The sequence below is a fragment of the Saimiri boliviensis genome, chromosome 11 (genome assembly GCF_048565385.1).
Source record: "Saimiri boliviensis isolate mSaiBol1 chromosome 11, mSaiBol1.pri, whole genome shotgun sequence".
NCBI lineage: Eukaryota > Metazoa > Chordata > Mammalia > Primates > Cebidae > Saimiri > Saimiri boliviensis.
In genome coordinates, this window is record NC_133459.1 from 21,834,189 (window position 1) to 21,904,842 (window position 70,654).

General features: G+C 49.6%; 2 protein-coding genes across 2 annotated transcripts; both read right to left on the reverse strand.

Moving 5' to 3' along the window:
- Positions 1-259: 259 nt before the first annotated feature.
- On the reverse strand, positions 260-31,776 carry E2F2 (E2F transcription factor 2). The gene is made up of 7 exons (XM_003934876.3): positions 31,357-31,776; positions 24,712-24,817; positions 21,121-21,340; positions 20,136-20,294; positions 18,126-18,240; positions 14,488-14,680; positions 260-4,628 (listed from the first exon to the last, which is right to left on the reverse strand). Exons 1-7 carry the CDS (start codon positions 31,606-31,608, stop codon positions 4,360-4,362), a joined length of 1,314 nt encoding a protein of 437 aa, XP_003934925.2. The 5' UTR covers positions 31,609-31,776; the 3' UTR covers positions 260-4,359.
- Positions 31,777-58,465: 26,689 nt separating this feature from the next.
- ID3 (inhibitor of DNA binding 3) lies at positions 58,466-60,063 on the reverse strand. The gene is made up of 3 exons (XM_003934874.3): positions 59,673-60,063; positions 59,483-59,565; positions 58,466-58,966 (listed from the first exon to the last, which is right to left on the reverse strand). Exons 1-2 carry the CDS (start codon positions 59,970-59,972, stop codon positions 59,506-59,508), a joined length of 360 nt encoding a protein of 119 aa, XP_003934923.1. The 5' UTR covers positions 59,973-60,063; the 3' UTR covers positions 58,466-58,966; positions 59,483-59,505.
- Between the last annotated feature and the right edge of the window lie 10,591 nt (positions 60,064-70,654).

The following is a 70,654-nucleotide window of genomic DNA, read 5'->3' on the forward strand; positions in this document are numbered from 1 at the left end:
CCATTCTGGAAGCTGTGGAAATAGCCCAGATGGGAAGAGACAGAGCCAGGGCTGATCACATTCTAGATCTGGGTGCTGTGAATTTTTCAGCACCTTAACGGTGAGATTGCAGCCATGGTGGCAAGAGGCTGTTTCTTGGAGGGACATCCACCGGGCAATCATGTGTCCCTGGCAACGGTCAGGACAGCCCCTGACACCCCACCTGGGGGGACCGATCCACAGTCGGTAATGAGCTTTAGAAAGCACGATAAAGACAAGATGCCCAGAGTTGCAGTTTAATGTTTAATGCCCAGTTATCTCAATACAAGGAGGTTTATGTGGTGCTCATCAAGACAGGACCAGGGTGAAACCAGGCCTGAGGGAAATGACCTGCATGAGTCCCAGCACGGGACCACGTTCTCTCAGGTCCAGCTCACCCTTGAAAAGTGCCACAGGCAAGGTTCTTCAGGTCACCTAGGAGCCAGCAGGCTGGTCGGGCTTGTGGCCATCACAGTCACTAAGGGTCCTTGTGGGAGAATAGGGTTCTGGGACCTCAAGATACAATGACAAGAACCAGAAAGCTGCTTCCAAACAACCCCAAAAGGCTTTCACTTCACATACACTAGGCCACCCAACACCTGGATGCTGGTTCACCCAAACCCTTTCCCTAAAACTAAACACTGTGCAGAACGGAGGCTGAGAACACAAGGGGAGGGGGAAGTCAGAACCATCCCGAAGGGTTTTTTGAGCTTGACCACCTCCCTCTTCTCCCCTGCAGGCACACCAGCTGGTCCCATTATGGTGGAAAAGGGTCACCCTCTGGTCTGTTCTAACACCTTTAATGGGAAGGGAGTTAGGAACATGTCCCTGGCTTCAAGAAATCTCTGAATCTCTAACTCTACTGGATGATTTCCTGGAACCCTAAACTTTAGATGTCCCTGGGGACATGGGTGATTTTTGAGGGGCTGCAGTTTCCTGGAAGAAACTGTTTTCCTCAGAAAGAAACTGGCTTTTCTCCTACCCTAGTTTTAAAGTCTACCTGGTGCCTAAAGAAAATACTGCTCAGCTGGGCACGGTGGCTCAAGCCCGTAATCCCAGCACTTTGGGAGGCCGAGGTGGGTGGATCACGAGGTCAAGAGATCGAGACCATCCTGGTCAACATGGTGAAACCCCGTCTCTGCTAAAAATACAAAAAATTAACTGGGCGTGGTGGCATGTGCCTGTAATCCCAGCTACTCAGGAGGCTGAGGCAGGAGAATTGCCTGAACCCAGGAGGCAGAGGTTGCGGTAAGCTGAGATGGCGCCATTGCACTCCAGCCTGGGTAACGAGTGAAACTCCATCTCAAAAATAAAAAAAAAGAAAATACTGCTCAGGCTGGGCGCACTGACCCACGCCCATCATCCCAGCATATTGGGAGGCTGAGGTGGGCGGATCACTTGAGGTCAGGAGTTCAAGATCAGCCTGGCTAACATGGCAAAAACCTGTTTCGGCAAAAAATACAAATTTAGCTGGGCATGGTGGTGCATGCCTACAGTCCCAGCTACTGGGGAGGCTGAGGCAGAAGAATCGCTTGAACCTGGGAGGCGGAGGTTACAGTGAGCCAAGGTCAAGCCACTGCACTCCAGCCTGCGCAACAGAATGAGACTCCACCTCAAAAAAAAAAAAAAAAGAGAAAAAGAAAAAACGAAAAAAAAAAGACCACTCAAAATGATGAGTCCTGAAAGCACTCCGTGGAAGTTGGGAGACTTCAATAATCACTGGCAAGAACAGGGCATGAACTTGTGTCCTGCACTGAATCCAAGGCTTAGCCTGGGCAGTCTAGCCCCTTGGCTAGGTAAGGTGTGAAAAGGACAGCACGTGGCGGCGGGCAGTGGGGACAGAGACCGCTGCTCAGGACACAGGCCACAGCCTGAGGGCAGTTCCCCTGTCCAGCCCTATGGAGAGGTGTTTAGGGAATGAGCTTTAATTCCAGACTTCAGCATTAAACTCATTCCCATGGATCCTACAGGCCTCTTCTCCCTTTTCTCTGATGTAATTCTTGGGGCAAGTTCCAGACTGAGCCCAAGGCATGGGAGTCAAACACCTCTGACCTCAGAGATGGCACCTGGCTAAATGGCAGCCCAGTCGAGGGCAGAGCAAAGCAGCCCACTTACCCCAAATGAGATTCCATGCAGGGTCCCTGGGCCCTGGGCATGCTGGACTTTAAGGTGGGCTTCTGGGCTGGGCACGGTGGCTCATACCTGTAATCCTAGCACTTTGGGAGGCCAAGGTGGGAGAATCACAAAGTCAGGAGATCAAGACCATCCTGGTTAATACGGGAAAACCCTATCTCTACTAAAAATGAAAAGAAAAAAAAAAAAAAAAAAAAGGTAGCTGGGCATGGTGACACACGCCTGTAGTCCCAGCAACTTGGGAGGCTGAGACCAGAGAATTGCATAAACCCAGGAAGTGGAGGTTGCAGTGAGCCAAGATCACACCACTGCACTCCAGCCTGGGCAACAGAGCAAGATTCCGACTCAAAAAAAAAAAAAAAAGAAGAAGAAGGGCTTCTGATAAGACTTGTATTTAAGGGAGACCAAAAGTATTTCTGTAAAGTACAAAATTAGCCCTGCTTATAGAGTGGGGGCAGCTGTGACCTGCTGACTTCTCCTGGAAGCAGGCTAACTTGGGGTCCCAGGAATCTGAAGAAACGATGAAGCACAATTGTCTTCAACTGGGCATTAGATCACACTGGGCCATACCCTCAAATCATTCCCCCTCTCAAACTTCAGACATCAGTCAGCTCAGGAGCCATCCAACAAAACCAACTTCATATTTTAAACCAGCTTAATGCTACAAACTCTTTTTTTAAAAGTGCTGTCCAGCGGAGCCTCTGAGAAAACCTGGCTCCCTGAGGGGTGGGCAGTGGGCCTCTCAGACCAACCTGTGCCTCTCTCCAGGAGGCATGGCCTTGGTTCAGCCCAGAGCATCCACATCCCAAGGTGGGTGAGGGACAAGAGCAGCTCGGCTGCAGGGACAATGTGAGATGATTAAGCCTCTGGGGGAACAGGCTGAAGTCAAAAGACCCCCTCAGGACCCCAAAGAGGTGACATGAGTCCCTCTCCCCATTGGCTGCCAAGGCCTGGTCTGCCATGACAACCTCTCTGTCACCCCTTCAGCATACCAGGGAAAAAAGGGGTGAACAAGTCACCAAGCGCCAGTCACCTCTGTCCTTGGGGGTCTGAGTGAGCTCTAAGGGGTGGAGACGTCCTTAAAGAACCATCCCCTTCGATAAACCTGGTGGAAAAAATCCTCCCCGGGAAGCAGAGAATGATGCCAACGCTACATGGGGGGCGGACAGCATGCTTTTGGCAGTTTCTTCTTTTAATCTGACCCTTCTTTACGGTGGGGCTGCCTCTGCCTACCAAGTCCTTGGTGTGAAATGGCTCCTGGACCAGGGCAAGGCAGAATCTCTGAGGAAAGGTGCCTGCCACAGCCATGACAGCTGCCCCATGCTTCTGTCTGTTTTTCTCAGGAGCTTGTCTCTGCTGGACTATTTTTATACCCCAAGGGAAGGGAGAGGTAAGGACTTCCTCAGGAAAGGGGTCTCCTGAGCCGGCAGCTCCTGTTGCCACAGGAGCCTCAGTGCGACCTGCCCTGGGATGGCTCCCTGGAACCATCTCTGGGACAGAGGAGACCAGGAAGCCAAAGCCGGTGCCTCAGCTGGAGATGTGAGGCTGAGCAGGGGGCAGGGTGAAAGGGCAGGCAGGGGCTGTTTACTAGAATTAGGAGGCCTAAGTGCAATTATCGTCCTGGCAGACCGGACAGCCCCTCAGAGACCCAGCCCCGACCACTGTGGGGAAAGCAGGGACTTGGCCTGGGCCCCTCCCTTGGAAACCCAGACCTGCCCCAGAACACGGACAGCCATGGGCCTGATGGGCCTGTCTGCAGAGTTCACACTGAAACCCGGAATAACCTCCCTGCTAAAACTCAGGGGGACACACAAATACAACTCCGCCTGAAATAAATACAAAGGCATTAGGTGCTTCTTGGTTTGTCGAGGTAATTACCCCTCAAAAGGAGGTAGCAGGGCCTTTCCCCGGACTTGGCCATCTCACCTGCAGCCTTCTCGTGAGAAGTCAGAGGTCAGAAGACTGGATGGGCCTCCCCAGGCCCAGCTTCCACCGGGAAAGTGAGGACCCACCCTCTTATCCACACCGCGCCCGCACCACCCACATCTCCCTGCACAGCTTCTGCTGGCCAGGGCGGGGAAGGAGAGGAGACCCCATGGCCTGAGGGTAGCACCTAGTGTCCAATGTCCCTGTGCAGGCAGGGGACCTGTCAGCCTGTCTGCGAGGAGGTAGAGTCAGGGGCAGGCTGCTGGAGGCAGGCAGGGCCACTCAGTTAATCAACAGGTCCCCGAGGTCGTAGGAGTCGAAGAGGTCACTGATGCCCTCACCCGCCTCCAGGCCCCACAGGTAGTCATCCTGGTCCAAGGACGGTGAGAAGCTGATCAGAGGGGAGCTGCATGCCAGGGTTGGGGACAGGAATTGGTCCTCGGTCTGCTGCAGGAGTGGGTGCGGCAGCTCCAGCATGCTGTCAGTAGCCTCCAAGGGCACCAGGGATGGAGGCGGTGGGGCCTGCTGGGGGATCGGCGCTGGCGCTGGCACTGGAGACAAACAGACAAAGGTTATGCCTGGCTCTGGCGTCCAACCCTTAGCACACAAGAGCAGACTTCCGGTTCTCTGGATGACTGCACCCTTGTCCTCTCTCCTCAGCCTGGGGGGACTGTCCTGCTCTCAAAATCTACCTTCCAGCTTCTACACTCAGCCCTACCCCTTTTCGCTTTTTTTTTTTTTTTTTTGAGACAGGGACTCACTCTATCACCTAGGCTAGAGTACAGTGGTATGATCTTGGCTCACTGCAACCTCCGCATCCCAGAGTCAAGTGATTCTCCCACCTCAGCCTCCCAAGTAGCTGAGACTACAAGTGCGCATCACCATGCCCAGCTAATTTGCGTATTTTCAATAGAGATGGGTTTTCACCACGTTGGCCAGGTTGGTCTTGAACTCCTGACCTCAAGTGATCTGCCCACTTCGGCCTCCCAAAATGCTGGGATTACAGATGTGAACCACCGCACCTGCACTTCTCCGTTTCACTTTCAAGCCCCTTGGTCCTGAAATAATTTCTTTTTTCCTGTGTCATCTATTTCTCTCATTCTACCAGAACATTTCCATTCACACGTGGATATGCTCGAATAACTCATATCTTTAAAAAGCATTCTCCTCAAGGGACAGTCTTTTTAAGAAAGGATGAAGGGAAAACTGGATGTCCAATGGAAAAGAATGAAGTTGGATTCTTATCAATACCACATAAAAAAATTAATTTAAAATGGATCAAAGGGCCGGGCGCGGTGGCTCAAGCCTGTAATCCCAGCACTTTGGGAGGCCGAGGCGGGTGGATCACGAGGTCAAGAGATCGAGACCATCTTGGTCAACACGGTGAAACCCCGCCTCTACTAAAAATACAAAAAATTAGCTGGGCATGGTGGCACGTGCCTGTAATCCCAGCTATTCAGGAGGCTGAGGCAGGAGAATTGCCTGAACCCAGGAGGCGGAGGTTGCGGTGAGCCGAGATCGCGCCATTGCACTCCAGCCTGGGTAACAAGAGTGAAACTCCATCTCAAAAAAAAAAAAAAAAAAAAAAAAATGGATCAAAGATCTCAAACTAAAACCTAAAACTATAAATCTCTTAGAAGAAAACAGAGCAAAAACTTCGTGACATTAGATTTGGCAGTTATTTCTTGGATATGACAACAAAGGCATAAGCAACAAAAGAAAAAATAGACACTGGACTTCCATGAAAGTTAAAAAATATATATGCATTAAAAACCACTGTCAGAGGCCAGGCATGGTATGGTGGCTCATGCTTGTAATTCCAGCACTTTGGGAGGCTAAGGCGGGCAGATCACGAGGTCAGGAAATCAAGACCATCCTGGCGAACCCAGTGAAACCCCATCTGTACTAAAAATAGAAAAAAATTAGCCGGGCGTGGTGACACACACCTGTAGTCCCAGCAACTTGGGAGGCTGAAGCAGGAGAATCACTTGAACCCAGGAGGCAGAGGTTGCAGTGAGCTGAGATTGCGCCGCTGCACTCCAGCCTGGGTGACAGAGTGAGAGTCCATCTCAATAAATAAATAGATAAATAAAAATAGTGACGATGGTAAATTTTTGTGTTGTTGACTTTCCTCCCTACCACACACTAGTATGCCTGACCTCATCACCCTCTCCAATTCCTGGCCCGTTTTTCCACTCGTTGATGGAGAACGAGTGTGTTCCAATTACAGAAGCAGGCTTCAAAATGTGGATAACGAGAAACTTCTGTGAATTAAAAGAACTTGTTTTAACTCAATCCAAAGAAACTAAGAACTTTGAAAAAAGATTTGACGAAATGTTAACAAGAATACACAATTTAGAGAGGAATATAAGTGAATTGATGGAGCTGAAAAACACAATACAAGAACTTCGTGAAGTATGCACAAGTTTTAACAGCCGAATTGATCAAGCAGAAGAAAAGATATCAGAGGTCGAAGACCAACTCAATGAAATAAAACAAGAAGACAAGATTAGAGAAAAAGGATAAAAAGGAATGAGCAAAGTCTCCAAGAAATATGGGACTATGTGAAAAGACCTAATCTACGCTTGATAGGTGTGCCCGAATGTGACGAAGAGAATGAATCCAAGCTGGAAAATACGCTTCAGGACATTATTCAGGAAAATTTTCCCAACCTAGTAAGGCAGGCTAATATTCAACTCCAGGTAATACAGAGAACACCACAGAGATATTCCTCAAGAAGAGCAACTCCAAGGCACATAATCGTCAGATTCACCAGGGTTGAAATGAAGGAGAAAATACTAAGCAGCCAGAGAGAAAGGTCGGGTTACCCACAAAGGGAAGCCTATCAGACTCCCAGCAGATCTCTCAGCAGAAACCCTACAAGCCAGAAGAGAGTGGGGACCAATATTCAACATCCTTAAAGAAAAGAACTTTCAACCCAGAATTTCACATCCAGCCAAACTAAGCTTCACAAGTGAAGGAAAAATAAAGTTTTTTGTGAATAAGCAAGCACTCAGAGATTTCATCACCACCAGGCCTGCTTTACAAGAGCTTCTGAAAGAACCATTACACATAGAAAGGAACAAACAGTAACAGCCTTTCTAAAAAATACCAAAAAGAGGATCAATATAATGAAGAATTTACATCAACTAATGGGCAAAATAGCCAGCTAATATTAAATGGCAGTATTAAACTCACATATATTATTATTAATTCTAAATTTAAGTTGACTAAATCCCCCAATCCAAAGACAGACAGGCAATTTGAATAAAAAACTAAAACCCATCAGTATGCTGCATCCAGACCCATCTCACATTCAAGGATACACAAAGACTCCAAACAAGGGATGGAGAAGGATTTATCAACCAAACAGAGAGCAAAAATAAATAAATAAAAAGCAGAAGTTACAATTAAGCAAAAAAGATCAAAAGAAGCAAAGAAGGACATTATATAATGATAAAAGGATCAATGCAACAACAAGAAGAGCTAAAGATCCTAAATATATACGCACCCAATACAGGAATACGCAGACATACAAGACTTATAAAGGGACTTAGACTCCCACATAATAGTGGGAGACTTCGACATTAATATTAGACAGATCAATGAGACAGAAAATTAACAACGATATCCAGGACTTGAACTCAGATCTGGAACAAGTAAATGTAATTAACATTTATAGAACTCTCCACTTTAAATATACAAAATATACACTCTTATCAGTGCCACATCATATCAACTTAGAAGTTTAAACGAAACGTTGGTTGGCTCCTTGTTTGTTATTCTCTTCCCTCATTTTCTTTTATTTCTCCATTATTAAGGACAATTATAGGCATACCCATATTTAGATTGCATTCTAGCCCGGGCAGTAAGGCAATACCCCCATCCTCTCTCCCTCTTCCTCTTTCTCTTTCTTCCTCTTCTTTATTCTTTTTCTTATTAAAATAAATAAATAAATAAATAAAAAATAATAAAATAAAAATAAAAATAAAAATTGCTCCCATTTACCAAGGCTAATGGGGGAGGTGGCGGCACTGCCCTTGAGGCGAGGCGTTGTTCAGCCTCCTTGGACACTCAAAGGGCCCTGAGGGAGTCCGTGCTGCTATCCCTATTTACAGATGAGAAAACTGGGGCTCAAAGAAATCAATTAAACGTATATGAATTTAAAAAAAAAAAAAATCTGGCCGGGCGCAGTGGCTCACGCCTGTAATCCCAGCACTTTGGAAGGCCAAGGTGGGCGGATCACAAGGTCAAGAGATCAAGACCATCCTGGCCAACACAATGAAACCCCATCTCTACTAAAATACAAAAATTAGCTGGGTGTTATGGCATGTACCTGCAGTCCCAGCTACTCGAGAGGCTGAGGCAGAATTGCTTGAACCCAGGAGGCGGAGGTTTCAGTGAGCCAAGATCATGCCACTGCACTCCAGCCTGGCACCTGGCGAAAGAGTGAGACTGTGTCTCAAAAATAAATAAATAAATAAATAATATCTAAGGTTTATTTGGCACACTGCTGATGTTACAGTCAGAAGCTCGCTTGGGAGCGAGGAGCACGTCGGCTCAGACTCCAGCGCCTCTTCTCACCAGCCATGGAACCTCAGAACTCTGTTTCCTCATGTGGAAAAACAGGGACTCGCCTCAGTGAGTACTGGAAGCAGTAACTGATAAAACACATGTGAAAATCTCTACAAGTCAGACCTTGCTGATTCCTGCTATTGACCACGCCTAGAAATAGAATTGCCTTTTGGAATATCTGTCTTTCCACTGCACTCTGAATGGCTCTTACTGTTTTTTCTGTCTCTAAAACAGCACCAGGCCCGCCTCAGTAGATGCTCTTCACACAAGCTTTTTTTTTTTTTGATACGGAGTCTCGCTCTGTCACCAGGCTGGAGTGCAATGGTGTGATCTCAGCTCACTGCAACCTCTGCTTCCCAGGTTCAAGTACTTGATTGTTGTGCCTCAGCCTTCTGAGTAACTGGGATTACAGGCATGTGCCATCACGCCTGGCTAATTTTTGTATTTGTAGTAGAGACGGTGTTTCATCATGTTGGTCAGGCTGGTCTGGAACTTCTGGCCTCAAGTGATCTGCCTGCCTCAGCCTCCACAAGTGCTGGGATTACAGGTGTAAGCCACCATGCCTGGCCACATAAGCATTTTTTTAAAAAATCACATTGGGCGAGGTATAGAGGCTCATGCCTGTGATCTCAGCACTTCGGGAGGCCTAGGCAGATGAATCATGAGGTCAAGAGATTGAGATCGTCTTGGCCAACATGGTGAAACCCCATCTCTACTAAAAATACAAAAATTAGCTGGGTGTGGTGGTGTGTGCCTGTAGTCCCAGCTACTAGGGAAGCTGAGGCAAGAGAATTGCTTGAACCCGGGAGGTGGAGGTTGCAGTGAGGCAAGGTTGCAGATTGTGCCACTGCACTCTGGCCTGGCGACAGAGCAAGACTCCGTCTCAAAAAGAAAAAAAAAAAAAAGAATCACATTCATGCATGTCATCTCCTGTAACCCACTCAATATTCATGAGGAAATTTCAAGTGTCCCTATTTAAGAGGTGTGGGAACTGAGGCTTGGAGGGGTTAAAGTGACTCGCTCACAGTCACGATGTCGCTAAGAGGTGAAATACAGGCTCCCCATTTCAAATGCTGTGCTATCAGCTACATTTAGGTTTATCTCAGATTGTTCAGAGCCTGGAGAGATGTCAGAGGTGATGCTGTTCAAACCCCTTCCATTACAGATGAGGGATACTGAGGCTGAGGAGAACAGTTCCTCTGGTAATGAGGAACCAGGGCCAGGACTCAGGTCCCACGACTGCAGTAGCTTCTTCTTTTACATGGCCTCTGGCACTCAGATCTCAAAATGACACTACTTTAGGACACAGCATGGAACGTGTGTGTGTGTGTGTGTGTGTGTGTGTGTGTGCACGCACACCTTCAGGAAAACTTCCTCTTCTTTCTGTCAGCAGGGATGACACTATGAGGCCATGTGACAAGGGTTGGGGTGACAGCCATGAAGCCATGACATGAGAGCTGGCTTTTGAGCTGACCTCACCACTGATGGCTCAGTAAGCCTCTACTCCTCTCTGGGCCTCAGCATCTTGATTTGTAAAACTCAGGTAAAAACTTCACATCTAGCCCAGCGCAGTGGCTCATGCCTATAATCCCAGCACTTTGGGAAGCTGAGGCAGGTGGATCACCTGAGGTCAGGAGTTCAAGACCAGCTTGCCCAACATGGTGAAACCCTGTCTCTACTAAAAATACAAAAATTAGCCAGGCATGGTGGCACGCGCCTGTACTCCCAGCTCTCGGGAGGCTGAGGCAGGAGAATCTCTTGAACCTGGGAAGCAGACGTTACAGTGAGCCGAGATTATGCCACTGTACTCCAGCCTGGGTGACAGAGAGAGACTCCGTCTCAAAAGAAAAAAAACAACTTCACGCCCTTGTTTATACTCTGGGATCTGCCACCTCCACCCAAGGTCTCAGAGGACAACCAAAGTGAAGGTGGTTCTAGCTTCAGAGGGCTATGTGCATGCTGACAGCTGAGTGAGGAGGCACAGCAGGAGGAGGATGAACCAGAGGGTGGGGCATAAGTCTGGAATGGAAGATAGGCACTGGGGAGGTGCCCTGAGGGACAGATGGCTGGCACAAGGAGAAGCTCTGGTCTGGTCCCTGATGAGACCTGACAGACACAGAGAGATCACTAGAGAAGAGCTGGGAGGCTGGGATCTGGTCCCAGCAATGCCATCAACTTGCTGTGTGACCCTAGGAAAGCCACTTGCCCTCTCTGGGTCTCTGTTCATTCACGTGTAAAATCCCAGCACTTTGGGAGGCCGAGGCGGGTGGATCACAAGGTCGAGAGATCGAGACCAACCTGGTCAACATGGTGAAACCCCGTCTCTACTAAAAATACAAAGAAAATTAGCTGGGCATGGTGACGCGTGCCTGTAATCCCAGCTACTCAGGAGGCTGAGGCAGGAGAATTGCCTGAACCCAGGAGGCAGAGGTTGCAGTGAGCCGAGATCGCGCCATTGCACTCCAGCCTGGGTAACAAGAGTGAAACTCCGTCTCAAAAAAAAAAAGAGGGTCGAGTAATATGGGGACAGCAAACTTCTATAAAGAGCTGGAGCCTGTAATTCCAGCACTCTGGGAGGCTGAGGCACATGGATCACCTGAGATCAGGAGTTTGAGACCAGGCTGGCCAACATGGCGAAATCCTGTCTCTACTAAAAATTAAAAAGAAAAAAAATTGGCCAGGCATGGTGGCTCATGCCTGTAATCCCAGCACTTTGGGAAGCCGAGGTGGGCGGATCATGAGGTTAAGAGATCGAGACCATCCTGGCCAACATGGTGGAACCCCGTCTCTACTAAAAATACAAAAATTAGCTGCATGTGGTGGCATGCACCTGTCCCAGCTACTCAGGAGGCTGAAGCAGAAGAATCGCTTGAACCCAGGAGGTAGAAGTTGCAGTGAGCTGAGATCGCACTACTGCACTCCAGCCTGGAGACAGAGCGAGACTTCATCTCAAAAAAAAAAAAAATTGCCGGGCGCGGTGGCTCAAGCCTGTAATCCCAGCACTTTGGGAGGCCGAGGCGGGTGGATCACGAGGTCGAGAGATCAAGACCAACCTGGTCAACATGGTGAAACCCCGTCTCTACTAAAAATACAAAAAATTAGCTGGGCGTGGTGGTGCGTGCCTGTAATCCCAGCTACTCAGGAGGCTGAGGCAGGAGAATTGCCTGAACCCAGGAGGCGGAGGTTGCGGTGAGCCGAGATCGCGCCATTGCACTCCAGCCTGGGTAACAAGAGTGAAACTCCGTCTCAAAAAAAAAAAAAAAAAAAAAAAATTAGCTGGACATGGTAGTGGGCACCTGTAATCCCAGCTCCTTGGGAGGCTGAGGCAGGAGAATTGCTTGAACTCGGGAGGCGGAGGTTGTAGTAAGCCAAGATTGCTGCCATTGCACTCAGCCTGGGTAACAGAGTAAGAGTCTGTCTCAAAAAAAAAAAAAAGAGCTGGAAAGTATATGAGGCTTTGCGGGACACTTGCGGTCTCTGTCACACAGTTGCCTTCTTTTACTTTCTCCCACAACTCTTTAAAAATGTAAAACCATTCTTAGCTCATAGGTCATTAAGAGCAGGTCAGATTTGACCAGCAGGCAAGTTTATTAACCTCTGAGTTAGAGAAATGGATACAACCAGTGTACTGCAGAATCCCTCCAGGAAGCCTCTTCCACCAGCCCAGCTCCAGCTGTACCTTTGTTTAACCACTAGGGTTCTACTTAAAAGAATTCTGCTGCTAAGAAGACAAAAAGTGGCCGGGCGCGGTGGCTCACGCCTGTAATCCCAGCACTTTGGGAGGCCGAGGCGGGTGGATCACGAGGTCAAGAGATTGAGACCTGTAATCCCAGCACTTTGGAAGGCCGAGGCGGGTGGATCACGAGGTCAAGAGATCGAGACCATCCTGGTCAACATGGTGAAACCCCGTCTCTACTAAAAATACAAAAAAAATTAGCTGGGCATGGTGGTGCGTGCCTGTAATCCCAGCTACTCAGGAGGCTGAGGCAGGAGAATTGCCTGAACCCAGGAGGCGGAGGTTGCGGTGAGCCAAGATCGCGCCATTGCACTCCAGCCTGGGCAACAAGAGCGAAACTCCGTCTCAAAAAAAAAAAAAAAGAGAGATCGAGACCATCCTGGTCAACATCATGAAACCCCGTCTCTACTAAAAATACAAAAAATTAGGCCGGGCGCTGTGGCTCAAGCCTGTAATCCCAGCACTTTGGGAGGCCGAGGCGGGTGGATCGCGAGGTCAAGAGATCGAGACCATCCTGGTCAACATGGTGAAACCCCGTCTCTACTAAAAATACAAAAAACTAGCTGGGCGTGGTGGCGCGTGCCTGTAATCCCAGCTACTCAGGAGGCTGAGGCAGGAGAATTGCCTGAACCCAGGAGGCGGAGGTTGCGGTGAGCCAAGATCGCGCCATTGCACTCCAGCCTGGGTAACAAGAGCGAAAACTCCGTCTCAAAAACAAAAACAAAAACAAAAACAATTAGCTGGGCACGGTGGCGCTTGCCTGTAATCCCAGCTGCTCAGGAGGCTGAGGCAGGAGAACTGCCTGAACCCAGGAGGCGGAGGTTGCGGTGAGCCGAGATCGCGCCATTGCACTCCAGCCTGGGTAACAAGAGCGAAACTCCGCCTCAAAAAAAAAAAAAAAAAGACAAAAAGTGGAACACTGGCCTACACAGTCTTGAAGAATCCTATCAGTCTAACTGGATGCGTGATCCCAAGGAAAGGCAAAAACTGTTCTGGAGGAGGAGACTTTACAGGCTTCCATTTGTCCTCCTTTCAGACTCCTACCCTCTTTGGGAAGCTCTCAGGAACTCTGCTCCCTGGCAACTTCCCTGTACTACCTTCCATCAGCAGTAGCCAGCTGTTAGCCATACTGTCGACCTCCCAGCCAGAAGCCCCTTCTTTGATTTGTTCTGTGCCTTGTGGAGAGAACACTGGGCTGGGAGTGCATAGACCAAGGTTCAAGACACAGCTCTGCTGCCTCCCAGCTGGGAGACCTTGGGTAAGTCACAGCACCTCTATGCCTTCTTGCTTTTTAAAGGGCAAATTTTATTTTATTATTTTATTTTATTTTTGTTAGAGATGGAGTCTCAGTATGTTGTCCAGGCTAGTCTTGAACTCCTGGGCTCAAGTGATCCTCCCACCTCAGCTTCCCAGAGTGCTGGGATTATAGGTGGGAACCACTGTGCCCAGCCTATTTTTTTTTTAATTTTATTCTTATTTTTATTTTTGAGACAGGGTCTCCCTCTGTCGCCCAGGCTGTAGTGCAGTCACATGATCAGAGCGCACTGCAGCCTTAACCTCCATGGCTCAAGTGATCCTCCCATCTCAGCTCCCCGAATAGCTGGACTACAGGCACATGCCACCACACCTGGCTAATTTAAGATTTCTTTTATAGAGACAGGGTCTTTCCTATGTTGCCCAGGCTGCTCTTGAACTCCTGGCCTCAAATGATTCTCCTGCCCCAGCCTCCCAGAGTGCTGGGATTATAGGTGTGAGCTACCACACCTGACCATATTAACTTATTAATTCTCACAACAACCTAAGAGTTAGACAGTATTAATTACTATGACCAATTCACAGATGAGAAAAATTGAGGCCAAGAGAGGTTAAGTAACTTGCCCAAGGTCCCATAGCTGGTAAGTGGATGGGCTGGGATTCAAATCCAGGCCTTCTTAGCGAGGTTTTATAAAGCATTAAGTACAATGCACACATGTGGGGGAGAATGACTGCATCCTCAGCTGCTGGATAAAACAGGAAGTTTTCAACAAACATTGACGTAGAAGAGAAAACTAAGGTTGGTCGCTCCCCCCACCTCCTGTCCCTCTGGACGAGGGTCCTACCTGAGGATGCTGTGGGCTCCATGATGCTAGGGTCGGTGCTGCTGCTGGGCTGGGCAGAGTCAGGGCTGGGGCTGAGGGTAGAGGTAGAAGGCAGGGGCTCCTCAGAAGGACTGTCTGGCTCCTGCACCTCCTCTGGACACAGGTAGACTTCGATGGGCCCTTGGGTGCTCTTGAGATATATCTGCAGATTGTCCTGGAGGAAGAAGAAAAGCCAGGTCATGGCTCTGGGAAACCGGACGCTTACCTGTGGGTCAGTGTGTATGGACGGACACACATGGCTGCTGCTGCCCATGGGAGCAAGCTCAACCCCTGGGCTGGCACTGAGAACAGCTCCATCTGGCCTAGGGTGGACTTCGCTGTTTCTGCTGTCTTGCCCCAAAGCCCACTACTTTTAGGGGGGAACACCTTGATTTTCCTGTGGGAAATCACTCTTCTCCCACTCTCAGGTCATGTAGTTTTGGGGCAGAGGGGCAGCACCCTTCCCCAACCCCAGTGGGTGAGCTTGTGACACAGCCAGGAAATTTAGTGTGACATGATCGGTTCAGGGTGGCACATGGCTCGGCTCCTCAGGTGGATCCAACCAGCACTAGGCACAAGACTTTTGCTGGACTTGTGGGAAATGGAAGGCCTCTTCCCACTGGGGTTGCTGAGCTGGTATCCCATCACTTTGGAGGCCGAGGCAGGTGGATCACCTGAGGTTAGTTCAAGATCAGCCTGGCCAACGTGGTAAAACCCTATCTCCACTAAATACAAAAAGTAGCTGGGCGTGAAGGCCGCGTGCAGTGGCTCACTCCTGTAATCCTAGCACTTCAGGAGGCCAAGGCGGGTGGATTACCTGAAGTCATGAGTTCAAGACCAGCCTGACCAACATGGTGAAACCCCATGTCTACTAAAAACACAAAAATTAGCCAGGTGTGGTAGCAGGCGCCTGTAATCCCAGCTACTCTGGAGGCTGAGTCAGAAGAGTTGCTTGAACCCAGGAGGCAGAGGTTGCAGTGAGCCAAGATCGTGCCATTGCACTCTGGGCAACAGAGCGAGACTCCATCTCGAGGAGACTATCTCTGCCACCACAAGGAAAGAGCCCACCTGGGAATGGAGTCAGCACAGAGAAAAGTAGAGAGATGAAAAGCATGAGACAGACCTGAAGTCATAGTTTGAGCATCTACATCCAGCCTTGCCTGCCATCTCTGAATCTACCCCAGAACTTGTCACTTGGTTCCCACCACCCCAACCCACACCTCCGGCTTAAGCCAGTTGGACTTGACTTTCTGTTACGTATAACCAAGAGTCCTGATATTTGGCCTTCCCACCCTGCCTCTTCCCTATCACATAACCGCAACTTAAGCCACAACTGATGACATGCATGCCATCCTGGCACACGTCCGAGTCTCCATGCCTGTGCTCACAGAACTGCACCTAACAAAAACCCCATTCATAGGTTGGGCGCGGTGGCTCACGCCTGTAATCCCAGCACTTTGGGAGGTCGAAGTGGATGGATCGTGAGGTCAGGAATTCGAGACCAACCTGACCAACACAGTGAAACCCTGGCTCAACTAAAAATACGAAAATTTGCTGGGCGTGATGGTGTGGACCTGTAACCCCAGCTACTCAGGAGGCTGAGGCAAGAGAATCACTTAAGCATGGGAGGCAGAGGTTACAGTGAGCCTAGATCACGCCATTGCACTCCAGCCTGGGCAACAGAGTGAGACTCCATCTCAAAAACAAACAAAACCCTATTCATTCTTTTTTTTTTTTTTCGAGACAGAGTCTTGCTCTGTCACCAGGCACCAGGCTGGAGTGCAGTGGCACCATCTCGGTCACTGGAACCTCCGTCTCCTGGGTTCAAGCAATTCTCCTGCCTCAGCCTCCCGAGTAGCTGGGACTACAGGCACACGCCACCACACCCAGCTAATTTTTGTATTTTTAGTAGAGACAGGGTTTCACCATGTTGGCCAGGATGGTCTCGATCTTTTGACCTCCTGATCCGCCCACCTTGGCTTCCCAAAGTGCTGGGATTACAGGCGTGAGCCAACACACCCAACCCAAAACCCTATTCATTCTTTAAGATCTAGTTTAACTATCTCCATCTAGGATGCCCCTCTACCCTTTCTCTATGCTCCCAAAGCAACATCTTCAGTCTATAAATTGACCACATCTTTTTCCCACTAAGTCCTGAACTTCTCCAGGGGAGGAACCGGAACTTAATCATCTCCACAGCTCCAGTTCTTCCTTTAAACAAATTATTTCTTGAGCCCTTATCATATGCCAGACTCTGGGCAGGGGATACAAGGTAAGCAGAACTTTCTCTTGCGAAGCTTACACTCTAATAGATGAAGCAGAATGCAATTGTGTTATCATGCCAAATACACCTCAGTAAATGGAGATTAAAGGCAGTGTAAAAGCACAGGTGGTTATGAAGTCTGCAGGTAATCAGAGAAGGCTTCCTTGAGAAAGTGACATTTGAATTGAGACCTGTAGGATGAATAGCAATAAACCAGGCATAAAGAGAAGAGCATTTCAGTTGAGGAAACAGCATGTATGAAGGTCTTGCACGACTAGGTGCGGTGGTTCACACCTGTAATTCCAGCACTTTGGGAGGCCAAGATGGGCAAATCACGTCTGTGCCGGAGTTTGAGACCAGCCGAGACAACATGGCAAAACCTCATCTCTACAAAAAATACAAAAAATTAGCTATGCATGGTGGCACACACCTGTAGTCCCAGCTAATCAGGAGGGTGAGGTGGGAGGATGGCCTGAGCCCAGGAGGCAGAGGTTGCAGTGAGCTGAGATCATGCCATTGCACTCCAGCCTGGGAGACAGAGCAAGACCCTGTCTTAAAAAAAAAAAACCCGGGTGCAGTGGCTCATGCCTGCAATCCCAACACTCTGGAAGGCCAAGGTGAGTGGATCATGAGATCAGGAGTTCAAGACCAGACTAACCAACATGGTGAAACGTGTCTCTACTTAAAATTCAAAAATTAGCCAGGTGTGGTGGTATACGCCTGTAATCCCAGCTCTCAGGAGGCTGAGGCAGGAGAATCACTTGAACCTAGGAGGCGGAGGTTGCAGTGAGCTGAGATCACGCCATTGCATTCCAGTCTGGGCAAAAGAATGAGACTCCATCTCAAAAAATAAATAAAATGTAACAGAAGATCTCACACTACGAATGAGCTTAGTGCAATGGAGAAACTGCAGACAGATCAGTGTGGCCAAAACAAAGATAGATGAGACAACAGGGAGAATGAGGTTGGCAAGGTCAGCTGGGGTCAGAGCACCGAGGCCTCATAGGCAGTGCTAGGAATTTTGGTCTTCAACCTGGGAAAGCATGGTCAGCATGAAAGCATTGTCATGAGTACTGACATCATCATGTGTAGGCATGAGTGTGCATGTACACAGGAAGTCAGGGCTGGTGGGATGCAGAAAGAAACTAGGGACAGGCCACTACTCAGTCTCCCTTGCCCTCTCCAGCTTCTGCCATTTCTGCCCAAGCTTGAAGGCCACCAATATTGCCGTGGACACCAGAATGGGCCTGAGGAGCATGGGGCTAGGCAGTGCCAGGGACAGAGTCTGCAAAGCTGCCCGGAACCTGCCCTGGCAGGGCCCCTGACACTGCTCTTCACCAAATGCCTCCCCTCTCACCTCATTCCTGTCGGGCACTTCCAGTCTCGTCTGCGGAGGGGCCTTGACGGCAATCACTGTCTGCTCCTTAAAGTTGCTGACAGCACGGATATCCTGGTAAGTCACATAGGCCAGCGTAGGGCAGGAGGGTCAAGAAAAGTGACTGTCTGGTCAAAATTCAAACCCCAAGCCTGCCAGGAAACACCTTCATCATCCACTTCTCCTAAGCCTCTGAACATTACTTTCTCACTCCTTGTACAGCCTAGAAATAACTACAATCTGTAATCTGTCAATATCATAAGCTACCTTGGATCCCTTTAGAAAGCAAATGGGGATATAAATCATAAAAAAAAATGTTGCCTTATATCAGCTTTTTATGTAAAGGCTTGATCTCTCAAACTAGATCATTAACTCTGAGAAGGGAGGAAGACATGTTTTGTTTCTTTATATTTCCCGCAATGCCTAGCATCCTTCCAAAAATACAAGGTCAGATCCAAAACCAGTTAGAAATGAAATGATTTTGGAAAATGTATGAAAGACCCTGAGGTCCATGCTCTTTGACCTCATCATTTCAATTCTAGGAATCTGACCTAAAAAAACAAGTAAAATATGGGAAAACATTCTATAAATATTCTGCCAAGCGCAGTGCCTCATGCCTGTAATCCCAGCACGTTGGGAGGCTAGGCAGGTGGATCACTTGAGGTCAGGAGTTCAAGACCAGCCTGGTCAATGTGGTGAAACCCCATCTCCACTAAAAATACAAAAAGTACCTGGGCATGAAGGCCAAGTGTAGTGGCTCAGTCCTGTAATGCCAGAACTTCAGGAGGCTGAGGCGGGTGGATTACCTGAGGATATGAGTTCAAGACCAGTCTGACCAACATAGTGAAACCTCATCTCTATGTAAAATACAAAAATCAGCCAGGCGTGGTTGCAGGTACCTGTAATCTTAGCTACTTGGGAGGCTGAGGCAGGAGAATCACTTGAACCCAGGAGGTAGAAGATGCAGTGAGCCGAGATTATGCCACTGCATTCCATCCTGGGCAACAGAGTACAACTCCATCTCAAAAAAAAAAAAGGCCAGGTGCAGTGGCTCACACCTGTAATCCCAGCACTTTGGGAGGCCAAGGTGAGCAGATCACCTAAGGTCGGGAGTTCAGGCCCAGCCTGATCAACATGGAGAAATCCCATCTCTACTAAAAATACAAAATTAGCTGAGCATGGTGGCGAATGCCTGTAATCTCAGCTACTTGGGAGGCTGAAGCAGGAGAATTGCTTGAACCAGGGACGCGGAGGTTGCGGTCAGCCAAGATCACACCATAGCACTCCAGCCTGGACAGCAACAGTGAAACTCCATCTCAAAAAAACAAAAAACAAAAAACAAAAAACTATGTTCAGCAGGCACATGACTACATTACAACTATATTTAAATAACACACATTCTGTGTGCAGTTAAGGAACAATGGCTATGTTAAGGTGGCAGCTCATCATTTCTTTTCATTTTCCAGATTTAAAAAAATGTACTTGGCTTATTTCAATAATGAAAACATACCTTTAATATACTTGAGGCCAGGCATAGTGACTCATGCCTGTAATCTCAGCACTTTGGGAAGCTGAGGTGGGAGGACTGATTGAAGCCAAGAGTTAGAGACCAGCCTGGGCAGCAAAGCAAGACACTGTCTATACAAAAAATAAAAACTTAGCCAGGCATGGTGGCACACACTGCAGTTCTAGCTATTCGGGAGGCTATGATGGGAGGATCACTTGAACCCAGAAGTGTGAGGCTGTAGTGAGCTATGATCATGCGATTGTACTACAGCCTGAATGACAGAGTGAGCCCTTGCCTCTAAAAAAATAAATAAATAATTTTTAAAATAGACTTGAGAGGAAAAGCCCCCCAGGAAGGAAGAAACAGATGCTAGACCCTCATGGTAAGTTAATCCCTCTATGCGAGTACTGAATCAACTCAGGATAGATATAAACATGCAACAGGCTCCTGCTCCCTGACATCTTTCCCACAACCAAGGAGGATATCTCTTGTTGGCCTTGTCCTCAGTCAGGTGCTTAAAGCTCAGAGAGCAGCTCTGGATGAGCTGGTCCAGGACCTGCTCCCTGTTCATCAGCTCCTTCAGCTCCTGCCCCAGCTGTTGCTGCTTCCCAGGCCGGGTGGGGTCTTCAAACATTCCCCTGCCTCTGCAAACAGAGCAGCCCCCCGTGTCAGTCTCAGTTCACATCCAGAGACCCCAATCCCAGGGCTGCTGTGCAGAGATGCATGGGTGGTGTGGGTGAAACTCCAGAATAAGGCCATTCAAATAGTCTATGAGGGTGCTCCCCTGGGCTGTACAAATCGGTGGTCATGCCTGACTCTCAGGGAGCTACCAGGGATTGGAACTAGGGGCTTGGGGGTTGGGCTTGGGAGAAGAAACAAGTCAAGGCCTAAACTCCACTTTTGGGGGGGGCTCTGTTCATCCCTATGCCCCAACCTGCTCCAAATGGTAGGGAACTGTAGTAGCCTCAGTCCTGACTCCCCCGCCTGGGTCTTCTTAAGGTTTATGCCAGGGGCTGTAGGTTAGCTCTTTAAACCCTGTAGAAGTGGAGAAAGGAGGCTGGAGTACACCTAGCTCAGATCTGGAAGGAGTCTGGGATGCCCCTACTCAGCTCCCAGGGGTCTGCCCTAAGCTAGAAGTGGATATTGGGATCTCTGACTCAAGAGGAAGAACCTGGAGTCCCCTTTGGCCTTTACAGAAGTCATTCTCCATTCTGCCCACATCACGTTCTCCTATTACTTCAGCAGGTACACGGGGCTCTTCCCCACCATACATTGTATGGTCCCCACCATACACTGGCTCTACCTCCAGCAATAAGCCTATTGGATGTTGCTCTTGGTTCACCTAAGCCCTTGTGCCCATTGGATGTTGCTCTCCGCCCTACCCCTGCCACTCACACCCAGTGGCTATTGCCTCTGGCTCCGCCCACAGCCCAAGTACCCATTGGAGGGTACCATTGGACGGGCACTCACACCCACTGGATGTTGTTCTTGGCCTTCTTGCGGATGAGCTGGATGCCCTCTAGCACGTTGGTGATGTCATAGATGCGCCGCTTCTGCACGTCCAGCACCTCAGCGGCCCAGTTCAGGTCCAGGACCCCATCCTCCGACTCGCTCAGAAGGTAAATGAACTTCTTGGTGAGCAGCCCCAGCGAGGTGTCATATCGAGTCTTCTCCCCGGGAGATTTGGGGGCTGAGGAAGAAAGGGATCCAGTCACAGCTCAGGGAGTGCCATCCCAGGACCCTCGTCCATGGACCTAGGCTCATAAAGTACCATCTTTCACCACCCACTTTCCAGTTTACAAAGCATTGTGAGGCAGGGCACCCATTACCACCACTGTCCAGACAGAGAACCTAATACCTAAGAGAGAAGGTGACTTGCTTAAGGTCTCAAAGCCAGTGGGTATGTTGGAAGCCAAGTGTCCTGACTCCTGGTTCAAGGCACGTTTCCACCACAGCTTAGGGACGCCATACCACCACCCACAACTACTGTCACTGCTCTAAGTGCTTTCCACGTACTAACACATTTAAGCCTTACAACACCATATAAGGTTGCTGTACAATCATCCCCATTTTACTGATGAGAATATTGAGGCGGCCGGATGCGGTGGCTCACGCCTGTAATCCCAGCACTTCGGGAAGCCAAGGCAGGTGGATCACAAGGTCAAGAAATCGAGACCATTCTGGCCAACATGGTGAAACCCTGTTTCTACTAAAAATACAAAAATTAGCTGGTTGTGGTGGGACTCGCCTGCGGTCCCAGCTACTTAGGAGGCTGAGGCAGAAGAATCACTTGAACCCAGGAGGCGGAGGTTGCAGTGAGCCAAGATTGCACCACTGCAGTCCAGCCTGGCGACAAGACTCCATCTCAAAAAAAAAAAAGGAAAAAATCGATCTGAGCTGCAGTAGCATCATGGGGGAAAAAAAAAAAGAATATTGAGGCACAATTTAAGAATTTGCTCAGCTCACTCAGCTAGAAAGTGGCAAAGCTGGAATTCAAATCCAGACAATCTGGCTCCAGAGTTTTCCTTCTTAACCATTAACCTATCCTGCCACTTAAATGTCAGGAGTTTGGAATTAGAATAGGATAGGAATGATAAGCCTGGATTTAAGAACATTTTTATAGACACACACTGGCTGTTCCTTCCACGTGAATCCCAATGATTAACTGAGAAGAATCGGTGCTATAGCATCAAGTGGGGGAGGTTCATGAAAAAGGTCTCTTTCTCAATGAGGTTGATGTTGCAAGACCACATCTCAGCTGCAGCATCTGAAACCGAGAGGGGACTTTTGTAATCAAGTGACTTCCAAGTCATATAGCAAGTTAGTGGCCAATCTAGTAATTCTGGAACCTGAGTTTTGGAGAGTCTTAGGTTCCTCTGGAAGAGGACTAGTTATCATGAGTCTTAGGATCCTTCAGGACAGTGCTTTGGGCAGCCTTGACCAGTCAGTCAATGCAAACTTCCTTGCCATTCCTGATCTAGCTGTGCTTCCTTTTACACAAGACAACTAAGGTTTACAGGAATGACCTGTAAAACTAGTGTTCCTCCCAAACACAGTTGCTTAAACTCCCACTATAACCAGGAATTTTTTTTTTTTTTTTTTTTTTTTTTAAGAGATGGAGTCTCACTGTCTCCCAGACTGGAGTGCAGTGGCATGATCTCAGCTCATGGCAACTTCTGCCTCCCGGGTTCCAGTGATTCTCCTGCCTCAGCCTCCCAAGTAGCTAGGATTACAGGCGCTCACCACCACGCCCAGCTAGTTTTTGTATCTTTAGTATAGACAGTGTTTTGGCATGTTGGCCAGGCTGGTCTTGAACTCCTGACCTCAGGTGATCTGCCCACCTCGGCCTCCCAAAGTGGTGGGATTATAGGTGTGAACCACCGTGCCTGGCTTCTCCAGGATATTGACTGAAAATATCAAGAGGCAGCAACCCCCTCCAACTTAGCTTTAGGAAGGCACCACCTGGGCAACCTCTGGATCTGAAAAACCCGAGGTGGCACAGACTGGGTCAATCTGTACTTCCCTTCCCTTTGAATCACTTATTTAGCTCCTTGTCTGCACGTGGGAGAAAGACCTGGTTAGCCCCTGCTCCTCTGAGCTGGATTCTCTTAGAAAAGTTTACATTGACCTAAATATGAAAACTTTTTTTTTTTTGAGACGGAGTTTCGCTCTTATCACCCAGGCTGGAGTGCAATGGCGCGATCTCGGCTCACCGCAACCTCCGCCTCCTGGATTCAGGCAATTCTCCTGCCTCAGCCTCCTGAGTAGCTGGGATTACAGGCACGTGCCACCATGCCCAGCTAATGTTTTGTATTTTTAGTAGAGACGGGGTTTCACCATGTTGACCAGGATGGTCTCGATCTCTTGACCTCGTGATCCACCCGCCTCGGCCTCCCAAAGTGCTGGGATTACAGGTGTGAGCCACCGCGCCCGGCCTGAAAACTTTTTAAAAATAATAAATTCCCAAATAAAACACTGGTCATTGCATTTAGATCATGAGAGCAGTATATGGCATGGTAGAAGTGGTGCAAGACTGGCTAGTCATGGTGGCTGATGCCTGTAATCCCAGCACTTTGGGAGATTGAGGTGGGTGGATCACTTGAGGTCAGGAGTTCAAGACCAGCCTGGTCAATATGGTGAAACCACATCTCTACTAAAAATACAAAAATTAGTCAGGTATGGTGGCATGCCCCTGTAATCCCAGCTACTCAAGAGGCTGAGGTGGAAGAATTGCTTGAACCCCAGAGGTGGAGGTTGCAGGGAGCCAAGACGGCACTCCAGCCTGGGCAACAGAGTAAGACATGTCTAAAAACAAAAACAGGCCAGGCGTGGTGGCTCACGCCTGTAATCCAAGCACTTTGGAGGCCAAGGCAGGCAGATCACCTGAGGTCGGGAGTTTAAGACCAGCCTGACCAACATGGTATAAACCCCACCTATATAAAAAATAATAATAATTGCCGGGCACAGTGGCTCACGCCTGTAATCCCAGCACTTTGGGAGGCTGAGGCAGGTGGATCACGAGGTCAAGAGATCGAGACCATCCTGGTCAACATGGTGAAACCCCGTCTCTACTAAAAATACAAAAAAATTAGCTGGGCATGGTGGCGCATGCCTGTAGTCCCAGCTACTAGGAAGGCTGAGGCAGGAGAATTGCCCGAACCCAGGAGGCGGAGGTTGCAGTGAGCCGAGATCACGCCATTGCACTCCAGACTGGGTAACAAGAGCGAAACCCTGTCTCAAAAAAAAAAATAATAATAATAATAATAATAATTTAAAAAAAAACAACAACACTGAAGTAGTGCAAGACTTCCATGTCCAGGCTCTAGTCCTGACTCCACTCTGAAACCGTGAGCAAGTCACTCAAGCTCTCTGAATCTCAGTTGCCTGGTTAGTAAAGGGAGACAGGCCTACCTACCTGGTGGGATCAAGTGAGAAAATGCACAGGAAGCTTTTGTAAACTGGAAAGTGATCCAAATATGACTCCCAGTGATTAGGCAGGGCGCTGCCCTCTGCCCCTGCCCCACCCCACCCTACCCCTGAGGTTCCATTAGCACTGCTTACTTTTGGGGCTGGGGAGGCCATCCACTCTGATGAACTTCCCCTTGGAGGTTGGGACCTCAAGCACAGCGGGCCTCCCAATCCCCTCCAGATCCAGCTTCCTTTTGGCCTGGGAGAGAGGTGGGAGAGAGAGGCAGAGTTTGAGAATCAATCCTCCTGTAGCCTTTCCTGATGTGGGGCCAAAGTGATAAGGCCACTAGCAGCCACCTCTGTACCTCAGTTTACTGCCAGTCCTGGTGAAGCACTGCTGTCTTTGATAGGAAAATATCAATGACCTGAGAAGTGAGCTTTCAGAGGAAGTCTTGTTTTCTGAAGGGCAAATCAAACTCTCATCCTCTGGGGCCCAGGCACTTGAGACCCTACTAAAACCAGTCTGGCCAAAGGCTCAGGGTTCCTTAACCACAGGCCCCAAGTATGCCCCTACACCCGCTCCTCACCCCACCACACCCAGAGGATGATACTGGGAGGAAGCAGTGGGTGGGGCCTAAACCACATCAGGGTGGGGAAAGCCCCCCCCCAATACAGAAGCAGATGGCCCAGCCAGACTGAGTGCCCATCACAGTCCCACAGCTGGTCCTTATCAGGGTGGGGCTGGGCATCCGCCCAGACCCAGGAGACTTCCTGGCTCAGTGCCACACCCCAGGGAGGTGCCCACAGTGGGAAGCAGTGCAAACATCCCCACCCCCATGTTTGGGCTCCAGCTTGAGGGCCCCAGGGTCTCCTGAATAGACTGCATTTGCCATTCTTTCTTTGCCGAGAGGGGCAGACAATGAATCCTTCCCAAGTCTTAAGGACAAGCAGCTGAGGCCACCCCTCCCCCCTCCCCATTCTCCCTCTCTGTTCCCGCCAAGCTTGGGAAACACCTGCTGGGGAAATCAAACCACAGACCCATCTGCTCCTCTCCACCCTGTCACCACCCAGGCCCCAATTAGGCCCAGAGCTGCACTGCCCCGGAAAGGCCCTCTCTCCTGGTTAGGGCTGGGCAGGGGCAGGGCAGGGGCAGGACTGGGGCACTGGGACACTGGGATAGAGGTCAGAGACCCATGTTTGAAGCTCCAGCTCCTTCACAGGCTCACTGTATGACTTGGGGGAAAAGTTCCACATCCAGGAGCCTCAGTTTCCTCCTCTGTAAATGGGATCGAAAATGCCTGCCTCAAGGGGCTATTGTAAGGATTCAAGGAAGGCACCACCTGGGCAGCCTCTGGGTCTTAAAAACCTTGGAACAGGCGAATTAATCCCCCAGTCTCTTCCCTTTGAATCACTTAGCTCCCTGGCTAATGCATGCGGGAGAAACACCCTAGTTAGCCCCTGCTCCTTTAAATTCTGTAAAGTTCTCAGACTGTGTCTCAGCACACAGTGGGTGTTTAGGGAACACACAGTCGAGTCCCTTCCCTAAAATCTAAGATCAGCCTCTTCCTTGACACATCCTTCTGGCAGTCATCAAGCCCATTTCTTTCCTCCTTCAAACCCTGGGTTCCCCAGACAACCCTAACCTGGCTTAGACAGACCAGGCTTATTTTAACATTTGGTGGTGAGGTCATGCTCGGCAGGGCTGAGACTTCTAACTGCTGCTGAGCACAGCTGGGCTGACAGGTGTTGGGGGTGGTGACAGCTCTTCCTGCTGTCAGTTCCCCTTCCCCCACTCCTGCCCCCTCCAGGACGTCGTCCTGGGCTGATTTGAGGAGCCCTGCTCTTTGGTCTGAGGAGCCTAGATATGACACTCCTTCTCTCCACCACTACCCAGACGTAGACACCATCCAAACACTTTCCTGCTCATTCCTCATGAAGTCTCTTGAATATTCCTTTTCTACCCTCCTCACTGGTGAAATCCTAAATTCTAGGGATTTAGCCCCACCCTGTCACTAGAGAAAGGCCCAGTCACTGCCTGAGACCTTCCACATGCCCTGAGCCACGCCCCAACATCCATAGCTTCACCGAATCTTCCCACACCACTAATCCCCATTGTTCAGCTGCAGTAACTGAGGCTTGGTGAGCTCCCAGGCCTCCATCCATCCTGACCAAGGCTGCGCATCCTAGTATTCTTCATATATCCCTGGGCAGGAGCACCAAGGGCAGGGAGAGGAAGGGAAGTTCAGGCCAAGTTCTATCTGAGGCAGAGGTGGGGGAGCCCAGAGTCTACCCAGCCACACCTGCCTCCCCACTGGAACACACCAGGAAGAAACCCGGAAAGACCTTGAACAGAATATCTATGCCGGGCCTATTACATGCTCACAACAGTCCTGTGACATCAGTATTGGCATTCGCTCTCAGAGGACAAGAATTGGAAACTCACAGAGGGTAAGCGGCATGCCAAAGGTCATACAAAGGTCACGGCCAGGGTTTGAACCCAGGCCTGTCTGACTCCAAAGCCATGTACCAGGCTGCTGCAGCTCCATTCCACACACATTGCTCCAGGATTTGCTAGAATTTGTTCCAAAGCCTGGGCATATACGTGCGTGCACACACACATACACACACACACACACACACACACACACTTCTCTCTTTTCTCACTCTCCCTCACCCTTATTCTGCACTCCCAGAGTCCCAATGCAGCAAAGTGTCCCCTATGGATACCTCCCAGACACCTCTGGGTAGTGCTCAGAGGAAAGCCAGCCTATGGCTTGGGCTGAGCCTGCAGAACAGGTGGCAGAGGCCAAGCCCAGGAGGATCAAGATCGAGGTGAGGCTGAGCACAGGTCTTGGAGTCAGACTGGCCTGGCTTTGCATCTAGGCTTTCCCCCTTCTTAGCTGGGAAATCAGTTGACCTCAAATCACCTATAAAATGGGCATTATGGTCTCCACCTATGCTGAGGATTCAGCTAGATAGCGCAGCAAAGCACTTTGCCCATAGGGAGTGCTCCCACCAGGGAGGGGGACGCCAGTGGGAAAAGGGGAAAGTTCAAGGGTGAACTGAAAAGAGACTGCGGTGGGGGAAGGGGAGCAAAGGCTGTGGCCACAGCCAGAGGCTGACTTAGCTCTGCCCTGGGCACTCTTAGGCAGCCCCTTTGGCTGGATCTTAAAAGCCTGGTCAGGACTCAAGCCCACCCTGCCAACCCCTAGGGAGAAGAGTACAGCTCCTTCCTCAGGCATCTGCAGAAGTGCAGAGGGTCAGAGATCCCCAGGCACAACCCCATCACGGGCAGCAAGGTGAGGAAACTGGGGCTTGGGGAAGAGGAAGTGCCTTGCCCAAGGTCACGCAGAGTGGAGCCTGGTCTCTCCTAAACCCTAAGTAAGATGGTGGAGGTAGGAGCAAATGTAAGGGGTCGAAATTCGCTTTCAGATCCCAGCTCTGCACTCGGTAGCTGGGCAGCCTGAGATTCACTGTCTTGCCTCTCTGGGCCTGCATCTCCTCATTCAACCTGCCTTGCAGACTTGTTTGTTAAAATGTGTATTTTCTTTCATGGCTCACAAGAGGAAATTTGGAAAATGTAGACAAAAGAAAAGGAGGGCTGGGCACAGTGATTCACATATGTAATCCCAGCACTTTGGCCAAGGGGGGCAGATCACCTGAGGTCAGGAGGTCGAAACCAGCCTGGCCAACACGGTAAAACCCCGTCTCTACTAAAAATACAAAAATTAGCCAGGCATAGTGGCAGGTGCCTGTAATCCCAGCTACCTGGGAGGCTGAGGCAGGAGAATCACTTGAACCTGGGAGGCAGAGGTTGTAGTGAGCAGAGAGGATGCCATTGCACTCCAGCCTGGACAGAGCTTCCAGCAGGGATGAAAGAGAATGATACTCTGTGCCTGCCAGAGGAGGCATGAAATAAAGGAGCATCCCCTGACCCTTCCTCAGAGGACTTGGAAAGAGTTCTGGACAGGGAGCCAGGAGATCTAGGTTCTGACTTTCATTCTGCCATTGAACTTGGTTGCCATCCTTGGACAGTGCCTGAGGTCCCTTTAAACAGAAGCTCCCCAACAAATCCTGCTCACCCTGCACTTTGCAGCCTGGCCACAAAGCAAGCGGCCACACCCAGGGTTAGATTTGGACCTGCTCCAGGTCACACCCTTGTAAAATGAGTAAGCAGAGGGCAGGCCTGCCCACAGGGCTGGGCCCCGGGCACCTGGGGATTGACAGGAGCAGGAGCTCTGGGCCTGGCAGCCTTTAGGGTGCTCTGCTGCAAGGAGACTCCCCTGCTTCTTTGCTTGTGACCTGGGCAAGGGACTTCCTTTCTTTGCTCAGTTTCCTCATCTGCAAGATGCCTCATTTTGGACATCTTGACCAAGATAATGAGCGTGAAGAGTGCCAAGCAGTGTCTGGCACATGAGTGGCCTCAGTAAAAGAGAGCCCTTCTTGCTAAGATCACTGAGGCCCTCTGGGAGGGAGGTATGGACAGATGCACTTTCGCTCCTCTGGGAGGGTTCAAAGCAGTTCAAAACCACAGCTGTTACTGAAACATCCAGTCTGAAAGCAGCTGGCCAGAGAAAAGTAGGCCTGCCGAAGCGCTCCCTTCCCTGCGGGGAACACAACTTCTAAGTCAGGCAGTATTGAAGAAAGTCAGGGCTACATAGAGAAGAGCCTACTGCCTGACCAAGTGCAGTATCTCACGCCTGTAATCCCAGCACTTTAGAAGGCCAAGGCAAGAGGATTGCTTGAGCCCAGGAGTTTGAGAACAGCCTGGGAACATAGGGAGGCCCCTGTCTCTACAATAAAAAATTTTAAAGAAGAGAAGAGCCTACTGCCTTGTGAGTCCCATCACTCTAGCCCATCCCCATCTCTCTGACCTTAGGTCATATCCCCTCTCTGAGCCTCAGTTTCCCCCGTAACATGGAGCTACTAATGCCATCTATTTCACAAACTACAAAAATATTTTAGGCTATAAAACACTGGGCCAAGCGTGGTAATCCCAGCACTTTGGGAGGCTGAGGCGAGTGGATCACAAGGTCAAGAGTTCAAGACCAGCCTGGCCAATATGGTGAAACCCCGTCTCTACTAAAAATACAAAAATTAGCTGGGTGTGGTGGCGCGTGCCTGTAATCCCACCTACTTGGGAAGCTGAGGGAGGAGAATTGCTTGAACTGGGACCCAAGAGGTGGAGGGTGCAGTGAGAGCTGAGATCACGTCACTGTACTCCAGCCTGGGCTACAGAGCGAGACTCTGTCTCAAAAAAAAAAAAAAAAAGGCCTGATGTGGTGGCTCACGCCTGTAATCCCAGCACTTTGGGAGGCTGAGGTGGGTGGATCACCTGAGGTCAAGAGTTCAAGACCAGCCTGGCCATCATGGTGAAACCCCATCTTTATTTTAAAAAAAAAATATATATATATACATATATATATATATATATATGTATATATATACATATATATATATATATATGTATATATATATTTTTTTAAAAAAAAAAAACAAAAAACACTGAACACAAAATGCCCAGTCTGAGTTATCCTTGGTTGCTTAACCTGTAAAGTGGGGATCATACTATTCCTGCTCACTGCCCTTCTAGTTAGAAGTAATGTACAGTAAGGGTTTCCCAGTTAGAAATAATGTCCAGTGAGGTTAAAGTTTTGAACATGGGCAAAGCCTGAGTCCACTGGCAGGGAGTTGTGGCTCTGCCTGCATCCAGAGCTGGCTGGGTATCTGTGCCTGCTGACTAGCACAGGTCTGACCAGATGCCTCTGGGGCAGTGGGCAGTGGTCTTATCCCTGTACCTGAACTTACTCAAAACTAAGCAAACCTACAACATCCCCTTCCCTTCCCTGGAGCCTGCTTCCAAAACCCAAGACCTGGAGCTGAACGTGGCTGAGAAGAGCTAGCCCCACAGCCGCCCTGTGCACACATGCATTGTCAAGGAGAGGAAACTGAAGCCCAGAGGACACACACAATTAGTGGCAAAGTCAGACCAGAAACCAGGCTCCTCAACCACCACCACCTGACTCCCCCGGGCTTTTCCCACTCCACCCCCAACCCTAAAGTTGTTTTGATTCAGACGGGCTCCAAGACTTCCACTCCCACAAAACACACCCTGAGCCCAGATCGGCAGGCAGCCTGGTGCCACTACACTTTGGGCCCTCTCTGGCAACGAACCTGGGGGCTTGGGGAGAGAGCAGCCAATGTGAACGGAACCCAAGGGGCTGCCCTCATTTGTATCTGCTACAGGCTGTCTGGGAGGAAAGACTGGGCCTCGGGGAGGACCTAGGGCAGATACTTGGGACTATGCCAGGAGTTGACTGGACAACTTGGAGTCTGTCCATGGCAGATTGGACCTGAGAGACCCACTAGACCTATCCCTCTGTCTTAAAGTCCTACCGTGCCCCCAGGCCATGCCCTTTGCCTAGACAATAGCAGGCACCCAGTACTGGTTTCTGGGCCAAACAATGAAGTAATGAATGAATGGCGGCAACGCAGGCTGCATGGACTTCCCCGCGGTCACACAGTGTAGTGGGAGTAGTGGGTTGGGTCTCCCTCCAGACCCGCAATCCAGTGCTCATTCCACTCCACTAGAATGGTTGGGATTACTTCATCCAAAGTCTGAAAATCAAAGGGTCTTTTACTCAGATAGTGGGGGCACTGGGTCCTGGGAACTGAAACTTCATCTTCCCTCTCCCCAAAACTCTACCTGTTTCACTCAGACTAGATCTCAGGCGCCCCTCCCTCCTTTCCCACACCTGGAAAAGCATAGAGGGAAGGGGTGGGGACCCCCAGCATTACCGGCAGCCGGCCTGCCGGCAGGCATCGCACAACTTGGCCCTCGGATCCATGGGGAGTGGCGTCGAGGCAGGTGCCGGGCGCCGCAGCGAGAGGCGCCGTCTGCGGGTACAGCGGCGTGTAGTAGGTGGTAGTAGCTGGGCAGAGCTGGGGGCTGCTGAGGCCGGGCGGCCACAGCTCGGTGGGGCTCATCGCGGGCACCACCTTCGGGTGCTGCCCAGTGGCCGAAGCCAAGATCCGGGGCCCTCGCAGCATAGCGAGTAAGGCGCCCCCTACCCAAATGGGCCTGGCGCGCCCTCGGACACCTGCGGGATCCGGTGCTGCCGCCGCTCACACAGCCCGCGGCATGGCGCGGAGGCCGGGGGAAGCCGCCAATGGACGCCTGCGGAGCAAGGCCAGACCCTCCCCTCCTGGCCCGCGGCCGAGCCGAGCAACGCTTGGAGATCGCCGCTTGGAGACTGCCCGGCGGCTGCGGTGGTGGCACTGCCAGGGGCGGGCACCGCGACCCGGGACGCCCCGCGCCCCCCAAGGCCACGGCACCTGGGGTCCGGCCGGTTCTGGGGAGGGGTCCGGGCGTGCCCGCGAGCTCGGCGGAGACGCGATGCGCTGGGACGGGGATGGGGATCTTGACTCCACCGACTTCCTCGCGGCTTGCTCTCTAGTTCCTGAGTCTTTCTCTTTTTTTTTCTTCTTTTTTTTTTTTTAGCGCCAAACTGCGTGCCGCGAAATTCGGATCTCCCGCGGAAAATGCCGCGCTCCGGTTGGCTGCAGCGATAGTACAGGCTCCACCCCCCGGAAAGAACCCGTCCGGGAGGCGGCGATTGCAACACGAGCCTCGCTGCTTAAAGGGGCAGCCACACCTGCTGCCGGTGCAGCCTGCCGCCGGCCAGCGCTAGCGAGCAGCCGGCGAGACGGAGACGGGGGGTGGTTCCGGGATGCACAGTGCAGAGGCGTCCAGAGCAGTGCACAGCGCGCTGAGAAATGGGCCCGGGTTCCCTGGGATTGAAGGGAAACATTTTGGCGCGGGGTCCGGACCCGAGCCCAGACCCAGCAGTGTAGTCCCCAGGCCACAGGCCCTTTCGTTAGTTTGCATTGCTGCTTAGCTAGCACATGTGCATTCATATCCCCTTTCCTGCTAAAATGAAGGCCAGGAACCTGTTCCCTTTAATGGCAGAGGGGTGAGGAACGGAGTCACACTAGCCAACTTCTTTTTAGGGAAAACTAACATCTATTCAGCACTTGCAGTATGCCAAGCATAGACAGATGCTAGATCGTTACAAGGGTTGTTTAATTTATTCCAACAATCCTGGGAAGAGGAATGATGATCCCATGATAAAGACTGAGAGTCTGAAAAGCTGGGTAACTTGCCCACGGTCATACAGAGAGATTCCCTGATTTCAGAGCTGGCAATGCAATCTGGGACAGGTCCCAGCTCTGGAGCCCTTGTTTTTCCAGTTAAGGGGCTCTTCGCCTACTCTCCCAAGCTGCCTGCCCGCCCAGCAGAGTCAGAGGCCCAGTGCAGGGCTTTGTCTTGTTCGCAGTTGTATTCATAGAACCCAACACTCAGTAAATGTCTGAGCATCTCCAGGTATCTTAAACAATCCTTTTGTCACAAGAGCCTCCCTGCCTCATTCAAAAACCTTCATTCCTCATCACTCGAGTTTAGAGAGACTCAGAGAAGCAACCTTGGGTAGTGAGTGATAAAGCTGCTGCTAGATTTCAAGTCTGATTCTTGCCTGGTGCTGTGTGATTTTTTTTTTTTTTTTTTTTGAGACGGAGTTTTGCCCTTGTTACCCAGGCTGGAGTGCAATGGCACGATCTCGGCCCACCGCAACCTCCGCCTCCTGGGTTCAGGCAATTCTCCTGTCTCAGCCTCCTGAGTAGCTGGGATTACAGGCACACACCACCATGCCCAACTAATTTTTTGTATTTTTAGTAGAGACAGGGTTTCACCTTGTTGACCAAGATGGTCTCGATCTCTTGACCTCGTGATCCACCCGCCTCGGCCTCCCAAAGTGCTGGGATTACAGGCTTGAGCCACAGCGCCCAGCCCGCTGTGTGATTTTTATGCAAGTCTGAGCCTTGGCATGCAAAGCCCTCCAGAGACAGTCCACAGCTTAATTTCTCATCAGATGGTTGAGGACAAGGTGGCAATAACCCATGATGATTAAGAGCCCAGACTTTGTAGCCAACAGCTCTGAGTTCAAACCCAAGCCCAGACACTTTGTTAGTTTCGTGACCCAGGCATATTTTGTAAATTCTCTGATCCTTGATCCTTGATTTTCTCATCCAGTAGCACTTACCTCCTAGGATAATGAGGAAATCTCATGAGACAATGCATATAAAGCTTTCAGCACAGAACCTGGTTCATAAGGAGCCTCAAGAATTGGCAGCTGTTGTTATATCTCCCACTTTTTTTTTTTTTTTTTTTGAGACAGAATCTCGCTCTATCACCAGGTTGGAGTGCGGCAGTGTGATTCTCCTGCCTCGGGTTCAAGTGATTCTCCTGCCTCAGCCTCCCACGCAATTCTCCTGCCTCAGCCTCCCACGCAGTTAGGATTACAAGTGCCAGCCATCTTGCCCAGCTAATTTTTGTATTTTCAGTAGAGGCGGGGTTTCACCACGTTGGCCAGGCCAGTCTCTGACTCCTGACCTCAGACGATCCGCCCACCTTGGCCTCCCAAAATTCTGGGATTACAGGCATGAGCCACCACACCTGGCCACATCTCTGACCTTATCTCCAGTGCCTAAGACCTTTTTACTCTAGTCTACCTATCTCATTGGTCCTTTGAGGCCCAACTTAAACCTCACCTTCTCCGGGAAGCCTCCCCTGCCCGCTTTCTCTCAGCTAGAATTCCTCTTGCCCTCTTGGGACCCTTAGTGTATTCTACCTCAATAAAACAAGGTGATGTTTGCATACCTTGTTTATCAGTTCGGTTCTGTGCTCCTTCAAGAATCTAGGTCAGATCTCTCTAGAATGCCCCTCAGCATCTAGGGCCTGGCTTGGAGTGCAGAAGGCGGGTAACAATACTGATTATGATTCATTCATCTCCCTTGCTGCAAAGGATAGGAGAAGTTAATGAGATCTGAAGTCAGAAAGTCAAGAGGCCCAGATTAAGTCCCACTGTCTACTTCCTAGCTGAGTGACACCAGACAGCTGCTTCTTCACATCTCTTAACCACAATTTCCTCAACCATCAAATGTGGATAATGCTATCACTCAGCCAATTTCACAGGACTTCAGAAACACTATTAAAATTATAGTGGTGGTGATGATCACCGATTTTTATTGAGAACCTACTATATGCTGGGCTCTAAGCACCTTGAGCCCCTCCTCTGATCCTCACAACACTGCTCTGAGACAGACACTATTATTATCCCCATTTTACAGATGAGGGAAGCTGGAAGGAATTGTGGCAGAGCAGGTTTGGGGAAGAAGCAGAGCCCCAGGGCCAGGGAGGGAAATGGGGGTGGCAGGGTGGAGCTGGGAGAAAAGAAGGGAGCCAGTGAGGGGCTGAGAGCCAGCTCTCTGTGGTTGAGTTTCGGGCAGCTGGGGCTGGCTTTAGAGTTTCACCTCCTGGGAACTAATTTTTGCAAGAGGCGTGGGGCACAGATCTGAAATCTGCCTCCCTGAGCTTGAATTCCTGCCCCATTCATTCCTAGCATTGTGATCCTGGTCAGGTCGCTGGACCATTCTGAGCCTCAATTTCCTCATCTTAGAAATGGGGGTGACACAAGTGACCTCTCCATTTACTGTGAGGACTTAGTAAGGTGTTGGTTGTAAAGTCCTTAGAGAAGTGTCAGATGCATGGTAGGTACTTAATACATTTTAGCTAACGTTTATGTGAAATGGACCAGAAGAGGCCCTCACATGGAACCGAACTAAATACTTGCAGTTTCAGGCGGGGCACAGTAGTTCAAGCCTATAATCCCAGCACTTTGGGAGACCAAGGTGGACAGATCTCTTAAGCCCAGGAGTTCAAGATCAACCTGGGCAACATGCCGAAACTCTCGCTCCCAAAAATATAGAAAAATTAGCTGGGCATGGTGGCACATGTCTTAATCCCAGCTACTCGGCAGCTGAGGTGGGAGGATCACCTGAGCCCAGGGAGGTCAAGGTTGCAAGTGAGCCATGATCATGTCACTGCACTCCAGCCTGGGCGACAGAGTAAGACTGTCTCAAAACAAACAAGCAGTGGCTCATGCCTGTAATCCCAGCACTTTGGGAGGAGGAGGTGGGTGGATCACTTGAGGCCAGGAGTTCGAGATCAGCCTGGTCAACATAGCAAAAACCTGTCTCTACTAAAAACACACAAAACAATTAGCCAGGCGTGGTGGGATGTACTTGTAATCCCAGGTACTTGGGAGACTGAGGCGGGAGAATCGCTTGAACCCAGGTGGCAGAGGTTGCAATGAGCCAAGATCCTGCCACTGTACTCCAGCCTGGGCCACAGAGCGAGATTCTGTCTCAAATAAATAATTTTTTTAAAAAATAAAAAAACAAACAAAAAAACCTCAAGAGTTTATGCCACACATGCCCTACACTTTCCCATCTCCCAGGTTTTGCTCACCTGGCTCCATATCCTCCTATTCTCCAGGCGCCTCCTCCCCTCCATTCCCTTGTGCCCAAGTCTGACCCATCCTTCAAGGTCCAACTCAAATGGAGTGCCAGAAGCAATGAATCTAAAGTCAGACATCCCTGGGTTAAAACCCAGGCCCTGACACTTTATTATCTGTGTGACCCAGCCAAATTTCGTAAATTCTCTGATCTTTGATCCTTGATTTTCTAATCCTCCTAGCACTTACCGCATAGGATTGTGAGGAAATCTCATGAGATGATGCATATCAAGCTTTCAGCATACCTGGTTCATAAGGAGCTTCAAGAATTGGCAGTTGCTGTTATATCTCCTACCCTATCTGCAGTGCATAAGACCCTTTTACTCTAGTCTACCTAGCAACAGAGCTTCAAACTCCTTGGGGGCAGGACCCAGGCTTTGCTTTCACTTTTGTGCCTTCCTCCCCTGAGAGTGCCAGGCACATAGTGATAATGCCTGGCACCCATTTCCTGAGAACTCAGCTAGGTATTTTACATACATTTTTGTTGAAACCTCCCAACTACCCTGTAACACAGGTACATTTTTGGACAGATGAAGAAATTGAGGCTGAAACATGTAAAGGAACTTGACAACTGTTTAAAGATGAAATAAGGATCTGAACTCAGATCTCTGTCTCCAAGGGCACAGCGCTGTTGCGAACAATGAACTCAGCCCCAAAAACCCCATGTGAAGGAGGGTACAATCTGCTAATTAACCAGGGGTTCCAGTGCTGCAGACATTGTTGGAAGTGGGAAGAGTGTGCCCCACAACTGGATGAGTTAGGGATGCTTAGTACTATTTTCCAGATAAGGAAGCCATGATTTGCAAAGCAGGTAAGTGAGGAAGCTCCTGTTCCAGGCAATGCCAGATAGTCCTTGAAAAATCCCCAAACTAGAGGAAACTTCCATTCCAGCTGGTGTATCTTCTCCTGAAAAATTCCTCCGATTCCCTGTGACCAAAGTCCTATTAATCAGGATACAAACTGCTTCACAGAAGTCTCCCGAAGGTATATATCCCCTGTCCTGGACTCCCCAGCATGTCGCCTGTTCACATGAATCTCAAATCACAGAGAAACCAGATCAGAGCTATGGGAAACAAGGGAGAAAAATCCCCGTTCCATCTTTGTGCTTCTCCTATTCTACGATAAACCTGTATCACTTTAGTGATTGGAGAAAAAAAGTTATTTTTAAAATAGAGAAACAAGATGTTGCTTTAAGGAAGTTCTGCTAGTGGTAACACTTTTACTGGAAAATTGTTGGAAGATGGGTTCATGGGCTTTCTAACAGTGATTGGCATGTAGTAAACACTATATGAATGTTTGTTAAATACATGACATTCTAGGCTGCGTGCAGTGACTCACATCTATAATCCCAGCACTTTGGGAGGCTGAGGTGGGTAAATCAGTTGAGGCTGGAAGTTTGAGACCAGCCTGGCCAACATGGCAAAACCCCGTCTCTACTGAAAGTACAAAAATTAGCCAAGGGTGGTGGCACATACCTGTAATTCCAACTACTCAGAAAGCTGAGGCAGGAGAATCGCTTGAACCTAGGAAGTGGAGGTTGCAGTGAGCGAAGATTGCACCATGTACTCCAGCTTGGGCAATAGAGACACTGTCTCAGGGAAAAAAAAAAAAAGAAAAAAAAAAACACATAAAATTCTAACCTTGGCACTCCATAAGCTGTGTGCTCTTGGGCATATCATTACATTACTCTGGGCCTCAGTTCCTTCACCTGAGAAATGGGGCTAATCATAGCTGTCTCAGGTTTATTGGGCTGAAGTGAATCTGGGATGGGATGTGAATATGCTGTGTGTGTGTGTGTGTGTGCGCGCGCGCACGTGTGTGTGTACCAAAATTTATTACAAAGGCAAACGATTTGGCTGGACAACTCCTCAAAGAAAATATACAGAGGCCAATAAGCACGTGAAAAGATACTCAACACCATTAGTCATTAGGGAAATGCAAATCAAAACTGCAATGACATGACACTTCGCTCACCACTAGAATGGTTATAATCGAAAAGATAGACAATAATAAGTGTTGGCCAGGATGTGGAGAACCCTCATACGCTGGAACCCAAATTCACTGCTGGTGGGATGATAAATTGGTACAGCTGCTTTGGAAAATAGTTCAGCAGTTTTTTAGAAAGTTACGCAGAGTTAACCACATGACTTAGTAATTCTACTCCCATATACCCAAGAGAATTGAAAACATGTTCACACATAAATGTGTACACAGATGTTCGTAGCAGCATTATTCGCAATAACCAGAAAGTAGAAACAACCCAAATGCCCATTAACTGACGATTGGATAAACAAAATGTGGAGGCCAGGGACAGTAGCTCATGCCTGTAATCCCAGAACTTTGGAAGGCCAAGGCGGGCGGATCACTTGAGCCCAGAAGTTCGAGACCAGCTTGGATAATATAGCAAGACCCCATCTCTACAAAAAAAAAAAAAAAAATACAAAAATTAGCTGGGCATGGTGATGTGCACCCATAGTTCCAGCTACTTGGGAGGCTGAGGTGGGAGAATTGCTTGAACCTGGGAGGCAGAAATCATGCCACTGTATTCCAACCTGGATGACAGAGCAAGATCTTGCCACCCAAAAAAGGTAGTATATTCATATAATATTATTCAGACATAAAAAGGAATGTAATTTTTTTTTTCTTAATAGTGATGGGGGTCTCACTAGATTGCATGGTCTGGTCTTGAACTCCTGGGCTCAAGCAGTGCTCCTGCCTCAGCTTCCCTAAGTGTTGGAATTATAGGCATGAACCACCACACCTGGACCCACCATGCCTGGACCCATAAAAAGGAATGAGGTACTGATGCAAGTATGACATGGAAGACCCTTGAAGACATTATGCTAAGCGAAAGAAACCAGACATGAAAGGCCACATTTGTATGATCCCATTTAATGAAATGTCTAGAATAGATATGTCTTTTTTCTCTGTTTTGAGACAGTCTTGCTCTGTTGGCCAGGCTGGAGTACAGTGGTGTGATCAGCTCCCTGCAACCTCCGCCTCCTGGGTTCAAGCAATTCACTGCCTCAGCCTCCTGAGTAGCTGGGATTACAGGAGCCCACCACCACGCCCGGCTAATTTTTGTATTTTTAGTAGAAATGGAGTTTCATCATCTTGGCTGGGCTGGTCTTGAACTCCTGACCTCATGATTCACCCACCTCAGCCTCCCAAAGTGCTGGGATTACAGGTGTGAGCCACCATGCCTGGCCTTTTTTTTTTTTTTTTTTTTTTAATCAGACTCTCACTCTGTCACCCAGGCTGGAGTGCAGTGGTGCGATGTCGGCTTAACACAACATTTGCCTCCTAGGTTAAAGTGGTTCCCCTGCCTCAGCCTCCCGAGCATCTGGGATTACAGATGTGCACCACCACGCCTGGCTAATTTTTATATTTTCTGTAGATACCGCGTTTCACCTTGTTGGCCAGGCCGGTCTTGAATTCTTGACCCTGTCAGGTGATCCACCTGCCTCGGCCTCCCAAAGTACTGGGATTATAGGCTAGAACAGATAAATCTATAGAAACAGAAAGCACGTTAGTGGAGCTGGGCACGGTGGTTCACACCTATAATTCCAGCCCTTTGGGAGGCCAACATGGGTGGACCATCTGAGGTCAGGCGTTCAAGACTAGCCTGGCCAGGCCAGGTGTGGTGGCTCACGCCTGTAATCCAAGCACTTTGGAGGCCAAGGCGGGCGGATCACCTGAGGTCAGGAGTTCAAGACCAGCCTGACCAACATGGTGAAACCCCATCTTAAAAAAAAAAAAAAAAAAAAGGCCGGGCGCAGATTACAGGTGGCTCATGCCTGTAATCCCAGCACTTTGGGAGGCCGAGGCGGGTGGATCACGAGGTCAAGAGATCGAGACCATCCTGGTCAACATGGTGAAACCCCATCTCTACTAAAAATACAGAAAATTAGTTGGGCATGGTGGTGCGTGCCTATAATCCCAGCTACTCAGGAGGCTGAGGCAGGAGAATTGCCTGAACCCAGGAGGCGGAGGTTGCGGTGAGCCGAGATCAGGCCATTGCACTCCAGCCTGGGTAACAAGAGCGAAACTCCGTCTCAAAAAAAAAAAAAAAAAAAAAAAAAAAGACTAGCCTTACCAATATGGTGAAATCCCATCTCTACTAAAAATACAAAAATTAGCTGGTAGTGGTGGCAGACACCTGTGGTCCCAGCTACTCGGGAGGCTAAGGCAGGCGAATGAATTACTTTAACCTGGGAGGCGGAGGTTGCAGTGACCACAGATTGTGCCACTGGACTCCAGCTTGGTCAACAGAGTGAGACTTCATCTCAAAAAAAAAAAAAAAAAAAAGATGGATCGTGGTGGTTCACAACTTCACACCTTCACACCTGTAATTCCAGCACTTTTGGAGGCTGAGGCGGGTGGATCACTTGAGGCCAGGAGTTTGAAACCCGGCTGGCCAACAGGTGAAACCTCATCTCTACTAAAAATACAGAAATTAGCCACAAGTGGTGGTGCGTGCCTGTAATTCCAGGTACTCAGGAGGCTGAGGCAGGAGAACTGCATGAACCCAGGAGGTGCAGGTTGCAGTGAGCCGAGATCGCACCACTGCATTCCAGCCTGGGTGACAGAGCGAGACTCCATCACCAAAAAAAAAAAAAAAAAGGTAGATTAGTGGTTGCTAGGGATGGGTCAGTCTCTTTGTACAGATGAGGTACATGAGGCTCAGAGAAGCCGACTGCCACCATGGCCACCATCCGCGTGACTTTGGACCAGTGACTTCATGTCTTCGTTTTCTCAGCTGTGAAGTGGAGAGAATGACGTGCGCCTGAGAGTGGCTGCGCAGCTCAGTGACTGTGCTCGCGGCGCCCACTGGGCCATAGTTGCCCTGCATTTTTGTTGGTTCCTTTCCCTTCTCGGACCTTTGGCTGGAAGCTGGTGGGGTCGAAAGGTGAATGCTGCCACCTAGAGGTGAACTCCAGCACCCGCCAGAGCCTGTGAGGCGTTTCATCTTCTCATCAACAAGGTAACACACCAGCTATGGGCTTGGGGAGGAAAAACAGGATGTGAAAGATCCAGTCCCGCTGAGAAGGCCAGAGCTACCAGACTGGCCAGATTCTTTCCAGATGTTTGCAGGCCCTGGGAATGTTTTTCACAGATGCTGGGTCCCGTGGAGGTGATCCCATGCGGGAGGAGGAACATCCCAGGCAGGAGTCAGGTCCCAGGAGAGGTGTTCAGGGTCTCTGGGGGAAATGCCACCTTTAATTTGTGTAATTGTCAGTTTATTCCCATGTTTTCCTGAGGGATCTCTTTAACACACATACCTGACCTTGTCTCTCTAACTCGAGTATGGCCCCCACCATGGCACCTGCCACCAGATCCCGCTCATCTTCAGACCCTTCATACATGGGCCTTAGGTTCTATTTTTATTTATTTTTATTTTTTTTTTGAGACAGGGTCTTACTCTCTCTCCCAGGCTGGAGTGCAGTGGCGTAATCTGTGCTCACTGCAACCTCCGCCTCCCAGGCTCAAGCAATTCTCCTGCCTCAGTTTCCTGAGTAGCTGAGGATTACAGGCACCCACCATTACTGCCTGGCTAATGTTATATTTTCAGTAGAGAGAATATTTCACCATGTTGGCCAGGCTGGTCTTGAACTCCTGACCTCAGATGATCCACCCGCCTCAGTCTCTCAAAGTGCTGGGATTACAGGTGTGAGCCACTGCACCCGGCCACCTTAGATTCTAATCAAACACACTTTTCCTAACTCTACCTCTGACCTCTCAGATCTCCCTGTTTGCCCTGCTTGAATGTCTCTCTCCACCTCTTCCACCAGGAAAAACTGTTCTGCTCTCAGATACAAGATTCTTCCTTTTCTTTCTTTTTTTTTTTTTTTGTGTGTTTTTTTTTTTTTTTTGAGACGGAGTGTCGCTCTTGTTACCCAGGCTGGAGTGCAATGGCGCGATCTCGGCTCACCGCAACCTCCGCCTCCTGGGTTCAGGCAATTCTCCTGCCTGAGCCTCCCGAGTAGCTGGGATTACAGGCACGCGCCACCATACCCAGCTAATTTTTTGTATTTTTAGTAGAGACGGGGTTTCACCATGTTGACCAGGATGGTCTCGATCTCTTGACCTTGTGATCCACCCACCTCGGCCTCCCAAAGTGCTGGGATTATAGGCTTGAGCCACCGCGCCCGGCCCCTTTTCTTTCTTAAACCAAATAAACAAATCATTGAGAATGCTGTGTACCCCCATGTCCCCATGTGATCTTAAACAGCACTTAATTTTAAAAGGGTGCATTTTAACTCCTCAGGCTAAGAGAACAGAAACCTGGGACAAAGTAAATAATCCAGCTCAATTGCTAACAATGAAAAATGACTCAGAAATATTTATTTATTTATTTTTAAAGATGGGGTTTCACCATGTTGGCCAGGCTGGTCTTAAACTCCTGACCTCAGGTGATCCACCCACCTTGGCCTCCCAAAGTGCTAGGATTACAGGCGTGAGCCACTGCGCCTGGCCTCAGAAATCTTTTTTTGAGACAGGGTCTCGCTCTGTCACCCAGGCTGGAGTGCAGTGATGTGATCTTGGCTCACTGCAACCTCCACCTGCTGCGATTCCTGTGCCTCAGCCTACCGAGTAGCTGGGACTACAAGCACCTGCCACCACACCCAACTAAATTTTATTTATTTATTTATTTTTCAGTAGAAACGCAGTTTCACCATGTAGGCTAGGCTGGTCTTGAACTCCTAACCTTAAGTGATCCGCCCGCCTCAGCCTCCCAAAGTGCTGGGATTACAGGTGTGAGACACCACACCTGGCCCAGAACTCTTTTGAAATAAGCAAGACATTCGGTTTTGAAATCGAGGTGGTTTGGTGTAGGGCACAGTGGAGGTGGTGGTAGCTTATGCCATCCATCTTTTGGAAGCTGACTCTGAGCCCTGCACCCCATCTCTTGTTAGGAATCATCATTTTTGTTTGTTTGTTTGTTTTTGTAGAGAAGGAGTTTCACCATCTACCCAAGCTGGTCTTGAACTCCTGGAATCAAGTGATGTGCCTTGGCCTCCTGAGGCTCTGGGATTGTAGGGGTGAGCCACCACACCCGCCCTCTACCATCATTTTGCAATTGTAATTACAGTTGTTTTAACGTTCTATCTTCCTCTCCACCCCACCCCCAGCTTTAAGCTTCTCCCTGTCTTTTTTATTTTCACATCCCCATATCAATATCCAGCACAGTATCCACTGCAGAGTATTAGCACAAGAATTGCTTATTGAACTAAACTCGATAAAACGTTTTGTTTTTGTTTTTGTTTTGAGACAGAGTTTCGCTCTTGTTGCCCAGGCTGGAATGCAATGACGTGATCTTAGCTCGCCGCAACCTCCACCTCCTGGGTTCAAGCAATTCTCCTGCCTCAGCCTCCCGAGTAACTGGGATTACAGGCATGCCCCACCACACCGGCTAATTTTTTTTTTTTTTAATTATTTTTAGTAGAGACAGGGTTTCTCCATGTTGGTCAGGCTGGTCTCGAACTCCCGACCTGAGGAGATCCAACTGCCTCCACCTCCCAAAGTGCTGGGATTACAGGCATGAGCCACTGTGCCCAGCCTGAAAGCTTTGTTTGTTCATTTATTTGTTTTGAGATCAAGTCTGGTCTGTCACCCAGGCTGGAGTGCAGTGCAACCTCCGCCTCCCAGGTTCAAGCGATTAATCTGCTGCAGACTCCAGAGTAGCTGGGATTACAAGCACGTGCCACCCCACCCAGCTAATTTTGTATTTCTAGTAGAGACAGTTTCACCATGTTGGCCAGACTGGTCTCAAACTCCTACCTCAGGTGATCAGCCTGCCTCAGCCCTCCAAAGTGCCAATGAAAGGTTTTTTGGAATAGGTACAAGATCACTCACAATCCCTTTCCAAGAAAGGCTCTGGCAACTGTCAGAGTCCCTCTGTAACTCTGCTTGGGGGAAAATGCTGAGTTGGGGGCCTCGTGAGGCCAAAGAGGTAGTCAAAGGAGCCAGAATTCTCATATACCTCCTCCAAGTTCATGGAGAGAGTCATAACTCACTTTTTCCTCCCCCTCCCTCTTCTCTTCTCTTTCTTTTCTTTCTTCTTTTTTTAGAGACAGTCTTACTATGTTGCCCAGGCTGATCTCAAACTCCTACATTCAAGCAATCCTCCCGCCTCAGCCTCCCAAAATGCTGGGATTACAAGAGTGAGCCACGATACCTGGCATATAATTCACATTCTAACTCATCTCCCCACCCACTGCTTCCCCCCTCCGCCCCCTACACTACCCCACCCCTGTGATTATTCCTTCCCAAATAAGCAGACCAAACATGATGCTAAGAAGTCAGGCACAGTAACTCACCCCTATAATCCCTCCACTTTGGGAGGTCAAGGCAGGAGAATGGCTTGAGTCCAGGAGTCCAAGACCAGCCTGGGCTACATAGTGAGACTCTGTCTTTACAAAAATATTTAAAAATTAGCTTGGCATGGTGGTGTATGCCTGTAGTCACAGCTCCTCAGGACTGGAGGATCTCTTGAGCCCAGGAGGTCATGGCTGCAATGAGCTGTGATTGTGTCACTGCATTCCAGCCTGGATGAATGATGATGATGACAGAGTGAGACCCTGTCTCAAAAAAAAAAAGAAAAAAAAGAAAGCTAATAGTTTCGAAGCAAGCACATTCACTCCCAGATCTGCTTAATTATCACAACAGCCTTATGAGGAAGCCACAATTAGCCCCACTTTACAGATGAAGGAACTGAGGCCAGGAGTAGTTCAATGATTATGCCTGAAGGAAAGCTTTCGACGGGGCCCTGAATTTTATTTACTATGTGTGGGTCCCCTCTCTGAAGGCTCATTACCTTTCACGCATATGATCCTCATATCATCTCCATGAGGTATATAATATCATCACCCCTATTTTACAGATGAAGAAACTGAGACTCCGAGCATTTAGGTAACTTGCCCAAGGCCACAGGGCTGGTGACAGTAGAGCTAGTTTTGAGCCAGGGCTGTCCATGTTCACCCTCTCTACCACTCCGTCATCCTTCCTCTGGATATTCTCTGGACACCTTGGCTTAAGCATGTGCAAGTGGGTAGAAGACCCCCCTCACCAAGAGGTAGTAAGGATTAGGTCTAACATGTGTGTGTATCTGGACCACAGTAAATAGGAAGTCATCATTTTCGTTCCTCTCTGACAATTGCAGCAACGGGCCACCAGAGGGGAATCATGCACTGAAGACCCAAGCCCTTCCCAGGCGACTGGTTGACCATTCAGTAGTTAAGAATTGTGCTGAGTCCTTTTTTACTCTGTGCCCAAATGTGGAATCTAGGACATATCCCACCAGTGCGGAACCACAAGGGTCTTCTGAACCTTGTAAAATACAGCTTAGGCCTTAAACCTATCCGAGGTCCCCTTACCAACACCAGTTCTGGGACTGGGAGGGTTCGGGAGATGCCTGTGGAGGAAGGCCCAGCTGTGTCCCATTTAATGGTGGCAGTGGTGGGGGAGCGGCAATGATGAGCAATTCCCCTCCTGCTGGAGGCTGGGCTCCTGGAGCCACAGCTGCAGGGTGGGGAGTGGCAAAGAGGGTTTTGGAATTGTCTCCCTAAGGAGTTTCCATGGTTACAGATGGATGCAGGCAACCCACTAGGCTGGGTCTTTTCTCTGTATTGTGTCCTGGGGAGACAATGGGCTTTGGGGATGGGGCGGCACACCATGCAGATCACGCTAGAGCAGAGGTCTTGAGCGCCTGCTCCAAGAACCTCTGGACCCCAGCTGCCAGGGCAGAGAGAGTTGGGCATGGGACAGGCTTGGTAACCAACTCCTTGCTTTAGGGTACAACACCACTGCTACAGAAACTCAGAGAGGCTGTCCACTGAGTCACTCAAGCAAATCTGAGGCTCCAAAACAGCCAAGCTGCAGAGGCCTCCTGGTATTTAAAAAACACACCTTTTAGAGTCAGATAGTCATGTCATGATTCTGTCCCTTACTAGCTGTGTGAATTGGGCAAGTGATTTTATCTTCCTGAGTCTCCATGTCCTTATCTGGAAAGTGGGACAACATCCACTTGATAAAATTGCTGTGAAGAAGCAATGAGCACAAAGCCTAGGGCCAAGAAGGTGCCCAGAGAGTACCTGAGCTCAGTTGGGTTCATGGGGTGTCCTGGGATGTGGGACTGGCTCTGTCACTCACTCTGTGGCCCTTCTTTCTGGGTCTCAGCTGCTCCATCTATGACTTGGAGACTGAAAGGCTTATGAAGGATAAAATGAGATGATAAGAAAGAGCTTGGAAAGCCGAGGGCAATGGCATGTGACTGTAATCCCAGCTACTCAGGAGGCTGAGGTGGGAGCATCCCCTGAGTCTTGGATTTGAGACCTGCCTGGGTGACATAGTGGGACATTACTCCCCTACCCACCCCCGTGCCTCAAAAGAAAAGGAAGTACTGGGCCAGGTGTGGTAGCTCACCCCTGTAATCCCAGTACTTTGGGAGGCCAAGGTCAGCAGATCACTTGAGGTCAGGAGTTTGAGACCAGCCTGGCCAACATGGTGAAACCCCATCTAACTAAAAATACAAAAAAAAAAAAAATTCCCGAGCATGGTGGTGGGTGCCTGTAGTCCCAGCTGTTCCAGAGGCGGAGGCAGGAGAATAGCTTGAACCTGGGAGGTAAAGGTTGCAATGAGCTGTGATCCTGCCACTGCAGTCTTGCATGGGCGACACAGCAAGACTCTGTCTCAAAAAAAAAAAAAAAAAAAAAAAAGAGAGAGAGAGAAAGAACAAATGAAAGAATGAATGAATGAACGAACTTTGCTGAGTGTAGTGGCTCAAACCTGTAATCTAAGCACTTTGGGAGGCTGAGGCAGGAGATCACAAGGCCAGGAGCTCAAGACCAGCCTGGGTAACATAGCAAGATCCCCCTAATCTCTACAAAAGTTTTTTAAAAGTAGCTGGGTGTGGGGGTGTGCGACTGCAGTTCCAGACTCAGGAGGCTGAGGTGGGAGGATTTCTAGAGCTCAGGAGTTTGAAGCTACAGTTAGCTGTGATGGCATCATCGTGCTCCAGCCTGGGTGACAGAGACACTGTCTCTAAAAAATAAGAAAAAAATAAAGTCCTTGGAAAAACAGAGACCAAACCACTAACACAACAATCCCGTCTTCTAGGACTTAAATCTACTGGGAATATGCAACATGTGATCATAGGGGCGTGTGGTATTTGTGTAAGTAGACTCTGGTGCTGTGGCGATTAAGGGAGGTTTTTCTGAAGGAGGCAGAACTTAAGCTAGGTCCTGGAGAGTCTCAGAATCGGGAAATTATTCCAGAAAAATCTTCCATGCTATGCCAAGGAGAAACAGCATCCCACAGGGGCAAAGGGACTCAGCTGTCTGCCACTCAGTTTCATTTCTTTCCTAGTCACTGCCTTCTCTCAGAGGAAGGGTGTGTGTACAAAGGGAGGAAAAGAAGGAGTGAGGAAAAACCATCCTCATTTATGTCCCATTTATGGGACACTTTTACGTGACTCAAGTTAATCATTAGCCCCATTTTTTTTTTTTTTTTTTTTTTTTTTTTTTTTTTTTTTTTTTTGAGACGGAGTTTTTGCTCTTGTCACCCAGGCTGGAGTGCAATGGCGCGATCTCGGCTCACCGCAACCTCCGCCTCCTGGGTTCAGGCAATTCTCCTGCCTCAGCCTCCTGAGTAGCTGGGATTACAGGCACGCGCCACCATGCCCAGCTAATTTTTTGTATTTTGAGTAGAGACGGGGTTTCACCATGTTGACCAGGTTGGTCTCGATCTCTCGACCTTGTGATCCACCCGCCTCGGCCTCCCAAAGTGCTGGGATTACAGGCTTGAGCCACCGCGCCCGGCCAATTAGCCCCATTTTATAGAAAGGAAACCAAGGATTGCCCTAATTATTATCCAACTGATTTGGCCAAACAATGTACATGGCCCAAGAATAAACTTTGTCTGCAGTAAGGAATACAAAACTTCCCCAAGGGAAAGGTAAAACAATTCCTTCATGTTTAAATCATCAGCAGAGAAAATCAAATCATTTACATGTCCTACTTGTCCTTCTATTACGAGGCACTTGGCACAGACCCTCCAACACAGTTAAGTGTTCAGTAGATGAAAGTTGTTGTCAATATCACTGTTACTATTAAAAGTATTACTGGCCAGGCATGGTGACTCATGCCTGTAATCCCAGCAGTTTGGGAGGCCGAGGTCGGTGGATCATGAGGTCAGGAGTTTGAGACCAGCCTGGTCAAGATGGTGAAATCCTGTCTCTACTAAAAATAAAAAAATTAGCTGACTGTGGTGGCGGGTGCCTGTAATCCCAGCTACTTGGGAGGTTGAGGCAGAGAATAGCTTGAACCCGGGAGGCGGAGGTTGCAGTGAGCCGAGATTGTGCCACTATATTCCAGCCTGGGTGACAGAGCGAGACTCTGTTTCAAAAAACAAACAAAAAAATATATTACTACAAATTCAATGCTGGGGATACAGAGGTCAATAAAATTCTCTCCCTATAGTCCCAGCTACTCTGGAGGCTGACATGGGAGGACTGACTGAGCCCTGGGGATGGAGGTTACAGTGAGCCAAGATGACACCACTGCACTCCAGCCTGGATGACAGAGTGCAACCCTGTCTCAAAAATAATAATAATAATAATAATAATAACTCCCTCTGTCTTTGAGAAATACAGCCTAGTGAGAGAAAAGGAGTTGCAAAAAACAACAAAAAAAAAATGATCTTTTACTTCCTGGACACACATATGCCATTTCATTGAATTCTACAAACAACCTTGTGAGGAAGGCTTTTTCTTTCTCATTTTAGAGATAAGGAAACTGAGGTTCACTGGGTTTCACTGACTTGCCCAGACATTGGAAAATATGAAGAAAATATTTAAAAAACCAAAGGAGATAAACACCTTTATTGGATTGATGGATATGCCAAAAAGCAATAAAGGCTGCCAAAAAGCAATAAAGGCTATTATGTAAGGCACATAGACCATATCCCCATTTTATTAAAGACTATAAAAGATAGCTTTTACTGAGCTAAAAAATGAGCAGGCTTTTAAGAGCTCTCATTTTATGAAGCAACAACGACATGCCAGGCACTTTCCACGTGGTTGTCAAATCCTTACAACTCCGAGAGGTAGAAACAGTTAGTGTCCTTTCACACAAGACAAAGCTGGGGTTCAGAGAGGTGAAGCTTCATGCCCAGAGTTGCACAGCAAAGGAGGGCATTGGGGCAGGGCTGGGACCCAGGCTCTGACACGTAGGCCAAGAGCTGCAGCCAGGCCTTTCTCCCAAGTCAGATTTGCCAAGAGCTATGCTGCCACTGTGAGCCAATCACCTCTTCCTTCCTCATTCCACGAGTGTGATGAGTGGGCAGGAGAGGGACAGGCAGTTCTTCAGGGCAAGACTTGTTTCCACCCATTTGGAAAGCAGCCCAGTGCAGCACAGCCTTGTCAAAGCATATGTGTCTACATGCATGTGTACTCATGTATGCATGTGTGACAGTGTGTGAAGTTGGCTGGGTGCCAGGTCTCACAAAGCCGTATGATAAAAATCTGTTACATCTTTCTGAAATGCCCATTTTACTAAAAAAAATTAAAATAAAAGAGCCATCACGATTTTATATTAAACCACAGATGGTTATAGAATGTAAGAGAACACAGGCTTCCCATGGTATGCTAAGATAATGAATGACAACTAGCATTTGGGGGCTGTGGTTCTTATTATGTGCCAGACACTAATCTAAGAATTCTGTATGGGAACTAAGGCTCACAACAAACGTCTGTGTAGGGACTGTTAGCAGACACTGAGAAGAGAAGCCACTTGTCTTAAGTTCACACAGCTAGTACATGGAAGAGCATGGGAACACAAAGCATTTCATTAGACAAATCTTAGAACATCTCTATTATCCATTGTTTGTTCAATTACAAGTTTCTAACAAGAGCCAGGTATGATGGCTTACGCCTGTAATCCCAGCACTTTGGGAGGCCACGGTGGGCAGATCACTTGAGGTCAGGAGTTCAAGACCAGCCTGGCCAACACGGAGAAACCCCATCTCTATTAAAAACACAAAAAATTAGAGGCCGGGCATGGTGGCTCACGCCTGTAATCCCAGCACTTTGGGAGGCCGAGGCGGGTGGATCACCTGAGGTCAGGAGTTCGAAACCAGCCTGGTCAACATGGTGAAACCCCATCTCTTGAAAAAAAAAAAATACAAAAAATTATCCGGGCATGGTGATGAGTACCTGTAATCCCAACTACTCGGGAGGCTGAGGTGGGAGAATCACTTGAATCCGGAAGGTGGAGGCTGCAGTGAGCCAAGATTGCGCCACTGCTTTCCAGCCTGGCCGACAGAGTGAGACGCCATATCAAAAAAAAAAAAAAAAGTTTATAAGGATGGGCGAAGTGGCTTATACCTGTAATCCTAGCACTTTGGGAGGCTGAGGCGGATGGACTGCTTGAGCCCAGGAGTTTAAGACCAGCCTGAGCAACATGGCAAAACCTTGTCTCCATTGAAAATACAAAAATTAGGCTGGGTGTGATGGCTGACACCAGTAATCCCAGAATTTTGGGAGGCCAAGGCGGGCAGATCACAACTTCAGGAGTTCGAGACCGGTCTGGCCAACATAGTGAAACCCCATCTCTACTAAAAGCACAAAAAAATTAGCCAGGTGTGGTAGTGGACACCTGTAAATAATCCCAGCTACTTGGGAGGCTGAGGCAGGAGAGTTGCTTGAACCCAGGAGGCAGAGGTTGCAGTGAGCCGAGATCGCATCACTGCACTCCAGCCCAGGCAACAGTGCGAGACTTCATCTCAAAAATAAATAAATAAATAAAAATTAGCCAAGTGTGGTGATGGGTACCTGTAGCCCCAGCAACTTGGGAGGCTGAGGTGGGAGGATTACTTGAGTCTGGAGGGTTGAGGTTGCAGTGAGCGGTGATCATGATACTGCATTCCAGCCTGGATGACAGAGAGATCCTGTGTCAAAAATAAAAAATAGGCCGGGCGCGGTGGCTCAAGCCTGTAATCCCAGCACTTTGGGAGGCCAAGGTGGGTGGATCACAAGGTCAAGAGATCGAGACCATCCTGGTCAACTTGGTGAAACCCCGTCTCTACTAAAAAAATACAAAAAATTAGCTGGACATGGTGGCGTGTGCCTGTAATCCCAGCTACTCAGGAGGCTGAGGCAGGAGAATTGCCTGAACCCAGGAGGCGGAGGTTGCGGTGAGCCGAGATCGCGCCATTGCACTCCAGCCTGGGTAACAAGAGCGAAACTCCGTCTCAAAAAAAAAAAAAAGAAAAAAAAAAGAAAAAAAAAATGCCAGGTGAGGTGGCTTATGCCTGTAAATCCCAGCACTCTGGGAGACTGAGGTGGGCGGATCACGAAGTTAAGAGATCAAGGCCATCCTGGCCAACATGGTGAAACCTCATCTCTACTAAAAATTCAAAAAAATTAGCTGGGCATGGCGATGAGCACCTGTAATTCTAGCTACTTGGAAGACTGAGGCAGGAGAATCGCTTGAACCCAGGAGGCGGAGGTTGCAGTGAGCCAAGATTGCACCACTATACTCTAGCCCAGTGACAGTGAGACTCTGTCTCAGAAAACAAAAAAAGTAGCTGGCTCCCCTTTGGCTTCCTCTTTGTGAAATTGTAAGGGCTGCCCGTTGGGAGCAGCTACTCTACCTCTGTTGTGTTATTTAATTCCTATAGTAGCCCTACTGGAGAGGGACCATTGGGATTTTACAGATGAAAACCTGAGGCTCGGGGAGGTGGTGTCATGTAGCTGGTCACACAGCTAAGAGGTGGCAGAGAAGGATTTGAATGGAGGTCTGGCTGATCACGAAGCTGCTACTCTTATCTGCAGTTACACCAACTCTGGCCTCCAAGTTCTTTGGCCTCTGGGTCATATTCTCCCTCCTCGAAACTCCTGTTCTCTTCAAGGGAGGGTAGTTTCACGACTGAGCTGGTTCTGGGTCAGGCTGAGCAGAGGCAGACTCACAGCATCTGAAGCTCTGTCCTTCCAACAGCTAAAAACACACTTGTCATGAAATAATTACAAATTCCAAGAATGAGAAAGTAGTAATTAGGCACTGAGTGGGAGCTTGAAGATCTGGCTTTTTATCCCCATGTTTGTGAGGGAATCTTTGCCTGAGTGTCTTTACCACTCTGGGACTCAGTTTCTCCATGTGTGAAATGAGTCTAGTAATGCTTCTTGAGTGCCAGCCACATCCTGGCAGGTTCTCAGGTGCTTTACATTCAGCAAATCCACACACAACTCTGGGCAGGGTTCTCACAGTCTTATAGGGAAGAGACTGAGGCTCAGAGAGGGAAAGGAGCTTTTCCAGGGTGGCAGAGCTTGGGAGTGGAGGTGCTGGACCTGCTTTTAGTCTCCACTGTTGATATTCCTCAAGCCACTGGGCCATGATGCTGATAGGATGCTGCCAGGCTGAGTGAAAGGGCTCTGCAGATACAGTGCCAATGCTGGACAGGAGTCCTGGGGCACTGTGATTGGGTTATGCCAACCACATTGCCACCCTGAAAGGATGAAGAAGGAATAAGGCTAGGAATCTGACACCAAGCCCAGCAAACTCTGTGGTGGGGGTCATCTGGGGCCTACCAAGTACCAGATGCTTCACATATGTCACCTAATTTAATCATCAAGGCAACCATGTGACGCTCAGAGAAGATAAATAACTTACCCGTGGCCCAGTGAGGTTGCTCAGACCTTTAATCCCAGCACTTTGGGAAGCCGAGGTGGGAGGATTGCTTGAGCCCAGGAATTCTAGACCAGCCGAGGCAACGTTGATACAAAAGAAAAACAATTAGCCGGTCATGGTGGCACACACCTGTAGTCCCAGCTACTCAGGAGGCTGAGGTGGGAGGATCACTTGAGCCTGAGAGGTCAAGGCTGCAGTTAGAGCAGTGATCATGCCACTGCATTCCTGCTTGGGTAACAGATTTAGACCCTGTCTCAAAAAACAAACAAACGAACAAACCACAGACACACACACACACACAAAGAAAAAAATTTATCTGTGATAGCACAGCTGGTAAATAGCAAAGCTGAGGTTTTAACCAGTGTTGATTTTCCAGACTCACAGAGAGAAAGTAACAGGATTACTGCTGTGGCTGGAAGAGCCCAATTCTGCAGTACCCATTGGTTTGCACAAAGCCTCCTAACAGCTGCCGACATGCAAAGCACTGGGTAAGGAGGCCACCCTGGAGACTGGCTCTGACAGTTACTCCAGGGTGACCTTTAGCAGGTCCCCTAACACCTATGAGCCATGGGGGGGCATCATGGAAGCACGCCCCAACCAGTCCACATTACCACATAGACTGTAAAATGCTGTCCACTAGCGAATGGCCTCTTTTCAAACACTTATTTGCCGCTGTCTTTGTATATGGAGTTGAACCTGCAGTGGAAAACATGATTGACAGGGATTAACATCCAGGCCCCTTGGGGCCCACCTGGATGAACCCTCAGTGGAAGGCAGGATCATGAACAGGGGCTATGGACCCACTGTAAGACCAGGTGGCCCCCTGGCCCTGATGAAGAAAGTCAGGGTGGGTGTGGGGTGGTGAATGGAGCAATATGGTTGTCTGTCCTGATGGTCCTCCATCTCTCCTCAATCTCTCATCTCTTCCCTGCATAACCTACAGTGGCATGTCTTGAAACCCTTTTTTTCTTTTCTTTGGAGACGAAATCTCACTCTTGCCCAGACTGGAGTCCGATGGCATGATCTCAGCTCACTGTAACCTCCGCCTCCGGGGTTCAAGTGATTCTCCTGCCTCAGCCTCCCGAGTAGCTGGGATTACAGTTGCCTGCCACCACGCCCAGCTAATTTTTCTATTTTTAGTAGAGATGGGGTTTCACCATGTTGGCCAGACTGGTCTTGAACTCCTGACCTCAGGTTACGTGCCCGCCTCAGCCTCCCAAAGTGCTGGGATTACAGGCGGCAGCCACCGTGCCCAGAAACTCTTTTTCTGATGCTAGAAATGGCATAGGCATAGAAAACTAAACAAGATTCAGGAAGAACTGGGATCAGGGAGTGGGCAGGTTATTCCAGGGAGTCTGCCGTGCCTTGGGTACCCTCACTGCCACACAACACACATTTTTAGCCCCAAACGGACCAACTGCCAGCTGGCCAGCGACCATCTCAACTCTGCGTAATGAGTTCCATATGTTTCCATAAGAGCCCAGCTAAGCTTTTCCCCAGCCGTTCTTCCAGTGTTCTCTCCCTCTCCACCTTCCAACTCGCCTCTTGGCCACCCTTGTTCCATTTGCTCCCAACGACGGTGGCAGTGACAAGAGACAATGTTTTGGGAAATCACCCTTCCTGACTTCATTTTTGCAGATCTTCAGGCTAAGAGGCAGTCTCTCGGCCTCTCTAGGCCTCTGCTGCCCCATCTCTGAAGTGGGAAAAACAACCCCTACTCAGAGTAGGGAGAGCATCATGAAAAGAGCCCTGGACGGGAAGGTGGGAGACTGGTGTTCCAATCCCGACTTGACCACCAACTTGCTGTGTGTCCCTGAGCCGGCTCCTACCCATCTCTGGGCTACATTTGTGATCTCTAAGTGCCCTTCCTTCCATCCCTGACAGGCTTCAGACTTTTAACAAATGACAGACGGCGCAGGAAGAACATTAACTTTCCTGGGTGGCTCCAAGGTAAGGGTCCCCAAGGAAACTTATGACCTCCCTACCCTGGCCACCCTCACCCCAAGCCCAGGCTCCCTTTGACAAGTCTGGCCGAGTGAGGGCTTCTGCTTGCAGCATTGGGCACAAAGTAGAAGCAGGGTGGTGGTGAGACGCAGCATCCCCAGATGGACAGCTCCACAGCTCAGGAGTGTGTATGTGGGAGCGCCATGGTCAGCCACTGAGGGAGAGGAATATGAGTTCAAAGAACTCCTCCCTCCTTATCTGGTTTGTAAAAGGCAACTCCCAAGTCCTGGTCTCCACGTGTCTCACCACCCTGATCCCGACTGCCCACCGACCCTACCCAAAGACAACTCACAAACCTTGGACGACGGACCCCCACAGCCTTACTACCCACATTTATCCCTAAAGCCTGCCCCAGGCTGGCGAAACCCCAAATTCGGCCACGCTCTGACCCCTGATCTCAGTCACAAAGAGACTTCGTGACCTTGCCACTGACTGACCTCTAACAGAACTAATGAGAGAACAATTAAATGCTCGACTCTCAACGAAGCACCTCAGGGAACAGAGGGGCGGAGGTAGGGAAGGAGAGCTGAGAAGGCAGAGGCTTCCCGGAGGAGCCCAGCGGGCCTGGGGCCACAGTCAGAAGGTCGGGAAGGCCCAGTGCAGGGCACGACGCAGGCGCTCGAGGAATGCGAGTTGCCTGAAAGAACGAAGGAAGGAAGGAACCGGGTGCGATCCAGGGCGGCCTCGAGGCCGAGGCAGGAAGCGGGTGGGGGCGCGCTGAGGCTGCAGAGGCCCGAGCGCAGCTGGGGGCAGCGAGAGAGCAGTGGGGTCAGCGACTTGGCTGGGTGGGGGGGGGCCCCCAGGCCTGGAGGCTGGGAACCGAGAGGCCACGCTGTTGGCAGAGCGGCTGGGGCGCCGCGAGGCTCCGGATGGGCTGCGAGCCCCGCCCGCAGGCTGCGGAGGGAGCCGGAGCCAGAGCGGAGCCAGAGCTCAGACATCCGGGCGCCAGCGAACACCTGCGAGCGGCCCCCAGGGCCCGCGGGGGGAGCGGGGCGGGGCGGGGCGGGGCCGGCTCGGCTCCGCCCCTCCGGGCTCCGGGCCACGTGGGCCGAGGCTCTGCCCATGCCAGGGCGCCGCAGAGCCGCCGGTGGGGAGTGGCTGTCTCCCGGGAGGTCCGGGAGTGGGCAGAGGGGAGTTCTGGAAGCAGCGCTGCGGGAAAGAGAGCGGCAGGAGGTTTTTAGGGTGTAGTCTGGGGCTTGGGGAAGAGTGGGGGCCACTAGGGGTAATGAGGCCGGGAAGACAGATAATTGAAGGTTGTCCCGCCTGTCCACGGCTGGAGAGCTATAACCAGCTTTCTGGAAAGGGCACCATTTCTGGTGTCACAGACATGAATTTGAATCCTGGCTTTGTTACTTCGGAATCTTGTGGCCACTGGCAAGTTACTTCGCCTGTTCTGAGCTAATTTACAAAATAAAGACACCTCCCAAAATATCTGTATTCGCATCAGCTTTGAATCTGATCGCATGTGACAATTTCATGTCAGCAGTGAATCTTGTAGTTCAGGAAGCCTAGTGGATACTTTATGCGCCTTATGGTTTATCTGAACAACACACCTGGAAAGGAGGTATCGTCATCCCCCTTTCACAGACGAGGGGGAGTCCTAAGTCTTTCATTCCACAAGCACTCACTGGTGCCCAAGCACGTGTCAGGCTCTGGGAATGGGGAGGAAAAAGCCAATGTGAAGTGAAGGCAGGAACAGGAGCTTTGAAGCTAAAGGAAACTGGGTTTCCCAAACGCTGCTCTGCCACTTTCTTGCTGTGTGACCTGGATCAAGTTATTCGGCCTCTCTGAGTCTTCTTTTCTATAAACCAGGAATGATACCCATCCTGGTAGTTTGTGAGGATTAGAACAAAAATGAAGATAAAATAATCTGGAACCTGGCAGGCACTTCCATAGGTGATTATGACAGAAGACACTATCCTCTCTCTGGGGGTTTTCTGACCTAGGGCCAAATTGCTTTCACTCTCTAATGACTAATGGATTGGCATGCTGGTCTATCTTTTGTCCTGGCCACCTGAACAGCTCAGTCCTGGGAGTCCTGACAGGCAATTTCCTTGGAATTAGCTTAATAATACCCCGTAGGTGTGTGATGCATTTCAAAGAACTTTCCCACCATTATCTTCTGTCCTGGGACACAGCAGGGGACAGGAGAGCGGCTCAGAGAGGTGGAGTGGCTTGCTCAAAGTCACACGGCAGATGACCACTGCGGCTCTTTCTGGCCTTCCGAAATTTCCGAGCAAGCAGGAGGCAACATGCTGTGGCGGAAAAAGGTGTAAGACACTGAGCTCAATGCCTGGTTCTACTGCAGTTAATGGTGTCGTGTGGGGCCTGGCATCTCAGAACCACTCCCTTAGGATCAGCTTCCTTCCTTCCTTTACAAGATGCAGAAACTGAGGCTCAAGAGAGGCAAAGTCCCTAGCCAGAAATTATACAGCTAGGAGGTGACAGAGCGGGGATTTGTGCCCTTGTACGGCCGTCTCCAAAGCTAGCACAGCACACCTAAAAATCCAAGATAGACCCAGCCCATGCCTTGTACTTGGTTTGGGGCAAGGGTTCCTCCTGTGAGGATTGGAAGTTTGCGATTGCTCTGCAAAGTGTGTGTATGTGTATTGTCTGAAGACGGTGTTCATACCTTCCATCAGATCAGAGTGACCAGGACACAAAACAGGTTAAGAACCATCGATGAGGCTGGATGGTTGGCAATGACCAGAGGTTCTCCTCCTCCCCAATGCTCCTGTTCACCCCCAGAAAGCTCACCAGGCTTAAGGAACTAAAGGTGATGACGTGACCTGTTTGTTATGAAATATTGAAGTAATTCATGCCAGGGACCAACACACAGATGAGATCATACCATAAACAGGAATCTAATAAGGCCAGGCACCTGGTGAAGCCCACCTGGGGAGCCATCAGGGGTGTGGGGGTGTGGGGGAAGGCGTGGGTTGGGGGTCTTGCCTTCTGCCCCACTTCCAGTCAAGTTACTGAAGTTAAGGTTCAAATCCCCTCTCTTTCTCAAGGACTGTGAGAACCTAGTTCAGAAGCATAACCCACAGAGCTTCCTTTTCCCTATTTCTGAAATAGAGACAGGGATGCTTACAGATTAGGTTCCCAATGGAGGTGGTGTAGAAATACCAGCAGAAATGAGGACTGTGGAGTCTCTTGCCTCACATTCCTTGTTCGGAGTCAGACTCTACAACCACCTAGCATTAGAGACAGGATTAGTGTTAAGTACTTCCCAACCAGCATCCAAATCGTTCTTATCTGAGACCTCCTCTCTTCTTTTTCCAACTTTGGAAGCCCACAAGGAAGCCAGCCCAGAAAGCAAAAAGGAAATGAAACCAGGCCCAGTTATCAGTTTATTCATTTCTGGATTGGTCTATCAACCACCACCCATGTCGGCACCAGGTGAGGCAAACTTGAGGTTCTTTCTGCTCTTACCACATCCCTGGCTAGAAAGGCATAGTGAATAATTAAGTGACAATAAAGTAGAAGGCTACTGATAGATCTCAAGGGACATGAGGACTCAGTTCTCAACCTGCCTGAGCCCCCAACTTGCTGGGCGAGCTTGCACCAGTCCCTCTGGTTTCTCTTCATCTGTGAAATGATGGGGCAGAGCCCAGATCTTTTCTCTGCACCCACCCCTCAATGGACATGGGACTCATCATGAGCCCTTCTTTCCCCACCCCATCCTCCTCAGCTGGACATTTTTTCCATCTACCTTTCGTGGAAACAAGCAAGTTTACTTCCCAAATCTCCCTAACTTCAGCCATGTGAGAGAAAACATCATTAGTACTTAAATGGAGACGGGTGTCATATACACAAGTGTTTAAAAATCGTTTATTATGCAAAATGTTAACTTTTATAAAAAGTTTAATATACATCGCATTGTTACAGAAAGTCACCTTCCTGTAAAAAAGGTACAAAAGCTATATACTCTATTATAGAGTTCATAAATCAGGGCATCAGAACCTTTCTCCAAGGAGACCAGAAGACCAGCTCTGCCGCCGCCTTGGCAGAGTCTGGAGAGCAGCCACTCCCTCCACACCTCCATGCTCTGAAAAGACAGTCCTTAAAACTTGGGGGTGGGGTGGGGGCAGGGTGACGTCGCCCAGCTGGTGGCCAGAGCTAGCTCTGGCTCTTCAGGCCACACAAGTTCACAGTCCTTCGCTCTTGGGCACCAGGTTCAGCCTCCAGGAAGGGGTTTGGTGAAGTCAAGTGGGCAGGGCGAAGTTGGGGCCCATCCATGCCGTCCGGCTTCCGGCAGGAGAGGTTCCCGGGGTCCCAGGCCAAACGGGCGCCAGCACCTGCGTTCTGGGCGGAGGAGGAAAGAAGACCAAGGAGCAGTCAGTTTCCGCCGAGCGCGCCGAGGCGGGGGCCGTCCGCAGACTGGCCGGCGCCAGGGAGGAAACTTGGTCTCTACCTCCAGCTGATAACTCCGCGCCCCACGCTGCCCCCACCCAGTTGGCGCCAAAGACCACAGGCGGAGCTTGCACTACCCCTCCCACTTGGAATTGACACTAGCTGGGAGGGGGCTGTCGAAGACACAGCTCCCTATACAACTCAAAACAGAAAAGACTTATTTAGTCGGACCCGCGTCTACTTTCCCAGACCCTTGGCCACTGCGTGGGGGGAAGGAGCTACGCGTTTAAGGCTGAAATGCACATCACATGGAAACTGACTCTGCCATTCATTTGATGCGACCGTGGTCAAGTCTTCTCTCTGGCCTCAGTTTCCCTATACCGAGGGGGTGGCAATCTTTTAAAAGGTCTGCCAACTCCAGGACTTGCCGTTTAAACCTCCCCCTCCACGGGATAAGGAGATACTCACCAGGAGGTGCCAGGACGGCCGGGTCAGTGGCAGAAGCTCCTTTTGTCATTGGAGATGACAAGTTCCGGAGCGAGCTCGGCTGTCTGAGAAGAGGAAAAGCGGGAAAAGTTACATAAGGCAATCGGGGGCTCTGAGGGTCCGACAGCATCCTTGCCTGGGTGTTCAGCCCTGACGCAGCTCCGAGGCTTACCTGGATGGGGAGATGGGGCCCGTCGGGGGGTCCAGGGGCTGGCTCGGCCAGGACCACCTGCAGGTCGAGGATGTAGTCGATGACGCGCTGTAGGATTTCCACCTGGCTAAGCTGAGTGCCCCTCGGGACGCCGGGTACCAGTTCCCGCAGGCGGGAGTAGCAGTGGTTCATGTCGTCCAGCAGGCTCAGCGGCTCCTCCGCCGCCGGGCCCTTGCCTCGGCCCCGGGCGATGGCCAGACTGCGTTCGGACAGGCAGCACACGGCCTCGTAGCAGCCGCGCACCGGGCTCAGCGCCTTCATGCTGGGAAGTGAGTCCAGAGGTGCCCGGAGGTGGAAGAAAACCCAAAGAAATCCCCCGACAGCGGCTCCCAATACGTGAACGCTCGCTGCCGCCGGCTCTTATAGAGCCCGCTCGAAGGCACGCCCCTTTATGCAAAACGGCCCGCCTCGGCCCCGCCCCCGCCGGCCCTGGGCGTTCACAGCCCGCTTAAATTGCAAACAGGCTTCCTCCGGCTGGTGTGACGCCGAAGACCGCGGAGCCGCGGATTCAAAGAATGAGGAAGCGCTGATACTGGGGAGAGGCGGGCCTCTTCGCCAGCAAGGATTTAAAAATCACTGAAAACCATTAACTTTAAGAATTTGCTTTTTCCTGGCAGCGCCCCAGATCTTTGAGCTTCCCTGCCCCCTGCCAGTCCGCCCTTAGCCCAACACTGGTTCGAACCCACAGCTCCTCCGAGGTCATAAATCCCTGAACAGCAAAGAAGCTCCCCCGCCTTTTTTTTTTTTTTTTTTTAAGCAAAAGATTTTTCAAGGGAAACTTGTAAGGAATTAGTGCCGCCTTGTTCCCCAATTTGCTGTTCGTCTGACCTCCAGACTCACTGGCGTCAGGAATTATCTTGTGACCAGAGGGAAAAAAAATTAATTGCGGTGAAGCTGAGGTTACAATGAAGAAAACAGATTTGGGCTAGGCGCTGAGTTTGCAGAAGGAGGAGGGAAAGGGGGTTTGAGCAAAGAACACTATTTATTTGAGCAACAGGGGAAAAGAAAAAAGAAAGCCTAAACCCATGCTTTTTGCATGGGGAGAAAAGCCTGGACCCTCTGCCCCATGAACTCCATAACGAACCAAATATATCCCCAGTTGTGTTTTGTAAGTAAATTTTAATTAGCATTTTGGTCAAGGTTTTAAATACGGAGGCATAGATGGGACAATTTCGATAAACCTTTTTAGGAGCCCCCCCCCCCCCGCCATTGGGTCAGCAAATTTCTTCCCCTCTCCTCACTTTCCACACACCTCCGTGCGGAAAACAATGGTAATTTCATTGCTCTATTGTCTGTCTCTTTCTGCTATGGAAGGGCGGGCCACCTGGACTTCATTATTCCTAGCCCCGCTGAAGTAGCTCCAGCTTTATCTGAAAGACCAGGAAAGGAACCAGAGGGCGGGCAAACTTAAGTCCTGTGTTGCAGCAGGACGCTGTGCTCCGTTTTCTTTGCTTGTCCTTTCACCTCCCTAGACATTTGGGAACCTGCTGTTCTAAGATGCTGGTCATCTTGGAAATGACCAAGTGGGATTCCCCCAATGGTTGCTTTCCTAAGGAATCATTGGCAAATATTTATGGAGTCTCTCCACATAAAACAGTGGCTCCTGCTTTCAACAATCTCACAATTTGGGGAGACAAGATTAACACAGGAAACAATTAAGAGTTCAATAGTATGTGGCACTGATTAACAGGACAAGGGGAGCTCAGAGCTAAAGAGAGTCTCAAAATTGAGAATCCTGGGTTTGTCGTGCTAGCTCTGACAATAATTTGACGTGTAATATCAAACAAGCCCAGGAACCCTGGCTTTAATCATTGCCTTGTGAGTAAAATAGAAGACGGTGCTGATTATTTTAAATCCTTTCCAACTGTAGAAGTCTAAGACTGCGTGAAATTTGGACAAGTAGGTGAAGGAGGCTGAGGGGCTCAAGGAGGACATTTAAGACATGTCCAATGTCACACTACACGTAATAGCAGAGCCAGTCTTGAAGCCTTGTTCTTTTCCATTAAACCACAGGGCTCTGTGTCCCAAGAAATATTACTTCCTGGAATATTGTTTTCAAGGACAGGCTCTTTAGTGTAAGAAAAGAGGAATGGAATAAAATCGCCTATGAGTAGGCAAGTCAGTCTTTACATGCCATCGAAGTCAAGTGCTAGCTATTTGGTCAGGAAAGGCAAAATAGTGGCTGTAGGGACTCTTGAATGACCAAAGAGAATATCCTTCTTTTCCTATCTTGCAGACTTCTGTGGCTTATGCAAAATGATCAAGTCCAGGAGGTTCTAGAAAAATCATGAGCCAGGCAGATTTCTGTGCAAATGCCCATTCTTCTTTTTTAACTAATCGTGTGAACTTTAGCTAAGTTACCTCTGAGCGCTTCTATTTTCCCATCTATAAAATGGAACTAACTGGGTCTATTCATTCATTCATTTGATAATTATTGAATGCCTCTTCTCAACAAAGCACTTGATGTGCTCATTCCATCTGATCTTGGTCTCCTTACTGCCTAGGGGGGCCAGCATGGGGCCAGGTGTGTGGAAGGTGTTCAGTCTACCCAGATTCTCCTCCCTTCTTTTCCTTCCACCACTACTACAACTGATGTCTCAGGCTTGCATAGTGGTTTAGGTTTGCAAAGCACCTTCGAATTTATTATTTCCCAGGATGCTTCCAGGCTGAAATGCCCAAGGGCTGTGTGACATAAGGCAGAAGGATGCCGTGGGATTAGCAAGCAGAATTCTGTTCTGTGCATGCCAGTAATTTGCAGTGTGCCCTTGGATGAATTTCCTCCCTTCCCGGGCTTCATTTTCTCAAAAAAAAAAAAAAAGAAGAAGAAGAAGAAAAAGAAAAACTATAGTGGGTAGGAAGCTGGGAGGAAGCAAGTGGCAAGTAATAAGTAAGGATCCTCTCCAGCCTAAGATTCGAATTCTGAAAGAAGCAGGTTATGGTTAGGAACGCTGAATAGAGTTTAAACCCAAGAGACTTCTTTTCCCCCCACAGCAGACTGGACAGGCTAGCTCAGGCCTTCTGCAACTTGTTTAGAGCAGTGGTGGGGCCTCAGCCTCTTATTCCAAATGCCTCTGAACTTTCTGTTCCCAGTTCTGCTCCTTTTACCAGCTTTTCCCCCCTCTTGCATTTTTTATTTTTATGAAAGGATGTCATTAAGGCTTTTGTCTGCGCTGTTTTTGTTTCAGAACTTTTCTCACAATCCTATTTTTTGTTGAGGAATCCGCTCCTTTGCCCAGCTGTGGGTCCCGGTCCCACAGCTGTGTTGATCTAAGACTCAGCCCCAGACAGCCTGGCGCCAGGGTGGGACGTCATGCGTTCACACAGGGATGCGTGTCCCAGGCAACCTTTCCTCGGGCAGTCACCGGCCGGCGACTGCCTCCCTCACCAATGAGCGCCGGACACCCGAGATAGGGGCGGGGTCTGCACCGCCCCAACCGCGAGCGGCTTGTGAATTGCAGATGCTGAGAACTTGATAATGTTCCTTCAATTGGGGCCCTTTAAAGTCTTTTTTTCCTTTCTCTTTTAGTTCTTTCTTTTCTTTGCCTATTCCCTTTCTTTCCACCTTCTTCCTTTATCTATATATGTGTATAATTTTTCTTCTCCTTTTTTTCTGTCTCCTCCCAGTGTCAGGAATCATTTTGTAAGCATTTCCAGGAACTGAATCTTCCTCTGCCAGAAATTAAAAAGAAAGAAAGAAAGAATAGGGAAAAAATTCAATGTTGTGCTCTCTGCTTTTTTTTTTTTTTTTTTTTTTAAGAGTTGGCAGAACTCTTTAAGTTACACTGTTTTGCCTTTTAAAATTTTTCAAGTGGTGGTAGTGGGATCTCTGAATCGTTGATTTCAAAGTCAAAGTAATGATGACAAGGATTGCAGATGTCTTTTTGTCTAAACTGAGCCTCTATTTATTATCTGTCTATCATCTTTTTCCCTTTTATGTTCTAGACATGGGGATCATGGGGACCTCAGAAACTTGCTCAAGTTTACTTGGGATGTCCTGTGGCCAGGACCCAGACCTCCTCTCATTTGACTCTCTGTCCATTCTGCCCGCTAACTCTTTGTGGTCTTTTTTGTTGTTGTTGTTTGTTTTTTTGAGAAAGAATCACTCTGTCGCCCAGGCTGGAGTGCAGTGGCATGATCTCAGCTCACTGCAACTTCTGCCTCCTGGATTCAAGTGATTCTTCTGCCTCAGCCTCCCGAGTAGCCGGGATTACAGGCACATGCTACCACACCTGCCAATTTTTGTATTTTTAGTAGAGACAGGATTTCACCATGTTCATCAGGCTGATCTTGAACTCCTGACCTCATGATCTGCCCACCTCAGCCTCCCAAAGAGCAGGAATTACAGGCATGAGCCACCGTGCCCGGGTGCCCCTAACTTTTAATAGCATTGGAATGGTCTGCTGTAGCCTCAGAACATTCCCAAATCCCACATTTCATAATATGTACCTCTTTGCTCCTAAGTACCTAGAAGGTGGGCTAATGATTTGCTGTCACGCACATAGAACATCCCTCCTTCTCCTCCCCTCAGAGAGTCTGGTGCCCATAGTATTGCTTGAGATTTAGGTGATATAAGAAAAGCACAGGGGATTCAGAATCAAGACCACGTTCAATCCTTGTCCAGACTAGCCCTACCTTCACTCTGCCCCAACTGTCTCTTCTGTTAAATTGGGAGGAAAATACCATCCATCTACCTCACAGCTAGGAGAATCAAAGGAGACAAGAGATGGAAAATGCCGTGGAAACCAATTAGTTATTTTTATGTGCTGTAATGTGATGTAGCCCCTGTTGAGTGGGATAGATGGTACCAGGTGAGTTGAATGGTTCCTGCTGAGGCTGTTGTCAGGAATGTGGACAATACTGAGATGCTGCATGTGGGGAGCATCTGGATCTAAGGTATGGGTCGTTACAGGGGTGGGGATTTCAAAGGCCTCCAGGATGGGCTACACTCTAGCTTAAAAGCTCTCAGTGCCACCACCACCATCATCATTCACTGAGTTCTGTTTGCCAAGTCCTGTTTGCCTTCTCACACATTTTCCCATTGATCCCTTTTATGGACAAAGAGACAGTGGCCCAGAGAGCTGAATGTGCTTGCCCAAGGTCACGTGGCTAGATAAGCGACAAGTCCAAGATCTGCACCCAGTCTGCCTGTCTCCAAAGCCTGTATCCTCCTGCACCTATGCTTTTCCTTCTGCCCTCACAAATGACCTCCTGGGAAGGCAGCTTGGACCTGAGAGGGTTTTCATTCTACCAGATAGGGAAAAGCAAAGGCAAATCCAGTAGGCAGGGAGACAGACACTGAAGTGTTGGGGTACTAGAGGAAAACATTGTTTTTTATGCAGAGAGACTCAGCATTGGAATTTATTGGAAATCTAAAGCTTTTCTTCCCTCAAAGACCTTCCTGTCCATGCTTTAGAAGATGTTTATTCTTTTTTTTTTTTTTTTTGAGAGTCTCACTCTGTCACCCAGGCTGGAGTGCAGTGGTGTGATCGCCGCTCACTGTAATCTCTGCCTCTCAGTTCTAAGCTATTCTGCCTCAGCCTCCAGAGTAGCTGGGATTACAGGCAGGAGCCACCATGTTTGGCTAATTCCAGGCTGGTCTTGAACTCCTGATCTCAGGTGATCCACTGGCCTCAGTGTCCCAAAGTGCTGGGATTACAGGCATGAGTCACTGAGCCCAGCCTGTATTCTTAAAGCAAGTACACAGTAACTACTCCTGTTTTTAGGAGTCAGCTTTAGAGTTGAGCTCCCTCTTCAAAGCCAGATTAGCTTCATTCAGCCACACTGCCCTGAAGTTAACTAACCCCTTACTTCAGCAGGTAGACAGTAACTATAGGATGTCCATGGGCTAGCTTGGCATCTGGGATTGAGGGCTGAGCACTCACAGGAAAGTAGGAAGGAAATTTGTTTTCTGAAGAACTGTCATGTGTTCAGTGTTTCATAAATTCTAACTTAATAATTAGCCCTCGAGTTTTTTGGGTAGGTATTATCATGATCATTTCCTCCACAAAAATGCTGAAGTTCAGTTGGGCATGGTGGCTTACACCTGTAATCCAGCACTTTGGGAGGCTGAGGTGGGTGGATCACCCGAGGTCAGGAGTTTGGGACCAGGATGGCCAACACGGTGAAACCCTGTCTCTACTAAAAATACAAAAATTAGCTGGGCATGGTGGGGGGCACCTGTAATTCCAGCTACTCAGGAGGCTGAGGCAGGAGAATGGCTTGCACCCAGAAGGCGGAGGTTGCAGTGAGCTGAGATCATGCCACTGCACTCCAGCCTGGGCAACAGAGCGAGACATCATCTGAAAACAACAACAACAACAACAAAACTGAAGTTCAAAGAGATTTGTCCACACAGCTGACAGGGAAAAGGAGAAAACAATCAGAATTTGAACGCAGGCCTGTGGTTCAAGCATTGATACACACAAAGACAGAAACATTCAAGCTGCTCACTGTGTTCAGACACAAAAGGACTGGTTCCCGGCCGGACGCAGTGGCTCAAGCCCGTAATCCCAGCACTTTGGGAGGCCGAGGCAGGTGGATGACGACGTCAAGAGATCGAGACCATTCTGGTCAACAAGGTGAAACCCCGTCTCTACTAAAAATACAAAAAGTTAGCTGGGCATGGTGGTGTGTGCCTGTAATCCCAGCTACTCAGGAGGCTGAGGCAGGAGAATTGCTTGAACCCAGGAGGCGGAGGTTGCGGTGAGCCGAGATCGCGCCATTGCACTCCAGCCTGGGTAACAAGAGCGAAACTCCATCTCAAAAAAAAAAAAAGGACTGGTTCCCTCATCCTTGTACTGCTAGGCGAATGAGGACAGAGACAGCCTTTGCCTCATTTCTCTGTTAAGGGAAAAGTTTGAAACTTCTAGACTTTGGTGAGTATCAGTAGGTTATGTAGGAATTTAACTCAGACTTAACAAACAGCAAAAGAAAAAGAATTATGAGAGTATATGGCAGAGTTTCACTACTTCCAAAACACTTTCATTTAGCTTCATTGAACATTCTCCACCACCTTATGGGGCACACAGCTCACCTGCTTTGTAATCAAGTCTTATTTGTCTCCCTGGAGTCAGTATCCTTTACAGTGTGTACTGAATTCAGTTCTACGCCATTAATTGCTTTTGGGAGACAACATAGAGGGGGGATTTGAAACTCAGATGCAGGCTGTGCTGAATGACTCTGATTCTACGACTCCCAGGCATAATGTTGTTTGTGGGACCCCACTAACGGGGGTTCAGGAAAGGCCTTAGAATGATGGGATCCAAGGTGAGAAAAGACGAAGGCCAAAAAAGGCCTCGAAAAGCAATATTCACTCTGCCCCAATGTGTTGGCCTTGATCTCAGCAGTAATTGAAAGGCTGAGAGAGTAGAGAAGTTGGGAAGGGAGGGATGTGGCCTGGGGACAGAGCTGACCTTGCCTGAGAGGAAAGGGCTTCCCTGTCCCTAAACTGGCCAGAGCTCTGCAGTGAACTAGGGGTGAACTAGGGGTGCCAGAAAGCAGAGGCAGGCGCTACAGCTCAGAGAGCACCTCCTGCTGGCCACAGCCGTCCCTGAGTGTAATCAAGTTGCCCAAGCATCAACAGCCGTAGGAGGAGGGATAACTTCTGCTGAGTGCCAGCCATGAACCAGGCATTTTACGTGTATTATCTCCCTCAATCCTCATATCAGTTGAGGCTCAGAGAGGTGAAGTAACTTGCCCAAGGTTACACAGCAACTGGGAGGCAGAACAGTGTCCAGAGTTTACCGTTTGCAGCATGAGCCAAGCTACCAATTGGAGGGAGAATGGGAACTGTCTTAATAGGAAATTGGGGGCAGGCACAGTGGCTTACACCTGTAATCTTAACACTTTGAGAGGCCAAGGTGGGCAGATGACCTGAGGTCAGGAGTTCTAGACCAGCCTGGCTAACATGGTGAAACACTGTCTCTACTAAAAATACAAAAGTTTGCCGGACATGGTGGCTGATGCCTGTAATCCCAGCTACTCGGAGGCTGACACAGAAGAATCACTTGAACCCAGGAGGCGGAGGTTGCAGTGAGCTGTGATCATACCACTGCACTCCAGCCTTGGCGACTGTGACTCAGTCTTAAAAAAAAGAAACTGGGATGGAAGAAGGAAACACGTATTTGAAATGGATTATTTTCCACGGAACTTTATGGTGTCAGGCAGTGTGTGCATGTGTCTCAGGTTTTTTTTTGCTTTTTTTCTTTTTCTTTTTGATACGGAGTCCCCCTCTGCTGCCCAGGCTGGGGTGAAGTGGTGCAATATCGGCTCACTGCAGCCTCCAATTTCCAGATTACAGCGCTTCTCCTGCCTCAGCCTCCTGAATAGTTGGGATCACGGGCGTGTGCCACCACGCCCAGCTAATTTTTTGTATTTTTAGGAGAAACGGGGTTTTGCCGTGTTGGCCAGGCTGGTCTCAAACTCCTGACCCAAGTGATCCGCCCGCCTCAGCCTCCCAAAGAGCCGGGATCACAGGCATGACTCACCGCGCCCGGTCTATTTCTGAGTGTATTCCTGCCCAAGAACGTGTTGTCCACCCCTGTCTGGGCGTGGGGCTCTCCTTGGGGGTTGTTTTCAGGCTGAGCGTACGTGTCTCCCTCCCTGGGTGTCGCAGCCTGTTGAGGTGTGTGGTGTGTCCCCGGGTCTGGTACAGGATCTTCCCTGGGCTTGCGGCTTTCTATGTGCATGCTTCAGTGTATGTCCACCTTCCCCTCCATCTCCCGGCCAGGTGCAGAACCTGGCCCAGAGGACAATGGGCTCGAGCGCCCGGGTGGCCTTTTCCTCCACTCCCTCACCCACCGTGGCCCTCCCCTCCAGCACCCCGCGCCCTGGCTGCCCCATCTCTGGCCCTGCTCGACCTTCCGCGGCCCTCCCTGCCTGCGCCCCGGCCGCCCCACCCCGACCCTCCCCGGCCCTCCCTGCCCGCGCCCCGCGGCCTGCGGCCCCCACCCCCGGCGGTCCCGGGCGCGCAGCTGCGGGACACACAATCGCCGGCGCCCCCTCCCCGCCCCCCGCGCAGCCCCTCGTCCAACAAAAGCCGCTTTCTTTCCCCACAACAGATTAAAGACCAGGAGGGGGTGAAAAATAGCTTCTCCAGCCACTGGCGGGGGAGGGGCGCGGGAAAAGCTGGGGCTTTGGGGACTCTTTGATAGCGAGTGTGTGGGAAACCCGGAGGAATGTAGCTGCTCGGACCGCAGCGGCGGGGCCGGGCGCCGGGAGGAGGGTCCGCACCTCCCCCGCTGGGACCCCCGGGACGTCGCGGCCCCCCGCGGCCCCGGCGTCCCCACGCCCCACGCCGCCCGAAACCTGCACGCCGCCTCCCGCCCGCTGAGCGTCTGCTGCGCGCCGGGGTCTCCGCGCCCCCACGCGCCCTGCTTTTTCTCCCCTAGTCAGTTTCCTCGCATTCTAACTTCTCAGTCTTCTTCCCACTTTCTCTTCCAATTCTCCTTTTCTCGAGTCCCCTTTTCTCTTCCTCCACCTCTTTCTCTGTGTCTTTTGCTCAAGTCTGTTTTCCTCATCTCCCTCTCCGGGTCTTTATCTTGATCTACACATTCATTCTTTTTTTTTTCTCTCTCTTTGTCTGGGACACACTCTGTGCCTCTTTGTTTCCGTGTCTCTTGCTATTTCTTGGTGGCTTTCCTGGATTGGGTTGTGGATTTGTCACCGTCGCCCTTTCTTCTGCCCATCTGGAAGGGCTGGGAAGGGCAAACCAGAGTGTGGACAGTTTGTTTAAATGTCCCTGTCCTGCCACACACGTGTGAGTCCAGGTGGGCGCTGGGCAGGGAAGTCTGGGGAGCCCAGGAAGACCCAGGGAGAAGCTGTGGGGAGACCTAGCCAGTTAAGACCAGGATGGAGCAGGAATGGGGGACTCGTGGAAGCCTACAAGGGTTTGGAATTATTTTTGGCCCAGTATAATTCAGTCTCTGAAAGGAATTCCCGGCCCAGGACCGGATGGTGGCCTTGGGACCCTGATGGGAAATGGGTTGGGTCTCCTGGCCCCCTCCTCTGTAGTCCTTGGGACAAGCTGGTGGGAGGAAGGGGACTGGTTCAAGACAAAGGGCTTCCAGGTGGCTCAGGACGGAGACCTTCCATGTGAAGACAGCATGGTACAGTGGGGAGCTCAGCCCCGGATCTTGGAAGCCCAGCTTTCGCCTCAGCTCTGCCACTCCCTGACAAGTTGAGCAAATCCCTTCTTCCTCTTTGGGCATCAGTTTCCCTTCCTGTAAAATGAAGTATTTGGATCAGTGGTCCTCAGCCTTTTTTCCACCCTCAGATCCTAAGATCTGATTTGTTCCAAATGTATTGCTTACACGAATCTGCTTTCATATTTTGTCTTTATGAAAGACAAGCATTCAGTCAGGGTTTCTGATTAGCATGCTTCATTACCATGCAGAGCTGGTCTAATTCAAAGGACAAAGACACCCCAGCCAAAGATACCCTAGACAGACTCTCAAAACAGATATACCCCAATTCCAGCTAAAGACACCCCAGGCAGACCCCAAAAGCTCTTGGTGTGTTAGTAGTCTGTGCAGCAAAATCCTACGGAGGAAGAGCACAGGCTCTGGAGTCAGACAACTTGGGTTTGAATCCTGAATCTGCCAGTGTCCAGCTGTGACCCTGGGCAGGTCACACCCTCCCTCAGTTTTCTTATCTGGAAAAAAGAAATATTCATTATATCCACCCCTACAGAATTGTGGTATTATATCAGATAATAGATTAAAAATATGTAAGAAATAGGTACTCAATAGGGTTAGGATGTCCAATAGAACAATATTGCAAGCCACAAACGTAATTTTAAATGTTCCAGCAGCTACATGTAAAAAAGCAAGGACAGTGAAATTAATTTTTTTTTTTTGAGATAGGGTCTTTGCTCTGTTGCCCAGGCTGGAGTACGGTGGCGTGATCATAGCTCAAACTGCAGCCTCAGTGTCCTGGGTTCAAGT

Bases quoted from the DNA above. Each gene is read 5' to 3' on its own strand.
- E2F2 (XM_003934876.3), bottom strand. From the start codon at position 31,608: ATGCTGCGAGGGCCCCGGATCTTGGCTTCGGCCACTGGGCAGCACCCG. The intron at 21,341-24,711 runs GTAAGCAGTGCT...TTTCTTCCTCAG, and splicing joins TGGCCTCCCCAGCCCCAAAA to CCCCCAAATCTCCCGGGGAG. The intron at 14,681-18,125 runs GTGAGAGGGGAG...TTCTTCCTCCAG, and splicing joins AAGTGCCCGACAGGAATGAG to GACAATCTGCAGATATATCT.
- ID3 (XM_003934874.3), bottom strand. From the start codon at position 59,972: ATGAAGGCGCTGAGCCCGGTGCGCGGCTGCTACGAGGCCGTGTGCTGC. The intron at 59,566-59,672 runs GTAAGCCTCGGA...TCCTCTTCTCAG, and splicing joins GGCCCCATCTCCCCATCCAG to ACAGCCGAGCTCGCTCCGGA.